Here is a 72,089-nt window from a genome sequence, read left to right as displayed (position 1 = left end):
CTTGTTATCCTGATGAAAATCGGAGAATGGTTACCCCGGGAGAATTTCGGGAGAGGCTCTGAAATTCGGAAGTCTCCCGCATCAGAGTGATCAAAGAGCCGCATGCGGCTCCAGAGCCGACCCCTGTCCTAGTTTGATGTCCAGTTATTATATAGAATGAAAACCATTTTTTCTTCGATCTTTAAGTCTTTGATGTCAGATACAGTGAAGGTCCAACAGATGCATTGAATTTGTGTAACATTATTATTATTATTATTATTATTATTATTATTGTTTTGTTTTATTCCATAAAGAAAACACTTTTTGGGGCTTCTGGGTTGTGAATTAATTAACCGATTGTATTCCGGTTATTTTGTTGTTTTATTTATGAATGGCACTTAATAACTTTCAAGTCAAGTTGATGATTTGCACAATGTGCTCAGCTCTTTGGTGCGTACGTAAGCCGCGTTGTTTGTGTTGGAAATGACGCGTCTGGAAAGTTCAGACCAGGTCATGTGTTTGCAACAGCAGAATGACTAAAATGATTTATTTTACAACATTTATTCCCCGATTACTGTACAAGCTTAAGGCTGGTCCGAGCCGTGTGCAAGAATTCCCTCGGTGCTAAAAAGCCAGTGTTGTTCAGGTTTTAGGTAAGTCAGTTGTGAGTGAAAGAAAGGAATGGTAAACACATTTAAAGGAATGGCGACACATTTCTTCCGTTTTATGGCCGTCGTTGAGAAAAGAGCATGTGTGTGCAAGTACCGACAAGGATTGATAGGATCTAATTGCCCTGCCAAGTATGTGGATAACCGGGGTAGACAAGACCTGCAGCAGTGATGCATTCACTTTTTGGATGTCAAAATATTACCTGGAATCTGATTGCATGTTGGCACACTGAGACGATGTCATGTTCAAAACGAAAAAAGGGAAAGACTGATGTGACAATGTGAGTAAGTCCGCCAGATGTACGACCAATAAAGGTGTGCTGTGCAAAACACAAACGCAGTGTCTCGGCATCTTTATCTACTCCAAGACTCTTTTAAAAGCCGTGATTTTTCCACCAAAGGGTCCGTTTCAATCCGGTTCAGTTCACCGCACTTCCAGTGATTAGATCCTGAGCGGGCTTAGAGTGAGTAGACCAGGTGCTATTCCGCCGGCGGCCGTGAGCCAAGGACATCAATACTAGAATTTGGGAGCGGCCAACATTTGATTCCTAAAAACATTAAGCAATGTTGTTTAAAGGATCTTTGATTCGCTTCTTTGCGGTAAGTCCCTAAAAAGACTGCAGAGCTGCCATATCCTCCTGAGGACCGGCGTCCTCTGCAGTCCACATTTGTTTGCTTCTCAGGAGTTTTTTTTTTGCTGCGTTCCATTTACCTGGAAAGTTGGAGCTGGGATTGACGTCACAAGTATTCCAGTTACGATGTCGGAAATCAAGACGACTACATCCTTTAAAACTATTTTTGCGCTTGACTTGTCTGAATGCAAACAACTTCATCCATCCATCCATCTTCTTCCGCCTATCCGAGGTCAGGGAGAGGAAAGCCCAGACTTTCCTCTCCCCAGCCACTTCGTCCAGTTCCTCTCGGGGGATCTCGAGGCCAGCGTTCCCAGGCCTTCCGGGAGACATAGTCTTCCCAACGTGTCCTGGGTCTTCCCCGTGGCCTCCTACCGGTCGGACGTGCCCTAAACACCTCCCGAGGGAGGCGTTCGGGTGGCATCCTGACCAGATGCCCAAACCACCTCATCTGGCTCCTCTCCATGTGGAGGAGCAGTGGCTTTACTTTGAGCTCCCCCCGGATGACAGAGCTTCTCACCCTATCTCTAAGGGAGAGCCCCGCCACCCGGCGGAGGAAACTCATTTCGGCCGCCTGTACCCGTGATCTTGTCCTTTCGGTCATAACCCAAAGCTCATGACCATAGGTGAGGATGGGAACGTAGATCGACCGGTAAATTGAGAGCTTTGCCTTCCGGCTCAGCTCCTTCTTCACCACAACGGATCGATACAGCGTCCGCATTACTGAAGATGCCGCACCAATCCGCCTATCGATCTCACCATCCACTTTTCCCTCACTCGTGAACAAGACTCCGAGGTACTTGAACTCCTCCACTTGGGGCAGGGTCTCCTCCCCAACAAATATTTATATATTTTTTTTTTTTTGCAACCTTCAAACATGGTGGATGAAGAGTAAACACACAAGCTATTGCGAGCGACGTACAGTGTATATACCACATGAAATAAATGTAGTGACGTTCCCATATTTAAACGCACAGCAATATGATGTGTCTGATTTAGTACGACAAAAACCAATCAGAAGTGCTAATGACAAATATTATAGAAGCGTATATCATTGTTTATGTGGTGGGCTCTCCTATTTCTGGGGCTGAGGTTGCCGAGGTAGTTAAAAAGCTCCTCGGTGGCAAGGCCCCGGGGGTGGATGAGATCCGCCCGGAGTTCCTTAAGGCTCTGGATGTTGTGGGGCTGTCTTGGTTGACAGACTCTGCAACATCGCGTGGACATCGGGGGCGGTGCCTCTGGATTGGCAGACCGGGGTGGTGGTTCCTCTCTTTAAGAAGGGGAACCGGAGGGTGTGTTCTAACTATCGTGGGATCACACTCCTCAGCCTTCCCGGTAAGGTCTATTCAGGTGTACTGGAGAGGAGGCTACGCCGGATAGTCGAACCTCGGATTCAGGAGGAACAGTGTGGTTAAGTCCTGGTCGTGGAACTGTGGACCAGCTCTATACTCCCGGCAGGGTCCTTGAGGGTGCATGGGAGTTTGCCCAACCAGTCTACATGTGCTTTGTGGACTTGGAGAAGGCATTCGACCGTGTACCCCGGGAAGTCCTGTGGGGGGTGCTCAGAGAGTATGGGGTAACGGATTGTCTTATTGTGGCAGTTCGCTCCCTGTATGATCAGTGTCAGAGCATGGTCCGCATTGCCGGCAGTAAGTCGGACACGTTTCCAGTGAGGGTTGGACTCCGCCAAGGCTGCCCTTTGTCACCGATTCTGTTCATAACCTTTATGGACAGAATTTCTAGGCGCAGTCAAGGCGTTGAGGGGATCTGGTTTGGTGGCTGCAGGATTAGGTCTCTGCTATTTGCAGATGATGTGGTCCTGATGGCTTCCTCCGGCCAAGATCTTCAGCTCTCACTGGATCGGTTCGCAGCCGAGTGTGAAGCGACTGGGATGGGAATCAGCACCTCCAAGTCCGAGTCCATGGTTCTCTCCCAGAAAAGGGTGGAGTGCCATCTCCGGGTTGGGGAGGAGATCTTGCCCCAAGTGGAGGAGTTCAAGTACCTCGGAGTCTTGTTCACGAGTGAGGGAAGAGTGGATCGTGAGATCGACAGGCGGATCGGTGCGGCGTCTTCAGTAATGCGGACGCTGTATCGATCCGTTGTGGTGAAGAAGGACCTGAGCCGGAAGGCAAAGCTCTCAATTTACCGGTCGAGCTACGTTCCCATCCTCACCTACGGTCATGAGCTTTGGGTTATGACCGAAAGGACAAGATCACGGGTACAAGCGGCCGAAATGAGTTTCCTCCGCCGGGTGGCGGGGCTCTCCCTTAGAGATAGGGTGAGAAGCTCTGCCATCCGGGGGGAGCTCAAAGTAAAGCCGCTGCTCCTCCACATGGAGAGGAGCCAGATGAGGTGGTTCGGGCATCTGGTCAGGATGCCACCCGAGCGCCTCCCTAGGGAGGTGTTTAGGGCATGTCCGACCGGTAGGAGGCCACGGGGAAGACCCAGGACACGTTGGGAAGACTATGTCTCCCGGCTGGCCTGGGAACGCCTCGGGATCCCCCGGGAGGAGCTGGACGAAGTGGCTGGGGAGAGGGAAGTCTGGGCTTCCCTGCTTAGGCTGCTGCCCCCGCGACCCGACCTCGGATAAGCGGAAGAAGATGGATGGATGGATGGATGGACAAGAAGGTCTTCATCCCAGGTACATGCAACAGTGCATCCAAGGGGAAGGAAAAACAAGTTTAAGGGCATACAAAACTATGAACAAAAGTGTTACGTTAGAAGTGGTCAAAAACTGTCTCTCAACCCCACATTTGTCCAATCAACTTTTCTGTGTGTGTGTGTGTGTAATTTCTCACACACACACGTTCTGCGTCCTGATTGGCTGAGGGACTGTCGACCATTGTCAATCAATGTTCTTCATGGCTTGTGTCCTGTACAGTACAGAAGGCCTTCAGCTTGCCTAGTTGACAAAATTGTTTGATGCGAGAAATGTGACAAAATCTTCATGCCTGTCTGAGAAAAGTTTCTAATTTGTGGTTAGGAGTTTTACAGCCTTAAAACATATACAAACCCCAAAACCAGTGAAGTTGGCACGTTGTGTAATTCGTAAATAAAAACAGAATACAATGATTTGCAAATCCTTTACAACTTATATTCAATTGAATAGACTGCAAAGACAACATATTTAATGTTGCAACTGAGAAACGTCATTATTTTTTGCAAAAAATCATTAACTAAGGCCCAGAGAAGCCGGCGACGTTTCTGGGTGTTGTTGATAAATGGCGTTCGCTTTGCATAGGAGAGTTTTAACTTGCAATTACAGATGTAGCAAATAACTGTAGTTACTGACAGTGGTTTTCTGAAGTGTTCCTTAGCCCATGTGGTGATATCCTTTACACACTAATGTCGCTTTTTGATGTAGTACCGCCTGAGGGATCGAAGGTCACGGGCGTTCAATGTTACGTGCAGTGATTTCTCCAGATTCTCTGAACCCTTTGATGATGTTACTGAGCGTAGATGGTGAAATCCCTAAATTCCTTGCAATAGCTGGTTGAGAAATGTTGTTCTTAAACTGTTCAAAAATTTGCACACGCATTTGTTGACAAAGTGGTGACCCTCGCCCCATCCTTGTTTGTGAATGACTGAGCATTTCATGGAATCTACTTTTATACCCAATCATGGCACCCACCTGTTCCCAATTAGCCTGTTCACCTGTGGGATGTTCCAAATAAGTGTTTGATGAGCATTCCTCAACCTTTTCAGTCTTTTTTGCCACTTGTGCCACCTTTTTGAAACATGTTGCAGGCATCAAATTCCAAATGAGCTAATATTTGCAAAAAAATTACAAAGTTTTCCTGTTGGAACATTAAGTATGTTGTCTTTGCAGTCTATTCAATTGAATATAAGTTGAAAAGGATTTGAAATTCTGTTTTTATTTACCATTTACACAACGTGACAACTTCACTGCTTTTGGGGTTTGTATAAAAAACAAAAAAACATATAGTGTACAGTACTGTAAACAAAATATATATATATATATATATATATATATATATAATACATTTTAAAAGAAACAACTTGTAAACAGAAAAACATATATTGTAAAGGAAAATATATATATAGTGAACAAAAAAAGAAAAAATCAACTTCAATTACATGGATTTCACTTAAAGCGGGTATTTTTTGGAACGTAACGATATGTATATCAAAACATATTTTCATGGCAATTAAAATAATAATAATAATATAACTTCATGATTTAGTGCAGTGCTAGAGAAATATAAATGACACAAAAATGGCTGCCACAACCATAATGAGCAAAATTAATGTGCAGTAGCACAGTAGACCCAAGCATTCATCAAGCACCACCACCATGACCAACATTAAAATGCAGTAGCGCAGTAGGCCCAAGCATTCATCAAGCACCACCGCATTGAGCAACTTTAAAATGCGGTAGCGCAGTAGGCCCAAGCCATCTTTCGACAAATATATGTTTATATATATGAAATATATATTATAAATATATATATTAAATATATGATTAATTTAACTTAATAATATATGCAGGATTAGAGAAATATAAATGACACAAAAATGGCTGCCACAACCATAATGAGCAAAATTAGCGCAGTAGACCCAAGCATTCATCAAGCACCACCGCATTGAGCAACATTAAAATGCGGTAGCGCAGTAGGCCCAAGCCATCTTTTGACAAATATATGAGTATTTATATAAAATATATATTATAAACATATATATTAAATATATGATTAATTTAACTTAATAATATATGCAGGACTAGAGAAATATAAATGACACAAAAATGGCTGCCACAACCATAATGAGCTAAATTAAAGTACAGTAGCGCAGTAGGCCCAAGCATTCATCAAGCGCCATCGCAATGAGCAACATTAAAATTGCGGTAGCGCAGTAGGCCCAAGCCATCTTTCGACAAATATATGTTTATATATATGAAATATATATTATAAATATATATATTAAATATTTGATTAATTTAACTTAATAATATATGCAGGACTAGAGAAATATAAATGACACAAAAATGGCTGCCACAACCATAATGAGCTAAATTAATGTGCAGTAGCGCAGTAGGCCCAAGCATTCATCAAGCACCACCGCAATGACCAACATTAAAATGCAGTAGCGCAGTAGGCCCAAGCCATCTTTTGACAAATATATGAGTATTTATATAAAATATATATTATAAATATATATATTAAATATTTGATTAATTTAACTTAATAATATATGCAGGACTAGAGAAATATAAATGACACAAAAATGGCTGCCACAACCATAATGAGCAAAATTAAAGTACAGTAGCGCAGTAGGCCCAAGCATTCATCAAGCACCACCGCAATGAGCAATATTAAAATGCGGTAGCGCAGTAAACCCAAGCATTCATCAAGCACCACCACAATGACCAACATTAAAATGTGGTAGCGTAGTAGGCCCAAGCCATATTTCGACAAATATATGTTTATATATATGAAATATATATTATAAATATATATATTAAATATATGATCATTTAACTTAATAATATATGCAGGACTAGAGAAATATAAATGACACAAAAATGGCTGCCACAACCATAATGAGCAAAATTAAAGTACAGTAGCGCAGTAGACCCAAGCATTCATCAAGCACCACCACAATGACTAGCATTAAAATGCGGTAGCGCAGTAGGCCCAAGCCATCTTTCGACAAATATATGTTTATGTATATGAAATATATATTATAAATATATATATTAAATATTTGATTAATTTACCTTAATAATATATGCCGGACTAGAGAAATATAAATGACACAAAAATGGCTGCCACAACCATAATGAGCAAAATTAAAGTACAGTAGCGCAGTAGGCCCAAGCATTCATCAAGCACCACCACAATGAGCAACGTTAAAATGCGGTAGCGCAGTAGGTCCAAGCATTCATCAAGCACCACCGCATTGAGCAACTTTAAAATGCAGTAGCGCAGTAGGCCCAAGCCATCTTTCGACAAATATATGTTTATATATATGAAATATATATTATAAATATATATATTAAATATTTGATTAATTTAACTAAATAATATATGCAGGACTAGAGAAAATAAATGACACAAAAATGTCTGCCACAACCATAATGAGCTAAATTAAAGTACAGTAGCGCAGTAGACCCAAGCATTCATCAAGCACCACCACAATGACCAACATGAAAATGCGGTAGCGCAGTAGGCTCAATCATTCATCAAACACCACCGCATTGAGCAACGTTAAAATGCGGTAGCGCAGTAGGCCCAAGCCATCTTTCGACAAATATATGTTTATATATATGAAATATATATTACAAATATATATATTAAATATTTGATTAATTTAACTTAATAATATATGCAGGACTAGAGAAATATAAATGACACAAAAATGGCTGCCACAACCATAATGAGCAAAATTAATGTGCAGTAGCGCAGTAGACCCAAGCATTCATCAAGCACCACCGCATTGAGCAACATTAAAATGCAGTAGCGCAGTAGGTCCAAGCATTCATCAAACACCACCGCATTGAGCAACATTAAAATGCGGTAGCGCAGTAGGCCCAAGCCATCTTTCGACAAATATATGTTTATATATATGAAATATATATTATAAATATATATATTAAATATTTGATTAATTTAACTTAATAATATATGCAGGACTAGAGAAATATAAATGACACAAAAATGGCTGCCACAACCATAATGAGCAAAATTAAAGTGCAGTAGCGCAGTAGGCCCAAGCATTCATCAAGCACCACCGCAATGAGCAATATTAAAATGCGGTAGCGCAGTAGGCCCAAGTCATCTTTCGACAAATAAATGTTTATATATATGAAATATATATTATAAATATATATATTAAATATTTGATTAATTTAACTTAATAATATATGCAGGACTAGAGAAATATAAATGACACAAAAATGGCTGCCACAACCATAATGAGCAAAATTAAAGTACAGTAGCGCAGTAGACCCAAGCATTCATCAAGCACCACCACAATGACTAGCATTAAAATGCAGTAGCGCAGTAGGTCCAAGCATTCATCAAACACCACCGCATTGAGCAACATTAAAATGCGGTAGCGCAGTAGACCCAAGCCATCTTTCCACAAATATATGAGTATTTATATAAAATATATATTATAAACATATATATTAAATATTTGATTAATTTAACTTAATAATATATGCAGGACTAGAGAAATATAAATGACACAAAAATGGCTGCCACAACCATAATGAGCAAAATTAAAGTACAGTAGCGCAGTAGACCCAAGCATTCATCAAGCACCACCGCAATGAGCAATATTAAAATGCGGTAGCGCAGTAAGCCCAAGCATTCATCAAACACCACCGCATTGAGCAACATTAAAATGCGGTAGCGCAGTAGACCCAAGCCATCTTTCGACAAATATATGTTTATATATATGAAATATATATTATAAATATATATTAAATATTTGATTAATTTAACTTAATAATACATGCAGGACTAGAGAAATATAAATGACACAAAAATGGCTGCCACAACCATAATGAGCAAAATTAATGTGCAGTAGCACAGTAGGCCCAAGTATTCATCAAGCACCACCACAATGACTAGCAATAAAATGCGGTAGCGCAGTAGGCCCAAGCCATCTTTTGACAAATATATGAGTATTTATATAAAATATATATTCTAAATATATATATTAAATATTTGATTAATTTAACTTAATAATATATGCAGGACTAGAGAAATATAAATGACACAAAAATGGCTGCCACAACCATAATGAGCAAAATTAATGTGCAGTAGCGCAGTAGACCCAAGCATTCATCAAGCACCACCACAATGGCTAGCATTAAAATGCAGTAGCGTAGTAGGCCCAAGCCATCTTTCGACAAATATATGAGTATATATATTATAAATGTATTGTATGTATTAAATATATGATTAATTTAACTTAATAATATATGCAGGACTAGAGAAATATAAATGACACAAAAATGGCTGCCACAACCATAATGAGCAAAATTAAAGTACAGTAGCGCAGTAGACCCAAGCATTCATCAAGCACCACCACAATGACTAGCATTAAAATGCAGTAGCGCAGTAGGCCCAAGCCATCTTTTGACAAATATATGAGTATTTATATAAAATATATATTATAAATGTATATATTAAATATTTTATTAATTTAACTTAATAATATATGCAGGACTAGAGAAATATAAATGACACAAAAATGGCTGCCACAACCATAATGAGCAAAATTAAAATGCGGTAGCGCAGTAGGCCCAAGCCATCTTTCGACAAATGTATGTTTATATATATGAAATATATATTATAAATATATATTAAATATTTGATTAATTTAATTTAATAATATATGCAGGACTTGAGAAATATAAATGACACAAAAATGGCTGCCACAACCATAATGAGCTAAATTAAAGTACAGTAGCGCAGTAGACCCAAGCCATCTTTCGACAAATATATGAGTATATATATAAAATATACATTATAAATATATATATTAAATATATGATTAATTTAACTTAATAATATATGCAGGACTAGAGAAATATAAATGACACAAAAATGGCTGCCACAACCATAATGAGCAAAATTAAAGTACAGTAGCGCAGTAGACCCAAGCATTCATCAAGCACCACCACAATGACCAACATTAAAATGCAGTAGCGCAGTAGGTCCAAGCATTCATCAAACACCACCGCATTGAGCAACAATAAAATGCGGTAGCGCAGTAGGCCCAAGCCATCTTTCGACAAATATATGTTTATATATATGAAATATATATTATAAATATATATATTAAATATATGATTAATTTAACTTAATAATATATGCAGGACTAGAGAAATATAAATGACACAAAAATGGCTGCCACAACCATAATGAGCAAAATTAATGTGCAGTAGCACAGTAGGCCCAAGCATTCATCAAGCACCATCGCAACGAGCAACGTTAAGATGCGGTAGCGCAGTAGGCCCAAGCCATCTTTCGACAAATATATGTTTATACATATGAAATATATATTATAAATATATATATTAAATATTTGATTAATTTAACTTAATAATACATGCAGGACTAGAGAAATATAAATGACACAAAAATGGCTGCCACAACCATAAAAAGCTAAATTAATGTGCAGTAGCGCAGTAGACCCAAGTATTCATCAAGCACCACCACAATGACTAGCAATAAAATGCGGTAGCGCAGTAGGCCCAAGCCATCTTTCGACAAATATATGTTTATATATATATGAAATATATATTATAAATATATATATTAAATATTTGATTAATTTAACTTAACAATATATGCAGGACTAGAGAAATATAAATGACACAAAAATGGCTGCCACAACCATAATGAGCAAAATTAAAGTACAGTAGCACAGTAGGCCCGAGCATTCATCAAGCACCACCACAATGAGCAACATTAAAATGCGGTAGCGCAGTAGACCCAAGCCATCTTTCGACAAATATATAAGTATTTATATAAAACATATATTATAAATATATATATATTAAATATTTGATTAATTTAACTTAATAATATATGCAGGACTAGAGAAATATAAATGACACAAAAATGGCTGCCACAACCATAATGAGCAAAATTAATGCAGTAGCGCAGTAGACCCAAGCATTCATCAAGCACCACCACAATGACTAGCATTAAAATGCGGTAGCGCAGTAGGCCCAAGCCATCTTTCGACAAATATATGTTTATGTATATGAAATATATATTATAAATATATATATTAAATATTTGATTAATTTACCTTAATAATATATGCAGGACTAGAGAAATATAAATGACACAAAAATGGCTGCCACAACCATAATGAGCAAAATTAAAGTACAGTAGCGCAGTAGGCCCAAGCATTCATCAAACACCACCGCATTGAGCAACATTAAAATGCGGTAGCGCAGTAGACCCAAGCCATCTTTTGACAAATATATGAGTATTTATATAAAATATATATTATAAATATATATATTAAATATTTTATTAATTTAACTTAATAATATATGCAGGACTAGAGAAATATAAATGACACAAAAATGGCTGCCACAACCATAATGAGCAAAATTAAAATGCGGGTAGCGCAGTAGGCCCAAGCCATCTTTCGACAAATATATGTTTATATATATGAAATATATATTACAAATATATATATTAAATATTTGATTAATTTAACTTAATAATATATGCAGGACTAGAGAAATATAAATGACACAAAAATGGCTGCCACAACCATAATGAGCAAAATTAATGTGCAGTAGCGCAGTAGACCCAAGCATTCATCAAGCACCACCACAATGAGCAACATTAAAATGCAGTAGCGCAGTAGACCCAAGCATTCATCAAGCACCACCACAATGACTAGCATTAAAATGCAGTAAGTAACACAGTAGGCCCAAGCATTCATCAAGCGCCACCGCAATGAGCAACATTAAAATGCGGTAGCGCAGTAGGCCCAAGCCATCTTTCGACAAATATATGTTTATATATATGAAATATATATTACAAATATATATATTAAATATTTGATTAATTTAACTTAATAATATATGCAGGACTAGAGAAATATAAATGACACAAAAATGGCTGCCACAACCATAATGAGCAAAATTAATGTGCAGTAGCGCAGTAGACCCAAGCATTCATCAAGCACCACCGCATTGAGCAACATTAAAATGCAGTAGCGCAGTAGGTCCAAGCATTCATCAAACACCACCGCATTGAGCAACATTAAAATGCGGTAGCGCAGTAGGCCCAAGCCATCTTTCGACAAATATATGAGTATTTATATAAAATATATATTATAAACATATATATTAAATATTTGATTAATTTAACTTAATAATATATGCAGGACTAGAGAAATATAAATGACACAAAAATGGCTGCCACAACCATAATGAGCAAAATTAAAGTACAGTAGCGCAGTAGGCCCAAGCATTCATCAAGCACCACCGCCATGACCAACGTTAAAATGCAGTAGCGCAGTAGACCCAAGCCATCTTTCGACAAATATATGAGTATTTATATAAAATATATATTATAAACATATATATGAAATATTTGATTAATTTAACTTAATAATATATGCAGGACTAGAGAAATATAAATGACACAAAAATGGCTGCCACATGACCAAAATTAAAATGCGGTAGCGCAGTAGGCCCAAGCCATCTTTCGACAAATATATGTTTAAATATATGAAATATATATTATAAATATATATATTAAATATATGATTAATTTAACTTAATAATATATGCAGGACTAGAGAAATATAAATGACACAAAAATGGCTGCCACAACCATAATGAGCAAAATTAAAGTACAGTAGCGCAGTAGACCCAAGCATTCATCAAGCACCACCACAATGACTAGCATTAAAATGCAGTAAGTAACACAGTAGGCCCAAGCATTCATCAAGCGCCACCGCAATGACCAAAATTAAAATGCGGTAGCGCAGTAGGCCCAAGCCATCTTTCGACAAAAATATGTTTATATATATGAAATATATATAATAAATATACAGTATATATTAAATATTTTATTAATTTAACTTAATAATATATGCAGGATTAGAGAAATATAAATGACACAAAAATGGCTGCCACAACCATAATGAGCAACATTAAAATGCGGTAGCGCAGTAGGCCCAAGCCATCTTTCGACAAATATATGTTTATGTATATGAAATATATATTCTAAATATATATGAAATATTTGATTAATTTAATTTAATAATATATGCAGGACTAGAGAAATATAAATGACACAAAAATGGCTGCCACAACCATAATGAGCAAAATTAAGGTACAGTAGCGCAGTAGGCCCAAGCCATCTTTCGACAAATATATGTTTATATATATAAAATATATATTATAAATATATAAATTAAATATTTGATTAATTTAACTTAATAATATATGCAGGACTAGAGAAATATAAATGACACAAAAATGGCTGCCACAACCATAATGAGCAAAATTAAAGTACAGTAGCGCAGTAGACCCAAGCATTCATCAAGCACCACCACAATGACTAGCATTAAAATGCGGTAGCGCAGTAGGTCCAAGCATTCATCAAACACCACCGCATTGAGCAACATTAAAATGCGGTAGCGCAGTAGACCCAAGCCATCTTTCGACAAATATATGAGTATTTATATAAAATATATATTATAAACATATATATTAAATATTTGATTAATTTAACTTAATAATATATGCAGGACTAGAGAAATATAAATGACACAAAAATGGCTGCCACAACCATAATGAGCAAAATTAAATGCAGTAGCGCAGTAGGCCCAAGCCATCTTTCGACAAATGTATGTTTATATATATGAAATATATATTATAAATATATATTAAATATTTGATTAATTTAATTTAATAATATATGCAGGACTTGAGAAATATAAATGACACAAAAATGGCTGCCACAACCATAATGAGCTAAATTAAAGTACAGTAGCGCAGTAGACCCAAGCCATCTTTCGACAAATATATGAGTATATATATAAAATATACATTATAAATATATATATTAAATATATGATTAATTTAACTTAATAATATATGCAGGATTAGAGAAATATAAATGACACAAAAATGGCTGCCACAACCATAATGAGCAAAATTAAAGTACAGTAGCGCAGTAGACCCAAGCATTCATCAAGCACCACCACAATGACTAGCATTAAAATGCAGTAGCGCAGTAGGCCCAAGCCATATTTCGACAAATATATGTTTATATATATGAAATATATATAATAAATATACAGTATATATTAAATATTTTATTAATTTAACTTAATAATATATGCAGGATTAGAGAAATATAAATGACACAAAAATGGCTGCCACAACCATAATGAGCAAAATTAAAATGCAGTAGCGCAGTAGACCCAAGCCATCTTTCGACAAATATATGTTTATATATATGAAATATATATTATAAATATATATGAAATATTTGATTAATTTAATTTAATAATATATGCAGGACTAAAGAAATATAAATGACACAAAAATGGCTGCCACAACCATAATGAGCAAAATTAAAATGCGGGTAGCGCAGTAGGCCCAAGCCATCTTTCGACAAATATATGTTTATATATATAAAATATATATTCTAAATGTATATTAAATATTTGATTAATTTAACTTAATAATACATGCAGGACTAGAGAAATATAAATGACACAAAAATGTCTGCCACAACCATAATGAGCAAAATTAATGTGCAGTAGCGCAGTAGACCCAAGCATTCATCAAGCACCACCACAATGACTAGCATTAAAATGCAGTAGCGCAGTAGGTCCAAGCATTCATCAAGCGCCACCGCAATGACCAAAATTAAAATGCGGTAGCGCAGTAGGCCCAAGCCATCTTTCGACAAAAATATGTTTATATATATGAAATATATATAATAAATATACAGTATATATTAAATATTTTATTAATTTAACTTAATAATATATGCAGGATTAGAGAAATATAAATGACACAAAAATGGCTGCCTCAACCATAATGAGTAAAATTAAAGTACAGTAGCGCAGTAGACCCAAGCATTCATCAAACACCACCGCATTGAGCAACATTAAAATGCAGTAGCGCAGTAGACCCAAGCCATCTTTCGACAAATATATAAGTATTTATATAAAACATATATTATAAATATATATATATTAAATATTTTGATTAATTTAACTTAATAATATATGCAGGATTAGAGAAATATAAATGACACAAAAATGGCTGCCACAACCATAATGAGCTAAATTAAAGTACAGTAGCGCAGTAGGCCAAAGTATTCATCAAGCACCACCACAATGAGCAACATTAAAATGTAGGCCTGAGCTAATTTGACTTAATAATACATGCAGGAGTGGAGAAATATACATAACACAAAAATAGCCACCACGCTGCTGGATTAGCATTGTTGTTGATGTGGAAGGGATCTGTGGTTCCTCCTCTACGTCACGTGACTGGCTTCCTCCATAGCCGCAAGTCTTTTGGTGCCATAAATTAGACATTTCTAATGACGCGGAGGAAACTTGTTTTTCCACTCGGAACCAGACCGGACCCAGAACAGAACCCTGAGGTGTTCCACGCAACAAATCTGCTGACTCAGACCTTATTTGATCAAAGCAGTTGTAGTTGGAAGACTATAATTCTGCTTTGTTCTGCGGAGAACTCAGAAGCACCAAAATAGTCCACAAAGGAACGGGAGCCCACACTGGCAGTCATGACGTAAGACTCGCGCCTGGGTCTTGACCAGCAGGGATGTTCTGGCTCTACTAGAGCTCGTCTTTGGGCGGGGGAGAAGACAAACGCTGTGCGGGAAAGAGGTGCGGCCACAGGGAGGAAGAGGAGAGCCTCGCTGGGAAAAGAAGTGCGAGGAGAGCGGGAATGCGGGCGGGGGCCACGTTGGCCATTCACAACCTCGACAGGCAGCGGCCATGTGCGACTGAAGCGCCGGAGGAGACGGCAGGAAGGTTTTCCAGGATCCCTTTGGCATGCGCCTCTCGGGTCGGTGGCTCTTCACTGGGATGCGGGCAGGAAGGAGATGATGGCGCCATGCTGAGACCCAGGTCAGCGCTCATGGGGATGGTTCTGTGCCTGGCCTGTCTGATGGAAGCCCCCGGCCGCTTCGTGAGTCCCGACCTCGTCCAGGACGTGGAGTACCTCAGGAAGGAAAACTTCACTTCGGTAGGAGGAGACGATGACCGGAACGCTGTAAATACCACGCACAGGACCGGCGTTTGTTAACCTTTGTTTACCTTTCCTCCTCCTAAGTGTGAAGGCTGCATGTTGTACACGCCCACCTGGAGAGACTACCAGGTACAACCTCAGTACTTTCCACGTCTTTTGTTCCCCCTTCACAGCGCTTCTTCCTCTGCCTGCAGTGCTGCCCCGTCACTACCCTGGAATGTTTTTCCGCCGAGGTCAACGTCCTCCTCCGGGAGTGGAGATTAGTCCGCAAACCCGGGCTGGCGCGGGGCCTCAAGAACTTCGCGGACAAGTACCGCCAGGTGAGGAGTCGGGAACTGACCAGACAAAAAAAAAAAAAAAAATGACTGCACGGGTTGACTTCCGGACATCTGAAAATTTTAGAATCAGAAATTCTTTATTAATCCCCGAGGGGACATTAAGATGTTCAGCACAATCCCATTCAAGAGCAGACAAACATTACAGGGAGACAGAACAGCATACCTGCCAACTTTTGAAATCAGAAAAACCTAGTAGCCAGGGTCCAGGGCCCTAACCAATCTGGCGCCCTAGGCAAGATTTTAGGTGGCGCCCCCCCCACATCGGCAGTGAAGTGTATATACTCACAAGAAACCGAATAGCTTTGTCTTTGACCATTTTTTTTTTACTTACAACTATACCTAATATATAAAAGGGTGGAAAAGTGACTATTACCTGCAGGGCAAACATTAGCTAACCAGAAGGCAATAACAATGTAAACAAAAAAAAAGATCTAATACAAATGTCCCTGAGGAATGTAAGGTGGGAGTACTGTAATGACCTAACGTTACATTATTATTTTCCATAACAATTTAGCCCCCTCCACAATATTAACCCGACGTTAGAACAGAACTAGCTATTTATTGATTAGCAATTGCCGAATCATGTAACATTAGCTTAATGCTAAAAAGCCAGGTTACTATCACATTCTGTAACAGACAAATAATTTCATGTAGGCTAACGTTACCTACCTGCTACCTCTGTCTTTTTCTCGTTTCTCCTCCTCTTATTTTCTCTTTTTTTCTTCCCTGGGGACCTGACAGTTTTGGCCGTTTTGACATCTTGTGTTGATTTTTTGATGTGGTGACGTCCAAAAAGAGTCATGATACGGGAAGGGAGGGGGCGCACCGTGCGGGGGGCGTAATGTTGTAACAAATAATATTTCTATTAAATAGGCTTTACTTTGCATTTGAATTAACGTGGGATTATTTTTTGTATTTAGAAATAATAGTATCAACTTTTTTTTCTTTTTTTTTCTCCAACATTTGTGGCACTGGCGTGGCGCCCCCTGATGGACGGCGCCCTTAGCATTTTCCTATATGGCCTATGCCACGGGCCGGCCCTGCCGGTAGGTCCAGGACAAAGTCGTGGTGGGGGGTTCAGGGGCGACACAAAATGATTGATTGCATTCAGACAGGTTAAAATGTTGCTAAAACCATCACTTTTCTATCAGTCACAGTGACTTTTCAAAACAAAAATATTACAGCAAAAATCATATGGGTTGATTGACATGTTTATTCTGTAAGCTAACTTCAATAGTTTGAAATTATTTTGACAGTTAATGCCAGTTATCCTGTCAACCTTTCGCAAGACTTCAATTTGTTAATTGAAAGTATAAACACTTTTTACAGTAAACAAATGGTAAAACAGTACTAAACAATTCCATAAAAATAAAAAAAATTGGTGTCATTATTAACTTTCTGTCCAAGCTTGTATAATCTACTGCCTTGTTCAATTGTAAAAAATATTCTGTGCCTAAAATTCACATTTCTATCACAATTATCATACTGTAAACATGGTAAGCTAACTTCATTAAAATTAATAGTCCTGTCAATAGCATGGAATTACAATTCAAATGTCGTTTTTTTGTAAGCCTTTCAAAAGAATATGAAAAATGAATGAAAATTAATTGAAGCCATCAGACACTTGAAAAGTGGCACATCACATCTCTAATGTAATCATTTTTAACTTTTCAACAGAAATAGCACTGCAAAAATATTAAGGACATACTTCTGTATTTTGGTAGTTATGCTGTCAACATTTAACAAGATTTCTTCAACTTGGACTTGAAAGCATAAATAGTATAAACACTTTTAACAGTATAACAGTACTAAACAATTCCAATAGATAACATTGGTGTCATTACCTTTTTGTGGCTACAATCCAAATTTAGCAACGGCATTAGACTTGTGTTTTTTTGTCCCAACGTGGTCTTTTACATCGCTAATTCCTCCGTGTCCGATCGAAAAATCTTGTCTGCACAAGGTGCAATTCGCGTAGTTTTCACCCTTTTTGGAACGGATAATTATTCCCGGATAGGCTTTTGAATATTCTTCACGGAATGACTGCAGTTTTCTTTTCGGTTTAAGACTCGTTTGCGATTCTTCTCCGGCTGATTCCATGATCGTTCGCTCGTTTGGAAACAATGGCAACTGGTGCCTCGTGCTTGGCAGCGGTGCTATAAATAGCCTCGCGCATGGCATTCGGAATGGCTCGATAGGAAGTTACGGGAAGCAGTGTCGATTGTCATTGTTGTTACGCGATTTCGTGAATAAAACTTAAAAAAAAAAAAAAGAATTTAATTAATGAAAAACCGTATTTTTTATCACTGCAACCCTAACCCGGAATAGGTTGATGAAAACCGTACTAATTACGGGGAAACCGGAGTAGTTGGCAGGTATGGAACAGGATCGCTGACGGGTCTGCCAACTTCCGGCGCCCCTTACAAAAAAGGTGAGAAACAGTTGGGCCCCTGGAGAGGGGGTCCAGACTGAGGCCAAGGGGGAAAAAAACTCATCACCATAGCATCACAAAAGCATGTGTGTAAAAGGGAAACATCAAAGGACATTAAATACATTAAATGCAACCAGACATTTCTACATACAGCTACAAAAGTCAAAACAACACCCAAAAAAAATCATATACACTGTGGTGGCGTCTGCGGTGTTCCACGCCATCGTCTGCCGGGGTGGGGGGGGGGCATGGTCAGAGACAGGAGCAGACCCAACAAAGCAACCCTCGGCCGCCCACCAACTCTCGGCCAATGTCCAGTCCGTTCATCGAAAATCGTTCATCGCCGAGTCCTTTTTAGTCCTAAAAAACACCTCCTGGATGGATTAAAAAATCTTGAATGAAAACTTTTCCACACAATATCGCAACTTATTTTCTTAAAAAAGTGACTTTTTTCCACAATATATTTGACGTTAATCATGTAAAATGGCATACGTTTTTCTTGAAACTTTTTTCTCACGATATTGCGTTTTTCTAATTAAAAAAAACTAAAATACCTTTTCATTATATATTTGACTTTAATTGTTTTTAAAAATACATAATTTTGGTGTTTAAAATTAAAACATTTTCTCGGAATATTCTTAAAAAAATCTAGTATGAAAACTTTTTCTCACAATATTGCAAATTACTTTCTTAAAAAATTACTTTTTTTCCACAATATATTTGACATTAATCATGTAAAATGGCATACTTTGTTCTTGAAAAATTTAAAACTTTTTTCTTTAAATATTTTTTTCTTAAATTACTTCCAAACAATTCTTGTGAAATAACTTTTTTCTAACGATATTGCATTTTTCTAAAAAAAAAATTAAAAAAATTCTCATAATATTGCAACTTACTTTCTTAAAAAAATTACTTTTTTCCACAATATATTTGACATTAATCATGTAAAATGGCATTTATTTTTCTTGAAAAAATTCTAACTTTTTTTCTTTAAATATTTTTTTCTTAACTTATTTCTAAACAATTCTTGTGAAATAACTTTTTTCTCACGATATTGCGTTTTTCTAATAAAAAAACTAAAATACATTTTCATTATATATTTGACTTTAATCTTTAAAAAATACATAATTTTGGCTTTTAAAATTAAAACATTTTCTCAGAATGTTCTTAAAAAATAAAATATTTATATACTTTCTTAAAAAATGACTTTTTTCCACAATATATTTGACATTAATCATGTAAAATGCCATACATTTTTCTTTAAAATGTAATATATTTTTCTTAGATTATTTCTAAACAATTCTTGTGAAATAACTTTTTTCTGACAATTTTGCGTTTAACAAAAAAAACAAAAAACTTTTCAGTATATATTTGACTTTAATCTTTAAAAAATACATAATTTTGGGTGTTAAAATTAAAACATTTTCTCAGAAAAATCTTGAATGGAAACTTTTCCTCACAATATTGCAACTTACTTTCTTAAAAAAATAACTTTTTTCCACAATATATTTGACATTAATCATGTACAATGGCATACTTTTTTTTTTAAATATCAAACTTTTTTCTTTAAATATTTTTTTCTTAAATTACTTCTAAACAATTCTTGTGAAATAACTTTTTTCTAACGATATTGCGTTTTTCTACAAAAAAAAAATTCTCACAATATTGCATCTTACTTTCTTAAAAAAATGACTTTTTCCACAATATATTTGACATTAATCATGTAAAATGGCATACGTTTTTCTTGAAAAATGTAAAACTTTTTTTCTTTAAATATTTTTTTCTTAACTTATTTCTAAACAATTCTTGTGAAATAACTTTTTTCTCACGATATTGCGTTTTTCTAATTAAAAAATTAAAATACCTTTTCATTATATATTTGACTTTAATCTTAAAAAAATACATAATTTTGGTGTTTAAAATTAAAACATTTTCTCAGAATATTCTTTAAAAATCTTGTATGAAAACTTTTTTCTCACATTATTGCAACTTACTTTCTTAAAAAAGTACTTTTTTCCACAATATATTCGACATTAATCATGTAAAATGGCATACTTTGTTTTAGTTATAAAACTTTTTTCTTTAAATATTTTTTTCTTAAATTACTTCCAAACAATTCTTGTGAAATAACTTTTTTTTAACAATATTGCGTTTTTCTAAAAAAAAATATAAAATTGTCACAATATCTCAACTTACTTTCTTTTAAAAATGACTTTTTTCCACAATATATTTGACATTAATCATGTAAAATGCCATACATTTTTCTTTAAAATGTTATATATTTTTCTTAGATTATTTCTAAACAATTCTTGTGAAATAACTTTTTTCTGACAATTTTGCGTTTAAAAAAAACAAACAACTTTTCAGTATATATTTGACTTTAATCTTTAAAAAATACATAATTTTGGGTGTTAAAATTACATTTTCTCAGAAAAATCTTGAATGGAAACTTTTCCACACAATATTGCAACTTACTTTCTTAAAAAAAGGACTTTTTTCCACAATATATTTGACATTAATCATGTAAAATGGCATACTTTTTTTTTTTAAATATCAAACTTTTTTCTTTAAATATTTTTTTCTTAAATAACTTCTAAACAATTCTTGTGAAATAACTTTTTTCTAACGATATTGCGTTTTTCTACAAAAAAAAAAAAATTCTCACAATATTGCATCTTACTTTCTTAAAAAAATGACTTTTTCCACAATATATTTGACATTAATCATGTAAAATGGCATACATTTTTCTTGAAAAATTTTAAAACTTTTTTCTTTAAAGTTTTTTCTTAACTTTTTTCCAAACAATTCTTGTGAAATAACTTTTTTCTCACGATATTGCCTTTTTCTAATAAAAAAAAAACTAAAATACATTTTCATTATATATTTGACTTTAAAAAAAATTTAAATACATAATTTTGGTGTTCAAAATTAAAACATTTTCTCAGAATATTCTTAAAAAATCTTGTATGAAAACTTTTCCACACAATATTGCAACTTACTTTCTTAAAAAAATGACTTTTTTCCACAATATATTTGACATTAATCATGTAAAATGGCATACGTTTTTCTTGAAAAATGTTAAACTTTTTTCTTTAAATAGTTTTTTCTTAACTTATTTCCAAACAATTCTTATGAAATAACTTTTTTCTCACGATATTGCGTTTTTCTAATTAAAAAAACTAAAATACCTTTTCATTATATATTTGACTTTAATCTTAAAAAAAATACATGATTTTGGTGTTTAAAATTAAACATTTTCTCAGAATATTCTTAAAAAATCTTGTATGAAAACTTTTTTCTGACAATATTGCAACTTACTTTCTTAAAAAAGTACTTTTTTCCACAATATATTCGACATTAATCATGTAAAATGGCATACTTTTTTTTTTAGTTATCAAACTTTTTTCTTTAAATATTTTTTTCTTAAATTACTTCTAAACAATTCTTGTGAAATAACTTTTCTAACGATATCGCGTTTTTCTACAACAACAAAAAAAAGAAATTCTCACAATATTGCAACTTACTTTCTTAAAAATATGACTTTTTTCCACAATATATTTGACATTAATCATGTAAAATGGCATACTTTTTTTTTAATCATCAAACTTTCTTCTTTAAATATTTTTTTCTTAAATTACTTCTAAACAATTCTTGTGAAATAACTTTTTTCTGACGATATTGCGTTTTTCTAAAAAAAAAATTTAAAAATTCTCACAATATTGCAACTTACTTTCTTAAAAAAATGACTTTTTTCCACAATATATTTGACATTAATCATGTAAAATGGCATACATTTTTCTTGAAAAATTTAAAACTTTTTTTCTTTAAATAGTTTTTTCTTAACTTATTTCTAAACAATTCTTGTGAAATAACTTTTTTCTCACGATATTGCGTTTTTGTAATAAAAAACTAAAATACCTTTTCATTATATATTTGACTTTAATCTTAAAAAAATACATAATTTTGTTTTTTAAAATTAAAACATTTTCTCAGAATATTCTTAAAAAATCTTGTATGAAAACTTTTTTCTCACACTATTGCAACTTACTTTCCTAAAAAAATGACTTTTTCCACAATATATTTGACATTAATCATGTAAAATGGCATACTTTTTTTTTTTAATCATCAAACTTTTTTCTTTAAATATTTTTTTCTTAAATTACTTCTAAACAATTCTTGTGAAATAACTTTTTTCTAACGATATTGTGTTTTTCTAAAAAAAAAAAAATTAAAAATTCTCACAATATTGCAACGTACTTTCTTAAAAAAATTACTTTTTTCCACAATATATTTGACGTTAATCATGTAAGTTGGCATGCATTTTTCTTGAAAAATGTAAAAAAAAAAATATTTAAATATTTTTTTCTTAACTTATTTCTAAACAATTCTTGTGAAAGAACTTTTTTCTCACGATATTGCGTTTTTCTAATTAAAAAAACTAAAATACCTTTTCATTATACAGTATATTTGACTTTAATCTTAAAAAAATACATAATTTTGGCTTTTAAAATTAAAACATTTTCTCAGAATATTCTTAAAAAATCTTGTATGAAAACTTTTTCTCACAATATTGCAACTTACTTTCTTAAAAAAGTACTTTTTTCCACAATATATTTGACATTAATCATGTAAAATGGCATACTTTTTTTTTTAAATATCAAACTTTTTTCTTTAAATATTTGTTTCTTAGATTACTTCTAAACAATTCTTGTGAAATAACTTTTTTCTAACAATATTGCGTTTTTCTAAAAAATAAATAAATAAAAAATAAAAAAATTCGCACAATATTGTAAAAATGACTTTTTTCCACAATATATTTGACATTAATCATGTAAAATGCCATACATTTTTCTTTAAAATTTAACATATTTTTCTTAGATTATTTCTAAACAATTCTTGTGAAATAACTTTTTTCTGACAATTTTGCGTTTAAAAAAAAAACAAAAAAACTTTTCAGTATATATTTGACTTTAATCTTTAAAAAATACATAATTTGGGGTGTTAAAATTAAAACATTTTCTCAGAAAAATCTTGAATAGAAACTTTTCCTCACAATATTGCAACTTACTTTCTTAAAAAAATAACTTTTTTCCACAATATATTTGACATTAATCATGTACAATGGCATACTTTTTTTTTTAAATATCAAACTTTTTTCTTTAAATATTTTTTTCTTAAATAACTTCTAAACAATTCTTGTGAAATAACTTTTTTCTAACGATATTAGGTTTTTCTACAAAAAACAAAAATTCTCACAATATTGCATCTTACTTTCTTAAAAAAATGAATTTTTTCCTCAATATATTTGACATTAATCATGTAAAATGGCATACGTTTTTCTTGAAAAATGTAAAACTTTTTTCTTTAAATAGTTTTTTCTTAACTTATTTCCAAACAATTCTTGTGAAATAACTTTTTTCTCACGATATTGCGTTTTTCTAATCAAAAAAACTAAAATACCTTTTCATTATATATTTGACTTTAATTTTTTTTTTAAATACATAATTTTGGTGTTTAAAATTAAAACATTTTCTCAGAATATTCTTTAAAAATCTTGTATGAAAACTTTTTCTCACAATATTGCAAATTACTTTCTTTAAAAATTACTTTTTTCCACAATATATTTGACATTAATCATGTAAAATGGCATACTTTTTTTTTTAATCATCAAACTTTTCTCTTTAAATATTTTTTTCTTAAATTACTTCTAAACAATTCTTGTGAAATAACTTTTTTCTGACGATATTGCGTTTTTCTAAAAAAAAAATTTAAAAATTCTCACAATATTGCAACTTACTTTCTTAAAAAAATGACTTTTTTCCACAATATATTTGACATTAATCATGTAAAATGGCATACATTTTTCTTGAAAAATTTAAAACTTTTTTTCTTTAAATAGTTTTTTCTTAACTTATTTCTAAACAATTCTTGTGAAATAACTTTTTTCTCACGATATTGCGTTTTTGTAATAAAAAACTAAAATACCTTTTCATTATATATTTGACTTTAATCTTAAAAAAATACATAATTTTGTTTTTTAAAATTAAAACATTTTCTCAGAATATTCTTAAAAAATCTTGTATGAAAACTTTTTTCTCACACTATTGCAACTTACTTTCCTAAAAAAATGACTTTTTCCACAATATATTTGACATTAATCATGTAAAATGGCATACTTTTTTTTTTTAATCATCAAACTTTTTTCTTTAAATATTTTTTTCTTAAATTACTTCTAAACAATTCTTGTGAAATAACTTTTTTCTAACGATATTGTGTTTTTCTAAAAAAAAAAAAATTAAAAATTCTCACAATATTGCAACGTACTTTCTTAAAAAAATAACTTTTTTCCACGATATATTTGACGTTAATCATGTAAGTTGGCATGCATTTTTCTTGAAAAATGTAAAAAAAAAAATATTTAAATATTTTTTTCTTAACTTATTTCTAAACAATTCTTGTGAAAGAACTTTTTTCTCACGATATTGCGTTTTTCTAATTAAAAAAACTAAAATACCTTTTCATTATACAGTATATTTGACTTTAATCTTAAAAAAATACATAATTTTGGCTTTTAAAATTAAAACATTTTCTCAGAATATTCTTAAAAAATCTTGTATGAAAACTTTTTCTCACAATATTGCAACTTACTTTCTTAAAAAAGTACTTTTTTCCACAATATATTTGACATTAATCATGTAAAATGGCATACTTTTTTTTTTAAATATCAAACTTTTTTCTTTAAATATTTGTTTCTTAGATTACTTCTAAACAATTCTTGTGAAATAACTTTTTTCTAACAATATTGCGTTTTTCTAAAAAATAAATAAATAAAAAATAAAAAAATTCGCACAATATTGTAAAAATGACTTTTTTCCACAATATATTTGACATTAATCATGTAAAATGCCATACATTTTTCTTTAAAATTTAACATATTTTTCTTAGATTATTTCTAAACAATTCTTGTGAAATAACTTTTTTCTGACAATTTTGCGTTTAAAAAAAAAACAAAAAAACTTTTCAGTATATATTTGACTTTAATCTTTAAAAAATACATAATTTGGGGTGTTAAAATTAAAACATTTTCTCAGAAAAATCTTGAATAGAAACTTTTCCTCACAATATTGCAACTTACTTTCTTAAAAAAATAACTTTTTTCCACAATATATTTGACATTAATCATGTACAATGGCATACTTTTTTTTTTAAATATCAAACTTTTTTCTTTAAATATTTTTTTCTTAAATAACTTCTAAACAATTCTTGTGAAATAACTTTTTTCTAACGATATTAGGTTTTTCTACAAAAAAAAAAAATTCTCACAATATTGCATCTTACTTTCTTAAAAAAATGAATTTTTTCCTCAATATATTTGACATTAATCATGTAAAATGGCATACGTTTTTCTTGAAAAATGTAAAACTTTTTTCTTTAAATAGTTTTTTCTTAACTTATTTCCAAACAATTCTTGTGAAATAACTTTTTTCTCACGATATTGCGTTTTTCTAATCAAAAAAACTAAAATACCTTTTCATTATATATTTGACTTTAATTTTTTTTTTAAATACATAATTTTGGTGTTTAAAATTAAAACATTTTCTCAGAATATTCTTTAAAAATCTTGTATGAAAACTTTTTCTCACAATATTGCAAATTACTTTCTTTAAAAATTACTTTTTTCCACAATATATTTGACATTAATCATGTAAAATGGCATACTTTTTTTTTTAATCATCAAACTTTTCTCTTTAAATATTTTTTTCTTAAATTACTTCTAAACAATTCTTGTGAAATAACTTTTTTCTGACGATATTGCGTTTTTCTAAAAAAAAATTTTTAAAATTCTCACAATATTGCAACTTACTTTCTTAAAAAAATGACTTTTTTCCACAATATATTTGACATTAATCATGTAAAATGGCATACATTTTTCTTGAAAAATTTAAAACTTTTTTTCTTTAAATAGTTTTTTCTTAACTTATTTCTAAACAATTCTTGTGAAATAACTTTTTTCTCACGATATTGCGTTTTTGTAATAAAAAACTAAAATACCTTTTCATTATATATTTGACTTTAATCTTAAAAAAATACATAATTTTGTTTTTTTAAATTAAAACATTTTCTCAGAATATTCTTAAAAAATCTTGTATGAAAACTTTTTTCTCACACTATTGCAACTTACTTTCCTAAAAAAATGACTTTTTCCACAATATATTTGACATTAATCATGTAAAATGGCATACTTTTTTTTTTTAATCATCAAACTTTTTTCTTTAAATATTTTTTTCTTAAATTACTTCTAAACAATTCTTGTGAAATAACTTTTTTCTAACGATATTGTGTTTTTCTAAAAAAAAAAAAAATTAAAAATTCTCACAATATTGCAACGTACTTTCTTAAAAAAATTACTTTTTTCCACAATATATTTGACGTTAATCATGTAAGTTGGCATGCATTTTTCTTGAAAAATGTAAAAAAAAAAATATTTAAATATTTTTTTCTTAACTTATTTCTAAACAATTCTTGTGAAAGAACTTTTTTCTCACGATAATGCGTTTTTCTAATTAAAAAAACTAAAATACCTTTTCATTATACAGTATATTTGACTTTAATCTTAAAAAAATACATAATTTTGGCTTTTAAAATTAAAACATTTTCTCAGAATATTCTTAAAAAATCTTGTATGAAAACTTTTTCTCACAATATTGCAACTTACTTTCTTAAAAAAGTACTTTTTTCCACAATATATTTGACATTAATCATGTAAAATGGCATACTTTTTTTTTTAAATATCAAACTTTTTTCTTTAAATATTTGTTTCTTAGATTACTTCTAAACAATTCTTGTGAAATAACTTTTTTCTAACAATATTGCGTTTTTCTAAAAAATAAATAAATAAAAAATAAAAAAATTCGCACAATATTGTAAAAATGACTTTTTTCCACAATATATTTGACATTAATCATGTAAAATGCCATACATTTTTCTTTAAAATTTAACATATTTTTCTTAGATTATTTCTAAACAATTCTTGTGAAATAACTTTTTTCTGACAATTTTGCGTTTAAAAAAAAAACAAAAAAACTTTTCAGTATATATTTGACTTTAATCTTTAAAAAATACATAATTTGGGGTGTTAAAATTAAAACATTTTCTCAGAAAAATCTTGAATAGAAACTTTTCCTCACAATATTGCAACTTACTTTCTTAAAAAAATAACTTTTTTCCACAATATATTTGACATTAATCATGTACAATGGCATACTTTTTTTTTTAAATATCAAACTTTTTTCTTTAAATATTTTTTTCTTAAATAACTTCTAAACAATTCTTGTGAAATAACTTTTTTCTAACGATATTAGGTTTTTCTACAAAAAAAAAAAATTCTCACAATATTGCATCTTACTTTCTTAAAAAAATGAATTTTTTCCTCAATATATTTGACATTAATCATGTAAAATGGCATACGTTTTTCTTGAAAAATGTAAAACTTTTTTCTTTAAATAGTTTTTTCTTAACTTATTTCCAAACAATTCTTGTGAAATAACTTTTTTCTCACGATATTGCGTTTTTCTAATCAAAAAAACTAAAATACCTTTTCATTATATATTTGACTTTAATTTTTTTTTTAAATACATAATTTTGGTGTTTAAAATTAAAACATTTTCTCAGAATATTCTTTAAAAATCTTGTATGAAAACTTTTTCTCACAATATTGCAAATTACTTTCTTTAAAAATTACTTTTTTCCACAATATATTTGACATTAATCATGTAAAATGGCATACTTTTTTTTTTAATCATCAAACTTTTCTCTTTAAATATTTTTTTCTTAAATTACTTCTAAACAATTCTTGTGAAATAACTTTTTTCTGACGATATTGCGTTTTTCTAAAAAAAAAATTTAAAAATTCTCACAATATTGCAACTTACTTTCTTAAAAAAATGACTTTTTTCCACAATATATTTGACATTAATCATGTAAAATGGCATACATTTTTCTTGAAAAATTTAAAACTTTTTTTCTTTAAATAGTTTTTTCTTAACTTATTTCTAAACAATTCTTGTGAAATAACTTTTTTCTGACGATATTGCGTTTTTGTAATAAAAAACTAAAATACCTTTTCATTATATATTTGACTTTAATCTTAAAAAAATACATAATTTTGTTTTTTAAAATTAAAACATTTTCTCAGAATATTCTTAAAAAATCTTGTATGAAAACTTTTTTCTCACACTATTGCAACTTACTTTCCTAAAAAAATGACTTTTTCCACAATATATTTGACATTAATCATGTAAAATGGCATACTTTTTTTTTTTAATCATCTAACTTTTTTCTTTAAATATTTTTTTCTTAAATTACTTCTAAACAATTCTTGTGAAATAACTTTTTTCTAACGATATTGTGTTTTTCTAAAAAAAAAAAAATTAAAAATTCTCACAATATTGCAACGTACTTTCTTAAAAAAATAACTTTTTTCCACAATATATTTGACGTTAATCATGTACAATGGCATACTTTTTTTTTTAAATATCAAACTTTTTTCTTTAAATATTTTTTTCTTAAATAACTTCTAAACAATTCTTGTGAAATAACTTTTTTCTAACGATATTAGGTTTTTCTACAAAAAAAAAAAATTCTCACAATATTGCATCTTACTTTCTTAAAAAAATGAATTTTTTCCTCAATATATTTGACATTAATCATGTAAAATGGCATACGTTTTTCTTGAAAAATGTAAAACTTTTTTCTTTAAATAGTTTTTTCTTAACTTATTTCCAAACAATTCTTGTGAAATAACTTTTTTCTCACGATATTGCGTTTTTCTAATCAAAAAAACTAAAATACCTTTTCATTATATATTTGACTTTAATTTTTTTTTTAAATACATAATTTTGGTGTTTAAAATTAAAACATTTTCTCAGAATATTCTTTAAAAATCTTGTATGAAAACTTTTTCTCACAATATTGCAAATTACTTTCTTTAAAAATTACTTTTTTCCACAATATATTTGACATTAATCATGTAAAATGGCATACTTTTTTTTTTAATCATCAAACTTTTCTCTTTAAATATTTTTTTCTTAAATTACTTCTAAACAATTCTTGTGAAATAACTTTTTTCTGACGATATTGCGTTTTTCTAAAAAAAAAATTTAAAAATTCTCACAATATTGCAACTTACTTTCTTAAAAAAATGACTTTTTTCCACAATATATTTGACATTAATCATGTAAAATGGCATACATTTTTCTTGAAAAATTTAAAACTTTTTTTCTTTAAATAGTTTTTTCTTAACTTATTTCTAAACAATTCTTGTGAAATAACTTTTTTCTCACGATATTGCGTTTTTGTAATAAAAAACTAAAATACCTTTTCATTATATATTTGACTTTAATCTTAAAAAAATACATAATTTTGTTTTTTAAAATTAAAACATTTTCTCAGAATATTCTTAAAAAATCTTGTATGAAAACTTTTTTCTCACACTATTGCAACTTACTTTCCTAAAAAAATGACTTTTTCCACAATATATTTGACATTAATCATGTAAAATGGCATACTTTTTTTTTTTAATCATCAAACTTTTTTCTTTAAATATTTTTTTCTTAAATTACTTCTAAACAATTCTTGTGAAATAACTTTTTTCTAACGATATTGTGTTTTTCTAAAAAAAAAAAAATTAAAAATTCTCACAATATTGCAACGTACTTTCTTAAAAAAATTACTTTTTTCCACAATATATTTGACGTTAATCATGTAAGTTGGCATGCATTTTTCTTGAAAAATGTAAAAAAAAAAATATTTAAATATTTTTTTCTTAACTTATTTCTAAACAATTCTTGTGAAAGAACTTTTTTCTCACGATAATGCGTTTTTCTAATTAAAAAAACTAAAATACCTTTTCATTATACAGTATATTTGACTTTAATCTTAAAAAAATACATAATTTTGGCTTTTAAAATTAAAACATTTTCTCAGAATATTCTTAAAAAATCTTGTATGAAAACTTTTTCTCACAATATTGCAACTTACTTTCTTAAAAAAGTACTTTTTTCCACAATATATTTGACATTAATCATGTAAAATGGCATACTTTTTTTTTTAAATATCAAACTTTTTTCTTCAAATATTTGTTTCTTAGATTACTTCTAAACAATTCTTGTGAAATAACTTTTTTCTAACAATATTGCGTTTTTCTAAAAAATAAATAAATAAAAAATAAAAAAATTCGCACAATATTGTAAAAATGACTTTTTTCCACAATATATTTGACATTAATCATGTAAAATGCCATACATTTTTCTTTAAAATTTAACATATTTTTCTTAGATTATTTCTAAACAATTCTTGTGAAATAACTTTTTTCTGACAATTTTGCGTTTAAAAAAAAAACAAAAAAACTTTTCAGTATATATTTGACTTTAATCTTTAAAAAATACATAATTTGGGGTGTTAAAATTAAAACATTTTCTCAGAAAAATCTTGAATAGAAACTTTTCCTCACAATATTGCAACTTACTTTCTTAAAAAAATAACTTTTTTCCACAATATATTTGACATTAATCATGTACAATGGCATACTTTTTTTTTTAAATATCAAACTTTTTTCTTTAAATATTTTTTTCTTAAATAACTTCTAAACAATTCTTGTGAAATAACTTTTTTCTAACGATATTAGGTTTTTCTACAAAAAAAAAAAATTCTCACAATATTGCATCTTACTTTCTTAAAAAAATGAATTTTTTCCTCAATATATTTGACATTAATCATGTAAAATGGCATACATTTTTCTTGAAAAATGTAAAACTTTTTTCTTTAAATAGTTTTTTCTTAACTTATTTCCAAACAATTCTTGTGAAATAACTTTTTTCTCACGATATTGCGTTTTTCTAATAAAAAAAACTAAAATACCTTTTCATTATATATTTGACTTTAATTTTTTTTTTAAATACATAATTTTGGTGTTTAAAATTAAAACATTTTCTCAGAATATTCTTTAAAAATCTTGTATGAAAACTTTTTCTCACAATATTGCAAATTACTTTCTTTAAAAATTACTTTTTTCCACAATATATTTGACATTAATCATGTAAAATGGCATACTTTTTTTTTTAATCATCAAACTTTTCTCTTTAAATATTTTTTTCTTAAATTACTTCTAAACAATTCTTGTGAAATAACTTTTTTCTGACGATATTGCGTTTTTCTAAAAAAAAAATTTAAAAATTCTCACAATATTGCAACTTACTTTCTTAAAAAAATGACTTTTTTCCACAATATATTTGACATTAATCATGTAAAATGGCATACATTTTTCTTGAAAAATTTAAAACTTTTTTTCTTTAAATAGTTTTTTCTTAACTTATTTCTAAACAATTCTTGTGAAATAACTTTTTTCTCACGATATTGCGTTTTTGTAATAAAAAACTAAAATACCTTTTCATTATATATTTGACTTTAATCTTAAAAAAATACATAATTTTGTTTTTTAAAATTAAAACATTTTCTCAGAATATTCTTAAAAAATCTTGTATGAAAACTTTTTTCTCACACTATTGCAACTTACTTTCCTAAAAAAATGACTTTTTCCACAATATATTTGACATTAATCATGTAAAATGGCATACTTTTTTTTTTTAATCATCAAACTTTTTTCTTTAAATATTTTTTTCTTAAATTACTTCTAAACAATTCTTGTGAAATAACTTTTTTCTAACGATATTGTGTTTTTCTAAAAAAAAAAAAATTAAAAATTCTCACAATATTGCAACGTACTTTCTTAAAAAAATAACTTTTTTCCACAATATATTTGACGTTAATCATGTACAATGGCATACTTTTTTTTTTAAATATCAAACTTTTTTCTTTAAATATTTTTTTCTTAAATAACTTCTAAACAATTCTTGTGAAATAACTTTTTTCTAACGATATTAGGTTTTTCTACAAAAAAAAAAAATTCTCACAATATTGCATCTTACTTTCTTAAAAAAATGAATTTTTTCCTCAATATATTTGACATTAATCATGTAAAATGGCATACGTTTTTCTTGAAAAATGTAAAACTTTTTTCTTTAAATAGTTTTTTCTTAACTTATTTCCAAACAATTCTTGTGAAATAACTTTTTTCTCACGATATTGCGTTTTTCTAATCAAAAAAACTAAAATACCTTTTCATTATATATTTGACTTTAATTTTTTTTTTAAATACATAATTTTGGTGTTTAAAATTAAAACATTTTCTCAGAATATTCTTTAAAAATCTTGTATGAAAACTTTTTCTCACAATATTGCAAATTACTTTCTTTAAAAATTACTTTTTTCCACAATATATTTGACATTAATCATGTAAAATGGCATACTTTTTTTTTTAATCATCAAACTTTTCTCTTTAAATATTTTTTTCTTAAATTACTTCTAAACAATTCTTGTGAAATAACTTTTTTCTGACGATATTGCGTTTTTCTAAAAAAAAATTTTTAAAATTCTCACAATATTGCAACTTACTTTCTTAAAAAAATGACTTTTTTCCACAATATATTTGACATTAATCATGTAAAATGGCATACATTTTTCTTGAAAAATTTAAAACTTTTTTTCTTTAAATAGTTTTTTCTTAACTTATTTCTAAACAATTCTTGTGAAATAACTTTTTTCTCACGATATTGCGTTTTTGTAATAAAAAACTAAAATACCTTTTCATTATATATTTGACTTTAATCTTAAAAAAATACATAATTTTGTTTTTTTAAATTAAAACATTTTCTCAGAATATTCTTAAAAAATCTTGTATGAAAACTTTTTTCTCACACTATTGCAACTTACTTTCCTAAAAAAATGACTTTTTCCACAATATATTTGACATTAATCATGTAAAATGGCATACTTTTTTTTTTTAATCATCAAACTTTTTTCTTTAAATATTTTTTTCTTAAATTACTTCTAAACAATTCTTGTGAAATAACTTTTTTCTAACGATATTGTGTTTTTCTAAAAAAAAAAAAAATTAAAAATTCTCACAATATTGCAACGTACTTTCTTAAAAAAATTACTTTTTTCCACAATATATTTGACGTTAATCATGTAAGTTGGCATGCATTTTTCTTGAAAAATGTAAAAAAAAAAATATTTAAATATTTTTTTCTTAACTTATTTCTAAACAATTCTTGTGAAAGAACTTTTTTCTCACGATAATGCGTTTTTCTAATTAAAAAAACTAAAATACCTTTTCATTATACAGTATATTTGACTTTAATCTTAAAAAAATACATAATTTTGGCTTTTAAAATTAAAACATTTTCTCAGAATATTCTTAAAAAATCTTGTATGAAAACTTTTTCTCACAATATTGCAACTTACTTTCTTAAAAAAGTACTTTTTTCCACAATATATTTGACATTAATCATGTAAAATGGCATACTTTTTTTTTTAAATATCAAACTTTTTTCTTTAAATATTTGTTTCTTAGATTACTTCTAAACAATTCTTGTGAAATAACTTTTTTCTAACAATATTGCGTTTTTCTAAAAAATAAATAAATAAAAAATAAAAAAATTCGCACAATATTGTAAAAATGACTTTTTTCCACAATATATTTGACATTAATCATGTAAAATGCCATACATTTTTCTTTAAAATTTAACATATTTTTCTTAGATTATTTCTAAACAATTCTTGTGAAATAACTTTTTTCTGACAATTTTGCGTTTAAAAAAAAAACAAAAAAACTTTTCAGTATATATTTGACTTTAATCTTTAAAAAATACATAATTTGGGGTGTTAAAATTAAAACATTTTCTCAGAAAAATCTTGAATAGAAACTTTTCCTCACAATATTGCAACTTACTTTCTTAAAAAAATAACTTTTTTCCACAATATATTTGACATTAATCATGTACAATGGCATACTTTTTTTTTTAAATATCAAACTTTTTTCTTTAAATATTTTTTTCTTAAATAACTTCTAAACAATTCTTGTGAAATAACTTTTTTCTAACGATATTAGGTTTTTCTACAAAAAAAAAAAATTCTCACAATATTGCATCTTACTTTCTTAAAAAAATGAATTTTTTCCTCAATATATTTGACATTAATCATGTAAAATGGCATACGTTTTTCTTGAAAAATGTAAAACTTTTTTCTTTAAATAGTTTTTTCTTAACTTATTTCCAAACAATTCTTGTGAAATAACTTTTTTCTCACGATATTGCGTTTTTCTAATCAAAAAAACTAAAATACCTTTTCATTATATATTTGACTTTAATTTTTTTTTTAAATACATAATTTTGGTGTTTAAAATTAAAACATTTTCTCAGAATATTCTTTAAAAATCTTGTATGAAAACTTTTTCTCACAATATTGCAAATTACTTTCTTTAAAAATTACTTTTTTCCACAATATATTTGACATTAATCATGTAAAATGGCATACTTTTTTTTTTAATCATCAAACTTTTCTCTTTAAATATTTTTTTCTTAAATTACTTCTAAACAATTCTTGTGAAATAACTTTTTTCTGACGATATTGCGTTTTTCTAAAAAAAAAATTTAAAAATTCTCACAATATTGCAACTTACTTTCTTAAAAAAATGACTTTTTTCCACAATATATTTGACATTAATCATGTAAAATGGCATACATTTTTCTTGAAAAATTTAAAACTTTTTTTCTTTAAATAGTTTTTTCTTAACTTATTTCTAAACAATTCTTGTGAAATAACTTTTTTCTGACGATATTGCGTTTTTGTAATAAAAAACTAAAATACCTTTTCATTATATATTTGACTTTAATCTTAAAAAAATACATAATTTTGTTTTTTAAAATTAAAACATTTTCTCAGAATATTCTTAAAAAATCTTGTATGAAAACTTTTTTCTCACACTATTGCAACTTACTTTCCTAAAAAAATGACTTTTTCCACAATATATTTGACATTAATCATGTAAAATGGCATACTTTTTTTTTTTAATCATCTAACTTTTTTCTTTAAATATTTTTTTCTTAAATTACTTCTAAACAATTCTTGTGAAATAACTTTTTTCTAACGATATTGTGTTTTTCTAAAAAAAAAAAAATTAAAAATTCTCACAATATTGCAACGTACTTTCTTAAAAAAATAACTTTTTTCCACAATATATTTGACGTTAATCATGTACAATGGCATACTTTTTTTTTTAAATATCAAACTTTTTTCTTTAAATATTTTTTTCTTAAATAACTTCTAAACAATTCTTGTGAAATAACTTTTTTCTAACGATATTAGGTTTTTCTACAAAAAAAAAAAATTCTCACAATATTGCATCTTACTTTCTTAAAAAAATGAATTTTTTCCTCAATATATTTGACATTAATCATGTAAAATGGCATACGTTTTTCTTGAAAAATGTAAAACTTTTTTCTTTAAATAGTTTTTTCTTAACTTATTTCCAAACAATTCTTGTGAAATAACTTTTTTCTCACGATATTGCGTTTTTCTAATCAAAAAAACTAAAATACCTTTTCATTATATATTTGACTTTAATTTTTTTTTTAAATACATAATTTTGGTGTTTAAAATTAAAACATTTTCTCAGAATATTCTTTAAAAATCTTGTATGAAAACTTTTTCTCACAATATTGCAAATTACTTTCTTTAAAAATTACTTTTTTCCACAATATATTTGACATTAATCATGTAAAATGGCATACTTTTTTTTTTAATCATCAAACTTTTCTCTTTAAATATTTTTTTCTTAAATTACTTCTAAACAATTCTTGTGAAATAACTTTTTTCTGACGATATTGCGTTTTTCTAAAAAAAAAATTTAAAAATTCTCACAATATTGCAACTTACTTTCTTAAAAAAATGACTTTTTTCCACAATATATTTGACATTAATCATGTAAAATGGCATACATTTTTCTTGAAAAATTTAAAACTTTTTTTCTTTAAATAGTTTTTTCTTAACTTATTTCTAAACAATTCTTGTGAAATAACTTTTTTCTCACGATATTGCGTTTTTGTAATAAAAAACTAAAATACCTTTTCATTATATATTTGACTTTAATCTTAAAAAAATACATAATTTTGTTTTTTAAAATTAAAACATTTTCTCAGAATATTCTTAAAAAATCTTGTATGAAAACTTTTTTCTCACACTATTGCAACTTACTTTCCTAAAAAAATGACTTTTTCCACAATATATTTGACATTAATCATGTAAAATGGCATACTTTTTTTTTTTAATCATCAAACTTTTTTCTTTAAATATTTTTTTCTTAAATTACTTCTAAACAATTCTTGTGAAATAACTTTTTTCTAACGATATTGTGTTTTTCTAAAAAAAAAAAAATTAAAAATTCTCACAATATTGCAACGTACTTTCTTAAAAAAATTACTTTTTTCCACAATATATTTGACGTTAATCATGTAAGTTGGCATGCATTTTTCTTGAAAAATGTAAAAAAAAAAATATTTAAATATTTTTTTCTTAACTTATTTCTAAACAATTCTTGTGAAAGAACTTTTTTCTCACGATAATGCGTTTTTCTAATTAAAAAAACTAAAATACCTTTTCATTATACAGTATATTTGACTTTAATCTTAAAAAAATACATAATTTTGGCTTTTAAAATTAAAACATTTTCTCAGAATATTCTTAAAAAATCTTGTATGAAAACTTTTTCTCACAATATTGCAACTTACTTTCTTAAAAAAGTACTTTTTTCCACAATATATTTGACATTAATCATGTAAAATGGCATACTTTTTTTTTTAAATATCAAACTTTTTTCTTCAAATATTTGTTTCTTAGATTACTTCTAAACAATTCTTGTGAAATAACTTTTTTCTAACAATATTGCGTTTTTCTAAAAAATAAATAAATAAAAAATAAAAAAATTCGCACAATATTGTAAAAATGACTTTTTTCCACAATATATTTGACATTAATCATGTAAAATGCCATACATTTTTCTTTAAAATTTAACATATTTTTCTTAGATTATTTCTAAACAATTCTTGTGAAATAACTTTTTTCTGACAATTTTGCGTTTAAAAAAAAAACAAAAAAACTTTTCAGTATATATTTGACTTTAATCTTTAAAAAATACATAATTTGGGGTGTTAAAATTAAAACATTTTCTCAGAAAAATCTTGAATAGAAACTTTTCCTCACAATATTGCAACTTACTTTCTTAAAAAAATAACTTTTTTCCACAATATATTTGACATTAATCATGTACAATGGCATACTTTTTTTTTTAAATATCAAACTTTTTTCTTTAAATATTTTTTTCTTAAATAACTTCTAAACAATTCTTGTGAAATAACTTTTTTCTAACGATATTAGGTTTTTCTACAAAAAAAAAAAATTCTCACAATATTGCATCTTACTTTCTTAAAAAAATGAATTTTTTCCTCAATATATTTGACATTAATCATGTAAAATGGCATACATTTTTCTTGAAAAATGTAAAACTTTTTTCTTTAAATAGTTTTTTCTTAACTTATTTCCAAACAATTCTTGTGAAATAACTTTTTTCTCACGATATTGCGTTTTTCTAATAAAAAAAACTAAAATACCTTTTCATTATATATTTGACTTTAATTTTTTTTTTAAATACATAATTTTGGTGTTTAAAATTAAAACATTTTCTCAGAATATTCTTTAAAAATCTTGTATGAAAACTTTTTCTCACAATATTGCAAATTACTTTCTTTAAAAATTACTTTTTTCCACAATATATTTGACATTAATCATGTAAAATGGCATACTTTTTTTTTTAATCATCAAACTTTTCTCTTTAAATATTTTTTTCTTAAATTACTTCTAAACAATTCTTGTGAAATAACTTTTTTCTGACGATATTGCGTTTTTCTAAAAAAAAAATTTAAAAATTCTCACAATATTGCAACTTACTTTCTTAAAAAAATGACTTTTTTCCACAATATATTTGACATTAATCATGTAAAATGGCATACATTTTTCTTGAAAAATTTAAAACTTTTTTTCTTTAAATAGTTTTTTCTTAACTTATTTCTAAACAATTCTTGTGAAATAACTTTTTTCTCACGATATTGCGTTTTTGTAATAAAAAACTAAAATACCTTTTCATTATATATTTGACTTTAATCTTAAAAAAATACATAATTTTGTTTTTTAAAATTAAAACATTTTCTCAGAATATTCTTAAAAAATCTTGTATGAAAACTTTTTTCTCACACTATTGCAACTTACTTTCCTAAAAAAATGACTTTTTCCACAATATATTTGACATTAATCATGTAAAATGGCATACTTTTTTTTTTTAATCATCAAACTTTTTTCTTTAAATATTTTTTTCTTAAATTACTTCTAAACAATTCTTGTGAAATAACTTTTTTCTAACGATATTGTGTTTTTCTAAAAAAAAAAAAATTAAAAATTCTCACAATATTGCAACGTACTTTCTTAAAAAAATAACTTTTTTCCACAATATATTTGACGTTAATCATGTACAATGGCATACTTTTTTTTTTAAATATCAAACTTTTTTCTTTAAATATTTTTTTCTTAAATAACTTCTAAACAATTCTTGTGAAATAACTTTTTTCTAACGATATTAGGTTTTTCTACAAAAAAAAAAAATTCTCACAATATTGCATCTTACTTTCTTAAAAAAATGAATTTTTTCCTCAATATATTTGACATTAATCATGTAAAATGGCATACGTTTTTCTTGAAAAATGTAAAACTTTTTTCTTTAAATAGTTTTTTCTTAACTTATTTCCAAACAATTCTTGTGAAATAACTTTTTTCTCACGATATTGCGTTTTTCTAATCAAAAAAACTAAAATACCTTTTCATTATATATTTGACTTTAATTTTTTTTTTAAATACATAATTTTGGTGTTTAAAATTAAAACATTTTCTCAGAATATTCTTTAAAAATCTTGTATGAAAACTTTTTCTCACAATATTGCAAATTACTTTCTTTAAAAATTACTTTTTTCCACAATATATTTGACATTAATCATGTAAAATGGCATACTTTTTTTTTTAATCATCAAACTTTTCTCTTTAAATATTTTTTTCTTAAATTACTTCTAAACAATTCTTGTGAAATAACTTTTTTCTGACGATATTGCGTTTTTCTAAAAAAAAAATTTAAAAATTCTCACAATATTGCAACTTACTTTCTTAAAAAAATGACTTTTTTCCACAATATATTTGACATTAATCATGTAAAATGGCATACATTTTTCTTGAAAAATTTAAAACTTTTTTTCTTTAAATAGTTTTTTCTTAACTTATTTCTAAACAATTCTTGTGAAATAACTTTTTTCTCACGATATTGCGTTTTTGTAATAAAAAACTAAAATACCTTTTCATTATATATTTGACTTTAATCTTAAAAAAATACATAATTTTGTTTTTTAAAATTAAAACATTTTCTCAGAATATTCTTAAAAAATCTTGTATGAAAACTTTTTTCTCACACTATTGCAACTTACTTTCCTAAAAAAATGACTTTTTCCACAATATATTTGACATTAATCATGTAAAATGGCATACTTTTTTTTTTTAATCATCAAACTTTTTTCTTTAAATATTTTTTTCTTAAATTACTTCTAAACAATTCTTGTGAAATAACTTTTTTCTAACGATATTGTGTTTTTCTAAAAAAAAAAAAATTAAAAATTCTCACAATATTGCAACGTACTTTCTTAAAAAAATAACTTTTTTCCACAATATATTTGACGTTAATCATGTAAGTTGGCATGCATTTTTCTTGAAAAATGTAAAAAAAAAAATATTTAAATATTTTTTTCTTAACTTATTTCTAAACAATTCTTGTGAAAGAACTTTTTTCTCACGATATTGCGTTTTTCTAATTAAAAAAACTAAAATACCTTTTCATTATACAGTATATTTGACTTTAATCTTAAAAAAATACATAATTTTGGCTTTTAAAATTAAAACATTTTCTCAGAATATTCTTAAAAAATCTTGTATGAAAACTTTTTCTCACAATATTGCAACTTACTTTCTTAAAAAAGTACTTTTTTCCACAATATATTTGACATTAATCATGTAAAATGGCATACTTTTTTTTTTAAATATCAAACTTTTTTCTTTAAATATTTGTTTCTTAGATTACTTCTAAACAATTCTTGTGAAATAACTTTTTTCTAACAATATTGCGTTTTTCTAAAAAATAAATAAATAAAAAATAAAAAAATTCGCACAATATTGTAAAAATGACTTTTTTCCACAATATATTTGACATTAATCATGTAAAATGCCATACATTTTTCTTTAAAATTTAACATATTTTTCTTAGATTATTTCTAAACAATTCTTGTGAAATAACTTTTTTCTGACAATTTTGCGTTTAAAAAAAAAACAAAAAAACTTTTCAGTATATATTTGACTTTAATCTTTAAAAAATACATAATTTGGGGTGTTAAAATTAAAACATTTTCTCAGAAAAATCTTGAATAGAAACTTTTCCTCACAATATTGCAACTTACTTTCTTAAAAAAATAACTTTTTTCCACAATATATTTGACATTAATCATGTACAATGGCATACTTTTTTTTTTAAATATCAAACTTTTTTCTTTAAATATTTTTTTCTTAAATAACTTCTAAACAATTCTTGTGAAATAACTTTTTTCTAACGATATTAGGTTTTTCTACAAAAAAAAAAAATTCTCACAATATTGCATCTTACTTTCTTAAAAAAATGAATTTTTTCCTCAATATATTTGACATTAATCATGTAAAATGGCATACGTTTTTCTTGAAAAATGTAAAACTTTTTTCTTTAAATAGTTTTTTCTTAACTTATTTCCAAACAATTCTTGTGAAATAACTTTTTTCTCACGATATTGCGTTTTTCTAATCAAAAAAACTAAAATACCTTTTCATTATATATTTGACTTTAATTTTTTTTTTAAATACATAATTTTGGTGTTTAAAATTAAAACATTTTCTCAGAATATTCTTTAAAAATCTTGTATGAAAACTTTTTCTCACAATATTGCAAATTACTTTCTTTAAAAATTACTTTTTTCCACAATATATTTGACATTAATCATGTAAAATGGCATACTTTTTTTTTTAATCATCAAACTTTTCTCTTTAAATATTTTTTTCTTAAATTACTTCTAAACAATTCTTGTGAAATAACTTTTTTCTGACGATATTGCGTTTTTCTAAAAAAAAAATTTAAAAATTCTCACAATATTGCAACTTACTTTCTTAAAAAAATGACTTTTTTCCACAATATATTTGACATTAATCATGTAAAATGGCATACATTTTTCTTGAAAAATTTAAAACTTTTTTTCTTTAAATAGTTTTTTCTTAACTTATTTCTAAACAATTCTTGTGAAATAACTTTTTTCTCACGATATTGCGTTTTTGTAATAAAAAACTAAAATACCTTTTCATTATATATTTGACTTTAATCTTAAAAAAATACATAATTTTGTTTTTTAAAATTAAAACATTTTCTCAGAATATTCTTAAAAAATCTTGTATGAAAACTTTTTTCTCACACTATTGCAACTTACTTTCCTAAAAAAATGACTTTTTCCACAATATATTTGACATTAATCATGTAAAATGGCATACTTTTTTTTTTTAATCATCAAACTTTTTTCTTTAAATATTTTTTTCTTAAATTACTTCTAAACAATTCTTGTGAAATAACTTTTTTCTAACGATATTGTGTTTTTCTAAAAAAAAAAAAATTAAAAATTCTCACAATATTGCAACGTACTTTCTTAAAAAAATAACTTTTTTCCACAATATATTTGACGTTAATCATGTACAATGGCATACTTTTTTTTTTAAATATCAAACTTTTTTCTTTAAATATTTTTTTCTTAAATAACTTCTAAACAATTCTTGTGAAATAACTTTTTTCTAACGATATTAGGTTTTTCTACAAAAAAAAAAAATTCTCACAATATTGCATCTTACTTTCTTAAAAAAATGAATTTTTTCCTCAATATATTTGACATTAATCATGTAAAATGGCATACGTTTTTCTTGAAAAATGTAAAACTTTTTTCTTTAAATAGTTTTTTCTTAACTTATTTCCAAACAATTCTTGTGAAATAACTTTTTTCTCACGATATTGCGTTTTTCTAATTAAAAAAACTAAAATACCTTTTCATTATACAGTATATTTGACTTTAATCTTAAAAAAATACATAATTTTGGCTTTTAAAATTAAAACATTTTCTCAGAATATTCTTAAAAAATCTTGTATGAAAACTTTTTCTCACAATATTGCAACTTACTTTCTTAAAAAAGTACTTTTTTCCACAATATATTTGACATTAATCATGTAAAATGGCATACTTTTTTTTTTAAATATCAAACTTTTTTCTTTAAATATTTGTTTCTTAGATTACTTCTAAACAATTCTTGTGAAATAACTTTTTTCTAACAATATTGCGTTTTTCTAAAAAATAAATAAATAAAAAATAAAAAAATTCGCACAATATTGTAAAAATGACTTTTTTCCACAATATATTTGACATTAATCATGTAAAATGCCATACATTTTTCTTTAAAATGTAATATATTTTTCTTAGATTATTTCTAAACAATTCTTGTGAAATAACTTTTTTCTGACAATTTTGCGTTTAAAAAAAAAACAAAAAAACTTTTCAGTATATATTTGACTTTAATCTTTAAAAAATACATAATTTGGGGTGTTAAAATTAAAACATTTTCTCAGAAAAATCTTGAATAGAAACTTTTCCTCACAATATTGCAACTTACTTTCTTAAAAAAATAACTTTTTTCCACAATATATTTGACATTAATCATGTACAATGGCATACTTTTTTTTTTAAATATCAAACTTTTTTCTTTAAATATTTTTTTCTTAAATAACTTCTAAACAATTCTTGTGAAATAACTTTTTTCTAACGATATTAGGTTTTTCTACAAAAAAAAAAAATTCTCACAATATTGCATCTTACTTTCTTAAAAAAATGAATTTTTTCCTCAATATATTTGACATTAATCATGTAAAATGGCATACGTTTTTCTTGAAAAATGTAAAACTTTTTTCTTTAAATAGTTTTTTCTTAACTTATTTCCAAACAATTCTTGTGAAATAACTTTTTTCTCACGATATTGCGTTTTTCTAATCAAAAAAACTAAAATACCTTTTCATTATATATTTGACTTTAATTTTTTTTTTAAATACATAATTTTGGTGTTTAAAATTAAAACATTTTCTCAGAATATTCTTTAAAAATCTTGTATGAAAACTTTTTCTCACAATATTGCAAATTACTTTCTTTAAAAATTACTTTTTTCCACAATATATTTGACATTAATCATGTAAAATGGCATACTTTTTTTTTTAATCATCAAACTTTTCTCTTTAAATATTTTTTTCTTAAATTACTTCTAAACAATTCTTGTGAAATAACTTTTTTCTGACGATATTGCGTTTTTCTAAAAAAAAAATTTAAAAATTCTCACAATATTGCAACTTACTTTCTTAAAAAAATGACTTTTTTCCACAATATATTTGACATTAATCATGTAAAATGGCATACATTTTTCTTGAAAAATTTAAAACTTTTTTTCTTTAAATAGTTTTTTCTTAACTTATTTCTAAACAATTCTTGTGAAATAACTTTTTTCTCACGATATTGCGTTTTTGTAATAAAAAACTAAAATACCTTTTCATTATATATTTGACTTTAATCTTAAAAAAATACATAATTTTGTTTTTTAAAATTAAAACATTTTCTCAGAATATTCTTAAAAAATCTTGTATGAAAACTTTTTTCTCACACTATTGCAACTTACTTTCCTAAAAAAATGACTTTTTCCACAATATATTTGACATTAATCATGTAAAATGGCATACTTTTTTTTTTTAATCATCAAACTTTTTTCTTTAAATATTTTTTTCTTAAATTACTTCTAAACAATTCTTGTGAAATAACTTTTTTCTAACGATATTGTGTTTTTCTAAAAAAAAAAAAATTAAAAATTCTCACAATATTGCAACGTACTTTCTTAAAAAAATTACTTTTTTCCACAATATATTTGACGTTAATCATGTAAGTTGGCATGCATTTTTCTTGAAAAATGTAAAAAAAAAAATATTTAAATATTTTTTTCTTAACTTATTTCTAAACAATTCTTGTGAAAGAACTTTTTTCTCACGATAATGCGTTTTTCTAATTAAAAAAACTAAAATACCTTTTCATTATACAGTATATTTGACTTTAATCTTAAAAAAATACATAATTTTGGCTTTTAAAATTAAAACATTTTCTCAGAATATTCTTAAAAAATCTTGTATGAAAACTTTTTCTCACAATATTGCAACTTACTTTCTTAAAAAAGTACTTTTTTCCACAATATATTTGACATTAATCATGTAAAATGGCATACTTTTTTTTTTAAATATCAAACTTTTTTCTTTAAATATTTGTTTCTTAGATTACTTCTAAACAATTCTTGTGAAATAACTTTTTTCTAACAATATTGCGTTTTTCTAAAAAATAAATAAATAAAAAATAAAAAAATTCGCACAATATTGTAAAAATGACTTTTTTCCACAATATATTTGACATTAATCATGTAAAATGCCATACATTTTTCTTTAAAATTTAACATATTTTTCTTAGATTATTTCTAAACAATTCTTGTGAAATAACTTTTTTCTGACAATTTTGCGTTTAAAAAAAAAAACAAAAAAACTTTTCAGTATATATTTGACTTTAATCTTTAAAAAATACATAATTTGGGGTGTTAAAATTAAAACATTTTCTCAGAAAAATCTTGAATAGAAACTTTTCCTCACAATATTGCAACTTACTTTCTTAAAAAAATAACTTTTTTCCACAATATATTTGACATTAATCATGTACAATGGCATACTTTTTTTTTTAAATATCAAACTTTTTTCTTTAAATATTTTTTTCTTAAATAACTTCTAAACAATTCTTGTGAAATAACTTTTTTCTAACGATATTAGGTTTTTCTACAAAAAAAAAAAATTCTCACAATATTGCATCTTACTTTCTTAAAAAAATGAATTTTTTCCTCAATATATTTGACATTAATCATGTAAAATGGCATACGTTTTTCTTGAAAAATGTAAAACTTTTTTCTTTAAATAGTTTTTTCTTAACTTATTTCCAAACAATTCTTGTGAAATAACTTTTTTCTCACGATATTGCGTTTTTCTAATCAAAAAAACTAAAATACCTTTTCATTATATATTTGACTTTAATTTTTTTTTTAAATACATAATTTTGGTGTTTAAAATTAAAACATTTTCTCAGAATATTCTTTAAAAATCTTGTATGAAAACTTTTTCTCACAATATTGCAAATTACTTTCTTTAAAAATTACTTTTTTCCACAATATATTTGACATTAATCATGTAAAATGGCATACTTTTTTTTTTAATCATCAAACTTTTCTCTTTAAATATTTTTTTCTTAAATTACTTCTAAACAATTCTTGTGAAATAACTTTTTTCTGACGATATTGCGTTTTTCTAAAAAAAAAATTTAAAAATTCTCACAATATTGTAACTTACTTTCTTAAAAAAATGACTTTTTTCCACAATATATTTGACATTAATCATGTAAAATGGCATACATTTTTCTTGAAAAATTTAAAACTTTTTTTCTTTAAATAGTTTTTTCTTAACTTATTTCTAAACAATTCTTGTGAAATAACTTTTTTCTCACGATATTGCGTTTTTGTAATAAAAAACTAAAATACCTTTTCATTATATATTTGACTTTAATCTTAAAAAAATACATAATTTTGTTTTTTAAAATTAAAACATTTTCTCAGAATATTCTTAAAAAATCTTGTATGAAAACTTTTTTCTCACACTATTGCAACTTACTTTCCTAAAAAAATGACTTTTTCCACAATATATTTGACATTAATCATGTAAAATGGCATACTTTTTTTTTTTAATCATCAAACTTTTTTCTTTAAATATTTTTTTCTTAAATTACTTCTAAACAATTCTTGTGAAATAACTTTTTTCTAACGATATTGTGTTTTTCTAAAAAAAAAAAAATTAAAAATTCTCACAATATTGCAACGTACTTTCTTAAAAAAATTACTTTTTTCCACAATATATTTGACGTTAATCATGTAAGTTGGCATGCATTTTTCTTGAAAAATGTAAAAAAAAAAATATTTAAATATTTTTTTCTTAACTTATTTCTAAACAATTCTTGTGAAAGAACTTTTTTCTCACGATAATGCGTTTTTCTAATTAAAAAAACTAAAATACCTTTTCATTATACAGTATATTTGACTTTAATCTTAAAAAAATACATAATTTTGGCTTTTAAAATTAAAACATTTTCTCAGAATATTCTTAAAAAATCTTGTATGAAAACTTTTTCTCACAATATTGCAACTTACTTTCTTAAAAAAGTACTTTTTTCCACAATATATTTGACATTAATCATGTAAAATGGCATACTTTTTTTTTTAAATATCAAACTTTTTTCTTTAAATATTTGTTTCTTAGATTACTTCTAAACAATTCTTGTGAAATAACTTTTTTCTAACAATATTGCGTTTTTCTAAAAAATAAATAAATAAAAAATAAAAAAATTCGCACAATATTGTAAAAATGACTTTTTTCCACAATATATTTGACATTAATCATGTAAAATGCCATACATTTTTCTTTAAAATTTAACATATTTTTCTTAGATTATTTCTAAACAATTCTTGTGAAATAACTTTTTTCTGACAATTTTGCGTTTAAAAAAAAAAACAAAAAAACTTTTCAGTATATATTTGACTTTAATCTTTAAAAAATACATAATTTGGGGTGTTAAAATTAAAACATTTTCTCAGAAAAATCTTGAATAGAAACTTTTCCTCACAATATTGCAACTTACTTTCTTAAAAAAATAACTTTTTTCCACAATATATTTGACATTAATCATGTACAATGGCATACTTTTTTTTTTAAATATCAAACTTTTTTCTTTAAATATTTTTTTCTTAAATAACTTCTAAACAATTCTTGTGAAATAACTTTTTTCTAACGATATTAGGTTTTTCTACAAAAAAAAAAAATTCTCACAATATTGCATCTTACTTTCTTAAAAAAATGAATTTTTTCCTCAATATATTTGACATTAATCATGTAAAATGGCATACGTTTTTCTTGAAAAATGTAAAACTTTTTTCTTTAAATAGTTTTTTCTTAACTTATTTCCAAACAATTCTTGTGAAATAACTTTTTTCTCACGATATTGCGTTTTTCTAATCAAAAAAACTAAAATACCTTTTCATTATATATTTGACTTTAATTTTTTTTTTAAATACATAATTTTGGTGTTTAAAATTAAAACATTTTCTCAGAATATTCTTTAAAAATCTTGTATGAAAACTTTTTCTCACAATATTGCAAATTACTTTCTTTAAAAATTACTTTTTTCCACAATATATTTGACATTAATCATGTAAAATGGCATACTTTTTTTTTTAATCATCAAACTTTTCTCTTTAAATATTTTTTTCTTAAATTACTTCTAAACAATTCTTGTGAAATAACTTTTTTCTAACGATATTGCGTTTTTCTAAAAAAAAAATTTTTAATTCTCACAATATTGCAACTTACTTTCTTAAAAAAATGACTTTTTTCCACATTATATTTGACATTAATCATGTAAAATGCCATACATTTTTCTTTAAAATGTAATATATTTTTCTTAGATTATTTCTAAACAATTCTTGTGAAATAACTTTTTTGACAATTTTGCGTTTAAAAAAAAACAAAAAAAAACTTTTCAGTATATATTTGACTTTAATCTTTAAAAAATACATAATTTTGGGTTTTAAAATTAAAACATTTTCTCAGAAAAATCTTGAATGAAAACTTTTTCTCACAATATTGCAACTTACTTTCTTAAAAAATGACTTTTTCCCACAATATATTTGACATTAATCATGTAAAATGCCATACATTTTTCTTTAAAATGTAATATATTTTCCTTAGATTATTTCTAAACAATTCTTGTGAAATAACTTTTTTCTGACAATTTTGCGTTTAAAAAAAAAACAAAAAAACCTTTTCAGTATATATTTGACTTTAATCTTTAAAAAAGACATAATTTTGGGTTTTAAAATTAAAACATTTTCTCAGAAAAATCTTGAATGAAAACTTTTCCTTACAATATTGCAACTTACCTTCTTAAAAAAAATGACTTTTTTCCGCAATAAATTTGACATTAATCATGTAAAATGGCATACTTTTTTTTTTTAAATATCAAATTGTTTTCTTTAAATATTTTTTCCTTATATTACTTCTAAACAATTCTTGTGAAATAAGTTTTTTCTAACGATATTGCGTTTTTCTAAAAAAAATAAAATAAAAAATTCTCACAATATTGCAACTTACTTTCTTAAAAAAATAACTTTCTTCCACAATATATTTGACATTAATCATGTAAAATGGCATACATTTTTCTTGAAAAAAATCTAACTTTTTTCTTTAAATATTGTTTTCTTAACTTATTTCTAAACAATTCTTGTGAAATAACTTTTATCTCACGATATTGCGTTTTTCTAATTAAAAAAACTAAAATACCTTTTCATTATATATTTGACTTTCATCTTTAAAAAATACATAATTTCGGCTTTTAAAATGAAAACATTTTTTCAGAATATTCTTCAAAAATCTTGTATGAAAACTTTTTCTCACAATATTGCAACTTACTTTCTTTTAAAAATGACTTTTTTCCATAATACATTTGACATTAATCATGTAAAATGCCATACATTTTTCTTTAAAATGTAATATATTTTTTTTAGATTATTTCTAAACAATTCTTGTGAAATAACTTTTTTGACAATTTTGCGTTTAAAAAAAAAAAAAAAAAACCTTTTCAGTATATATTTGACTTTAATCTTTAAAAAATACATAATTTTGGGTTTTAAAATTAAAACATTTTCTCAGAAAAATCTTGAATGAAAACTTTTCCTCACAATATTGCAACTTACTTTCTTAAAAAAATGACTTTTTTCCACAATATATTTGACATTAATCATGTACAATAGCATACCGGTACTTTTTTTTTTAATCATCAAACTTTTTTCTTTAAATATTTTTTTCTTAAATTACTTCCAAACAATTCTTGTGAAATAACTTTTTTTTAACAATATTGCGTTTTTCTAAAAAAAATTTTTTTTAAATTCTCACAATATTGCAACTTACTTTCTTAAAAAAATGAATTTTTTCCTCAATATATTTGACATTAATCATGTAAAATGGCATACGTTTTTCTTGAAAAATGTAAAACTTTTTTCTTTAAATAGTTTTTTCTTAACTTATTTCCAAACAATTCTTGTGAAATAACTTTTTTCTCACGATATTGCGTTTTTCTAATCAAAAAAACTAAAATACCTTTTCATTATATATTTGACTTTAATTTTTTTTTTAAATACATAATTTTGGTGTTTAAAATTAAAACATTTTCTCAGAATATTCTTTAAAAATCTTGTATGAAAACTTTTTCTCACAATATTGCAAATTACTTTCTTTAAAAATTACTTTTTTCCACAATATATTTGACATTAATCATGTAAAATGCCATACTTTTTTTTTTAATCATCAAACTTTTCTCTTTAAATATTTTTTTCTTAAATTACTTCTAAACAATTCTTGTGAAATAACTTTTTTCTAACGATATTGCGTTTTTCTAAAAAAAAAATTTTAAATTCTCACAATATTGCAACTTACTTTCTTAAAAAAATGAATTTTTTCCACATTATATTTGACATTAATCATGTAAAATGCCATACATTTTTCTTTAAAATGTAATATATTTTTCTTAGATTATTTCTAAACAATTCTTGTGAAATAACTTTTTTGACAATTTTGCGTTTAAAAAAAAACAAAAAAAAACTTTTCAGTATATATTTGACTTTAATCTTTAAAAAATACATAATTTTGGGTTTTAAAATTAAAACATTTTCTCAGAAAAATCTTGAATGAAAACTTTTTCTCACAATATTGCAACTTACTTTCTTAAAAAATGACTTTTTCCCACAATATATTTGACATTAATCATGTAAAATGCCATACATTTTTCTTTAAAATGTAATATATTTTCCTTAGATTATTTCTAAACAATTCTTGTGAAATAACTTTTTTCTGACAATTTTGCGTTTAAAAAAAAAACAAAAAAACCTTTTCAGTATATATTTGACTTTAATCTTTAAAAAAGACATAATTTTGGGTTTTAAAATTAAAACATTTTCTCAGAAAAATCTTGAATGAAAACTTTTCCTTACAATATTGCAACTTACCTTCTTAAAAAAAATGACTTTTTTCCGCAATAAATTTGACATTAATCATGTAAAATGGCATACTTTTTTTTTTTAAATATCAAATTGTTTTCTTTAAATATTTTTTCCTTATATTACTTCTAAACAATTCTTGTGAAATAAGTTTTTTCTAACGATATTGCGTTTTTCTAAAAAAAAAAAAATAAAAAATTCTCACAATATTGCAACTTACTTTCTTAAAAAAATAACTTTCTTCCACAATATATTTGACATTAATCATGTAAAATGGCATACATTTTTCTTGAAAAAAATCTAACTTTTTTCTTTAAATATTGTTTTCTTAACTTATTTCTAAACAATTCTTGTGAAATAACTTTTATCTCACGATATTGCGTTTTTCTAATTAAAAAAACTAAAATACCTTTTCATTATATATTTGACTTTAATCTTTAAACAATACATTATTTTGGCTTTTAAAATTAAAACATTTTCTCAGAATATTCTTAAAAAATCTTGTATGAAATCTTTTTCTCATAATATTGCAACTTACTTTCTTAAAAAATTACTTTTTTCAACAATATATTTGACATTAATCATGTAAAATGCCATACATTTTTCTTTCAAATGTAATATATTTTTCTTAGATTATTTCTAAACAATTCTTGTGAAATAACTTTTTTCTGACAATTTTGCGTTTAAGAAAAAACAACAAAAAAACTTTTCAGTATATATTTGACTTTAATCTTTAAAAAATACATAATTTTGGGTTTTAAAATTAAAACATTTTCTCAGAAAAATCTTGAATGAAAACTTTTCCTCACAATATTGCAACTTACTTTCTTAAAAGAATGACTTTTTTCCACAATATATTTGACATTAACCATGTACAATGGCATACTTTTTTTTTTTAAATATCAAACTTTTTTCTTTAAATATTTTTTTCTTAAATTACTTCTAAACAATTCTTGTGAAATAACTTTTTTCTAACGATATTGCGTTTTTCTAAAAAAAAAAAAAAAAAAAAAAAAAAAATTCTCACAATATTGCAACTTACTTTCTTAAAAAATAACTTTCTTCTACAATATATTTGACATTAATCATGTAAAATGGCATACATTTTTCTTGAAAAAATTCTAACTTTTTTCTTTAAATATTTTTTTTCTTAACTTATTTCTAAACAATTCTTGTGAAATAACTTTTTTCTCACGGTATTGCGTTTTTCTAATAAAAAAACTAAAATACCTTTTCATTATATATTTGACTTTAATCTTTAAAAAATACATAATTTTGGCTTTTAAAATTAAAACATTTTCTCAGAATATTCTTAAAAAATGTTGTATGAAAACTTTTTCTCACAATATTGCAACTTACTTTCTTAAAAAATGACTTTTTCCCACAATATATTTGACATTAATCATGTAAAATGCCATACATTTTTCTTTAAAATGTAATATATTTTCCTTAGATTATTTCTAAACAATTCTTGTGAAATAACTTTTTTCTGACAATTTTGCGTTTAAAAAAAAAACAAAAAAACCTTTTCAGTATATATTTGACTTTAATCTTTAAAAAAGACATAATTTTGGGTTTTAAAATTAAAACATTTTCTCAGAAAAATCTTGAATGAAAACTTTTCCTCACAATATTGCAACTTACCTTCTTAAAAAAATGACTTTTTTCCGCAATAAATTTGACATTAATCATGTAAAATGGCATACTTTTTTTTTTTAAATATCAAATTGTTTTCTTTAAATATGTTTTCCTTATATTACTTCTAAACAATTCTTGTGAAATAAGTTTTTTCTAACGATATTGCGTTTTTCTAAAAAAAAAAAAAAAAAAAAAATTCTCACAATATTGCAACTTACTTTCTTAAAAAAAATAACTTTCTTCCACAATATATTTGACATTAATCATGTAAAATGGCATACATTTTTCTTGAAAAAAATCTAACTTTTTTCTTTAAATATTGTTTTCTTAACTTATTTCTAAACAATTCTTGTGAAATAACTTTTATCTCACGATATTGCGTTTTTCTAATTAAAAAAACTAAAATACCTTTTCATTATATATTTGACTTTCATCTTTAAAAAATACATAATTTCGACTTTTAAAATGAAAACATTTTTTCAGAATATTCTTCAAAAATCTTGTATGAAAACTTTTTCTCACAATATTGCAACTTACTTTCTTTTAAAAATGACTTTTTTCCACAATACATTTGACATTAATCATGTAAAATGCCATACATTTTTCTTTAAAATGTAATATATTTTTCTTAGATTATTTCTAAACAATTCTTGTGAAATAACTTTTTTGACAATTTTGCGTTTAAAAAAAAACAAAAAAAAACTTTTCAGTATATATTTGACTTTAATCTTTAAAAAATACATAATTTTGGGTTTTAAAATTAAAACATTTTCTCAGAAAAATCTTGAATGAAAACTTTTCCTCACAATATTGCGTTTTTCTAAAAAAAAAAATTTAAAAATTCTCACAATATTGCAACTTACTTTCTTAAAAAAATGAATTTTTTCCTCAATATATTTGACATTAATCATGTAAAATGGCATACGTTTTTCTTGAAAAATGTAAAACTTTTTTCTTTAAATAGTTTTTTCTTAACTTATTTCCAAACAATTCTTGTGAAATAACTTTTTTCTCACGATATTGCGTTTTTCTAATCAAAAAAACTAAAATACCTTTTCATTATATATTTGACTTTAATTTTTTTTTTAAATACATAATTTTGGTGTTTAAAATTAAAACATTTTCTCAGAATATTCTTTAAAAATCTTGTATGAAAACTTTTTCTCACAATATTGCAAATTACTTTCTTAAAAAATTACTTTTTTCCACAATATATTTGACATTAATCATGTAAAATGGCATACTTTTTTTTTTAATCATCAAACTTTTCTCTTTAAATATTTTTTTCTTAAATTACTTCTAAACAATTCTTGTGAAATAACTTTTTTCTAACGATATTGTGTTTTTCTAAAAAAAAAATGTTAAATTCTCACAATATTGCAACTTACTTTCTTAAAAAAATGAATTTTTTCCACAATATATTTGACATTAATCATGTAAAATGGCATACTTTTTTTTTTAATCATCAAACTTTTCTCTTTAAATATTTTTTTCTTAAATTACTTCTAAACAATTCTTGTGAAATAACTTTTTTCTAACGATATTGCGTTTTTCTAAAAAAAAAATTTTAAATTCTCACAATATTGCAACTTACTTTCTTAAAAAAATGAATTTTTTCCACATTATATTTGACGTTAATATGTAAAATGGCATACATTTTTCTTGAAAAATTTAAAACTTTTTTCTTTAAATAGATTTTTCTTAACTTATTTCCAAACAATTCTTGTGAAATAACTTTTTTCTCACGATATTGCGTTTTTCTAATTAAAAAACTAAAATACCTTTTCATTATATATTTGACTTTAATCTTAAAAAATACATAATTTTGGTGTTTAAAATTAAACATTTTCTCAGAATATTCTTAAAAAATCTTGTATGAAAACTTTTTTCTCACAATATTGCAACTTACTTTCTTAAAAAAAGTACTTTTTCCCACAATATATTCGACATTAATCATGTAAAATGGCATACTTTGTTTTTAGTTATAAAACTTTTTTCTTTAAATATTTTTTTCTTAAATTACTTCTAAACAATTCTTGTGAAATAACTTTTTTTTAACAATATTGCGTTTTTCTAAAAAAAATAAAAAATAAAAATTCTCACAATATCGCAACTTACTTTCTTTTAAAAATGACTTATTTCCACAATATATTTGACATTAATCATGTAAAATGCCATACTTTTTTTTTTAATGTAATATATTTTTCTTAGATTATTTCTAAACAATTCTTGTGAAATAACTTTTTTCTGACAATTTTGCGTTTTAAAAATAAAAATAAATACCTTTTCAGTATATATTTGACTTTAATCTTTAAAAAATACATAATTTTGGGTTTTAAAATTAAAACATTTTCTCAGAAAAATCTTGAATGAAAACTTCCTCACAATATTGCAACTTACTTTCTTAAAAAATGACTTTTTTCCACAATATATTTGACATTAATCATCTAAAATGGCATACTTTTTTTTTTTAATTATCAAACTTTTTTCTTTAAATATTTTTTTCTTAAATTACTTCTAAACAATTCTTGTGAAATAACTTTTTTCTAACGATATTGTGTTTTTCTAAAAAAATATTGCAACTTACTTTCTTAAAAAAATGACTTTTTTCCACAATATATTTGACGTTAATCATGTAAAATGGCATGCATTTTTCTTGAAAAATGTAAAAAAAAAATCTTTGAATATTTTTTTCTTAACTTATTTCTAAACAATTCTTGTGAAATAACTTTTTTCTCACGATATTGCGTTTTTCTAATTAAAAAAACTAAAATACCTTTTCATTATACAGTATATTTGACTTTAATCTTAAAAAAATACATAATTTTGGCTTTTAAAATTAAAACATTTTCTCAGAATATTCTTAAAAAATCTTGTATGAAAACTTTTTTCTCACAATATTGCAACTTACTTTCCTAAAAAAATGACTTTTTTCCACAATATATTCGACATTAATCATGTAAAATGGCATACTTTTTTTTTTTCAATTATCAAACTTTTTTCTTTAAATATTATTTTCTTAAATTACTTCTAAACAATTCTTGTGAAATAACTTTTTTCTAACGATATTGTGTTTTTCTAAAAGAAAATTGTTTTAAATTCTCACAATATTGCAACTTACTTTCTTTAAAAAAAATACTTTTTTCCACAATATATTTGACGTTAATCATGTAAAATGGCATGCATTTTTCTTGAAAAATGTAAAAAAAATTCTTTAAATATTTTTTTTCTTAACTTATTTCTAAACAATTCTTGTGAAATAACTTTTTTCTCACGATATTGTGTTTTTCTAATTAAAAAAACTAAAATACCTTTTTATTATACAGTATATTTGACTTTAATCTTAAAAAAATACATAATTTTGGCTTTTAAAATTAAAACATTTTCTCAGAATATTCTTAAAAAATCTTGTATGAAAACTTTTTCTCACAATATTGCAACTTACTTTCTTTTAAAAATGACTTTTTTCCACAATATATTTGACATTAATCATGTAAAATGCCATACATTTTTCTTTAAAATTGTATATATTTTTCTTAGATTATTTCTAAACAATTCTTGTGAAATAACTTTTTTCTGACAATTTTGCGTTTTAATAATAAAAATAAATACCTTTTCAGTATATATTTGACTTTAATCTTTAAAAAAATACATAATTTTGGGTTTTAAAATTAAAACATTTTCTCAGAAAAATCTTGAATGAAAACTTTTCCTCACAATATTGCAACTTACTTTCTTAAAAAAATAACTTTTTTCCACAATATATTTGACATTAATCATGTACAATGGCATACTTTTTTTTAAATATCAAACTTTTTTCTTTAAATATTTTTTTCTTAAATTACTTCTAAACAATTCTTGTGAAATAACTTTTTTCTAACGATATTGCGTTTTTCTACAAAAAAAAACATTCTCACAATATTGCATCTTACTTTCTTAAAAAAATTACTTTTTTTCCACAATATATTTGACATTAATCATGTAAAATGGCATACATTTTTCTTGAAAAAGTTTAAAACTTTTTTCTTTAAATATTTTTTTCTTAACTTATTTCTAAACAATTCTTGTGAAATAACTTTTTTCTCACAATATTGCGTTTTTCTAATTAAAAAAACTAAAATACCTTTTCATTATATATTTGACTTTAATCTTAAAAAATACATAATTTCGGCTTTTAAAATTAAAACATTTTTTCAGAATATTCTTCAAAAATCTTGTATGAAAACTTTTTCTCACAATATTGCGACTTACTTTCTTAAAAAATTACTTTTTTCCACAATATATTTGACATTAATCATGTAAAATGGCATACTTTTTTTTTTAAATATCAAACTTTTTTCTTTAAATATTTGTTTCTTAAATTACTTCCAAACAATTCTTGTGAAATAACTTTTTTCTAACGATATTGCGTTTTTCTAAAAATAAAAATAAAAAAAATTCTTACAATATTGCAACTTACTTTCTTAAAAAAAATGACTTTTTTCCACAATATATTTGACATTGGTCATGTAAAATGGCATACTTTTTTTTTTTTTAAATATAAAAATTTTTTCTTTAAATATTTTTTCTTAAATTACTTCTAAACAATTCTTGTGGAATGAGTTTTTTTCTAACGATATTACGTTTTTCTAAAAAAAATTTAATAAAAAATTCTCACAATATTGCAACTTACTTTCTTTAAAAAAATACTTTTTTCCACAATATATTTGACATTAATCATGTAAAATGGCATACATTTTTCTTGAAAAATGTAAAACTTTTTTCTTTAAATAGTTTTTTCTTAACTTATTTCTAAACAATTCTTGTGAAATAACTTTTTTCTCACGATATTGCGTTTTTGTAATAGAAAATACTAAAATACCTTTTCATTATATATTTGACTTTAATCTTAAAAAAATACATAATTTTGTTTTTAAAATTAAAACATTTTCTCAGAATATTCTTAAAAAATCTTGTATGAAAACTTTTTCTCACAATATTGCAATTTACTTTCTTTAAAAAATTAATTTTTTCCACAATATATTCGACATTATTCATGTAAAATGGCATACCTTTTTTTTTTAATTATCAAACTTTTTTCTTTAAATATTTTTTTCTTAAATTACTTCTAAACAATTCTTGTGAAATAACTTTTTTCTAACGATATTGCGTTTTTCTACAAAAAAAAACATTCTCACAATATTGCATCTTACTTTCTTAAAAAAATTACTTTTTTTCCACAATATATTTGACATTAATCATGTAAAATGGCATACATTTTTCTTGAAAAAGTTTAAAACTTTTTTCTTTAAATATTTTTTTCTTAACTTATTTCTAAACAATTCTTGTGAAATAACTTTTTTCTCACAATATTGCGTTTTTCTAATTAAAAAAACTAAAATACCTTTTCATTATATATTTGACTTTAATCTTAAAAAATACATAATTTCGGCTTTTAAAATTAAAACATTTTTTCAGAATATTCTTCAAAAATCTTGTATGAAAACTTTTTCTCACAATATTGCGACTTACTTTCTTAAAAAATTACTTTTTTCCACAATATATTTGACATTAATCATGTAAAATGGCATACTTTTTTTTTTAAATATCAAACTTTTTTCTTTAAATATTTGTTTCTTAAATTACTTCCAAACAATTCTTGTGAAATAACTTTTTTCTAACGATATTGCGTTTTTCTAAAAATAAAAATAAAAAAAATTCTTACAATATTGCAACTTACTTTCTTAAAAAAAATGACTTTTTTCCACAATATATTTGACATTGGTCATGTAAAATGGCATACTTTTTTTTTTTTTAAATATAAAAATTTTTTCTTTAAATATTTTTTCTTAAATTACTTCTAAACAATTCTTGTGGAATGAGTTTTTTTCTAACGATATTACGTTTTTCTAAAAAAAATTTAATAAAAAATTCTCACAATATTGCAACTTACTTTCTTTAAAAAAATACTTTTTTCCACAATATATTTGACATTAATCATGTAAAATGGCATACATTTTTCTTGAAAAATGTAAAACTTTTTTCTTTAAATAGTTTTTTCTTAACTTATTTCTAAACAATTCTTGTGAAATAACTTTTTTCTCACGATATTGCGTTTTTGTAATAGAAAATACTAAAATACCTTTTCATTATATATTTGACTTTAATCTTAAAAAAATACATAATTTTGTTTTTAAAATTAAAACATTTTCTCAGAATATTCTTAAAAAATCTTGTATGAAAACTTTTTCTCACAATATTGCAATTTACTTTCTTTAAAAAATTCATTTTTTCCACAATATATTCGACATTATTCATGTAAAATGGCATACCTTTTTTTTTTAATTATCAAACTTTTTTCTTTAAATATTTTTTTCTTAAATTACTTCTAAACAATTCTTGTGGAATAACTTTTTTCTAACGATATTGCGTTTTTCTAAAAAAAAAAATTTTTTAATTCTCACAATATTGCAACTTACTTTCTTAAAAAATGGCTTTTTTCCACAATATATTTGACATTAATCATGTAAAATGGCATACATTTTTCTTGAAAAATGTAAAACTTTTTTCTTTAAATAGTTTTTTCTTAACTTATTTCTAAACAATTCTTGTGAAATAACTTTTTTCTCACGATATTGCGTTTTTGTAATAGAAAATACTAAAATACCTTTTCATTATATATTTGACTTTAATCTTAAAAAAATACATAATTTTGTTTTTAAAATTAAAACATTTTCTCAGAATATTCTTTAAAAATCTTGTATGAAAACTTTTTCTCACAATATTGCAATTTACTTTCTTTAAAAAATTCATTTTTTCCACAATATATTCGACATTATTCATGTAAAATGGCATACCTTTTTTTTTTAATTATCAAACTTTTTTCTTTAAATATTTTTTTCTTAAATTACTTCTAAACAATTCTTGTGGAATAACTTTTTTCTAACGATATTGCGTTTTTCTAAAAAAAAATTTTTTTAAATTCTCACAATATTGCAACTTACTTTCTTAAAAAAATTAATTTTTTCCACAATATATTTGACGTTAATCATGTAAAATGGCATACATTTTTCTTGAAAAATTTAAAACTTTTTTCTTTAAATAGATTTTTCTTAACTTATTTCCAAACAATTCTTGTGAAATAACTTTTTTCTCACGATATTGCGTTTTTCTAATTAAAAAAACTAAAATACCTTTTCATTATATATTTGACTTTAATCTTAAAAAATACATAATTTTGGTGTTTAAAATTAAAACATTTTCTCAGAATATTCTTAAAAAATCTTGTATGAAAACTTTTTTCTCACAATATTGCAACTTACTTTCTTAAAAAATTCCTTCCCCTTCCAGCTGTCCTGGATGGACTGAAATTATTTTTTCCAATCATTTTGGAACTTGCAAGCGTACTTCTTCTTACTCGTCGTCGCCATGTCTCTCCTTCGTTCTTCTGCTTCGTCTCTGTTATGTTTTTGGACATTACTACTTGCCGTAGTTTTGAAGCAATGCATGATGGGAATCCGGATGTTGTGAGTCAGTGTATTAACGTGGCGGCTGGAATAAACACACGCTGAGAAATAGCTCCGTGCCTGCCTACTTTATGGGTTATAGATAAACCTTTGGATAACGGAGACGTATATAATAGTCTCCTTTTCAGGTGAGAGGACGCTAAAGGCAGTGCCTTTAAGACACGCCCCCAATATTGTTGTCCGGGTGGAAATCGGGAGAAATTCGGGAGAATGGTTGCCCCGGGAGACTTTCGGGAGGGGCACTGAAATTCGGGAGTCTCCCGGTAAAATCGGGAAGGTTGGCAAGTATGCCTTAACCCTTACCCTTATATGTTCCCCTAGGGCAGGGGTCGGCAACCCAAAATGTTGAAAGAGCCATATTGGACCAAAAATACAAAAACAAATCTGTCTGGAGCCGCAAACAATTAAAAGCCATATTACATACAGATAGTGTGTCATGAGATATAAATTGAATTAATATGACTTAAAGGAAACTAAATGAGCTCAAATATAGCTACAAATGAGGCATAATGATGCAATATGTACATATAGCTAGCCTAAATAGCATGTTAGCATCGATTAGCTCGCAGTCATGCACTGACCAAATATGTCTGATTAGCACTCCAACAAGTCAATAACATCAACAAAACTCACCTTTGTGGATTCATGCACAACGTTAAAAGTTTGGTGGACAACATGAGACAGAAAAAGAAGTGGCATAAAACACGTCCTAGAAAGTCGCAGAAAGATATACATGTAAACAAACTAAGGTGAGTTCAAGGACTGCCAAAATTAGTAGGACAAAACGGCGCTCGCCAAATACTCGAATCAGTGAAGCATGTTTAATATAAACCGTGTGCTTTATAACAATTAGGGAGGTTTGTGTCATGTTTGTCCTCCTACAGAAACCATATTAAAACAAAAAATTGATTTTTTTTCCCCTCAACTTTTTCCATTTTTCATACATTTTTGAAAAAGCTCCAAAGAGCCACTAGGGCGGCGCTAAAGAGCCACATGCGGCTTCTAGAGCCGCGGGTTGCCGACCCCTGCCCTAGTGTCCAATTAACTCTAAATTAAGTCTTTGTTACTTAATAACATACTTGCCAACCTTGAGACCTCCGATTTCGGGAGGTGGGGGGTGGGGGCGTGGTCGGGGGTGGGGCAGGGCGTGGTTGAGGGCGTGGTTAAGAGGGGAGGAGTATATTGACAGCTAGAATTCACCAAGTCAAGTATTTCATACATATATATATATATATATATATATATATATATATATATATATATATATATATATATATATATATATATATATATATATATATATATGTATGTGTGGGGAAAAAAATCACAAGACTATTTCATCTCTACAGGCCTGTTTCATGAGGGGGGGTTCCCTCAATCATCAGGAGATTTTAATGGGAGCATTCACATACCATGGTTTATATAGGGCACAGAGTGGGTGGGTACAGGCTGGCGTAGGGGCGTGGTGATTGGCTCATGTGTTACCTAGGAGGTGTTTCTGTCTGTGGCGGCATGCTGTTACAATTTCGCTGCGCTTGTTGAGGGATGACAGGTCTGGACGGTAAATAATAAACAGTTTCTCTGATTGGCTCATGTGTTACCTAGGAGGTGTTTCCGTCTGTGGCGGCATGCGCCAGCCTGTACCCACCCACTCTGTGCCCAATATAAACCATGGTATGTGAATGCTCCCATTAAAATCTCCTGATGATTGAGGGAACCCCCCCTCATGAAACAGGCCTGTAGAGATGAAATAGTCTTGTGATTTTTTTTCCCACACATACATATATTGCGCTCTACTACGGTATCGAGCACTATTTTTTGGATAACCTTATTAAGACATATATATATATATATATATGTGTATATACATATATATATGTGTATATATATATATATATATATATATATACACATATATATGTGTATATATATATATATATACACACATATATATATATATATATATATATATATATATATATATATATATATATATATATATATATATGTGTGTGTGTGTATATATATATATATATGTGTGTGTGTGTATATATATATATATATATATGTGTGTGTATATATATATATATATATATATATATATATGTGTGTGTATATATATATATATATATATGTGTGTGTATATATATATATATATATATATATATATATATGTGTGTGTGTGTATATATATATATATATATATATATATATTTAAAATTAATTATTTCAAATATGTTTATTTTAATGTATAATTCTAATGCCTGGATGTAATAAGGAGTCAGAAAAAATACAAATAAAAATACAATTAATTTTGATGTTTTTAGCAAAATATAGTAAAAATTTATTTTTTTATTTTTTTATTTTTTATTAATAAATATATTTATTTGTAGGTAAGATAAACATAATAATACAATTTATCTCTAGTCTGGATGATTTATTTCTTGCCACCCAGTTGTCCTCCCGTCTGAAAAAAGGCTGTCCTCACTCAGGTCCGCATGGACCTCCGGCTGAAAATCGGGAGATTTTCGGGAGAATATTTGTCCCGGGAGGTTTTCGGGAGAGGCGCTGAATTTCGGGAGTCTCCCGGAAAATTCGGGAGGGTTGGCAAGTATGATAGCAACTAATTAATAGTGACTATCTTCCCCATACTAAAGTGCTACCAAGCCAATAATAAAACGTTTTGGTGGCGCCCTTGAAAAGTATCGAAATACATTTTCGTTCCCGGTACCACAATATTGGTATCGGGACAACCCTAGTCCGGAATCTACAGTAGCGTATTTAGTTCTCTATAATGTGACCCTAATCTATCATGATGTGTGCAGTCCCCACAGCGCGAGCCTGACTTTTGCCAGTGTGAGCGCCACGAAGAGAGGAACGCCGAAGAGTTCCTCTTGCAGCTCTCTGAAACGCTAAAGGGGATCAGCAGTGCAACGCCGATGAAGACTCGCCAATGCTGACCGCCAGGCAGAAAGCGGACTGAGTCTGCAAAAGTCTTAATTTATGATATTCCATGAGACCATTTTCTCTCACGCACAGCAGGATGTGAAAGTTGAGGACATGTTCTAGCACATGGAGCTTATTGCTGATCGGCTTCAAAAGACCGCATTCCTCTGCGGTGATGTAAGATTTAGAATCAATGAAGAAGTCATTGCAGGATCCCGGCTTGAAAAAAGCGGTCTCTTTGACTGATGCTTCACAATCTTCATTCACCTTCCCAGGGTTTGCCCCACACACACGGCGCCAACGCAAAATGAAAGCTGCCACACCTAAAAATGAGGGTATTTTACACATGTTATACAGGTAAAAGCCAGTAAATTAGAATATTTTGAAAAACTTGATTTATTTCAGTAATTGCATTCAAAAGGTGTAACTTGTACATTATATTTATTCATTGCACACAGACTGATGCAATGCTCAGGAAACAGAGTGGACCGACACCAGCAGATGACATGGCACCCCAAACCATCACCCAACCATGCAAATTTTGCATTTCCTTTGGAAATCGAGGTCCCAGAGTCTGGAGGAAGACAGGAGAGGCACAGGATCCACGTTGCCTGAAGTCTAGTGTAAAGTTTCCACCATCAGTGATGGTTTGGGGTGCCATGTCATCTGCTGGTGTCGGTCCACTCTGTTTCCTGAGATCCAGGGTCAACGCAGCCGTCTACCAGCAAGTTTTAGAGCACTTCATGCTTCCTGCTGCTGACCTGCTCTATGGAGATGGAGATTTCAAGTTCCAACAGGACTTGGCGCCTGCACACAGCGCAAAATCTACCCGTGCCTGGTTTACGGACCATGGTATTTCTGTTCTAAATTGGCCCGCCAACTCCCCTGACCTTAGCCCCATAGAAAATCTGTGGGGTATTGTGAAAAGGAAGATGCAGAATGCCAGACCCAAAAACGCAGAAGAGTTGAAGGCCACTATCAGAGCAACCTGGGCTCTCATAACACCTGAGCAGTGCCAGAAACTCATCGACTCCATGCCACGCCGCATTCACGCAGTAATTGAGGCAAAAGGAGCTCCAACCAAGTATTGAGTATTGTACATGCTCATATTTTTCATTTTCATACTTTTCAGTTGGCCAACATTTCTAAAAATCCCTTTTTTGTATTAGCCTTAAGTAATATTCTAATTTTGTGACACACGGAATTTTGGATTTTCATTTGTTGCCACTTCAAATCATCAAAATTAAATGAAATAAACATTTGAATGCATCAGTCTGTGTGCAATGAATAAATATAATGTACAAGTTACACCTTTTGAATGCAATTACTGAAATAAATCAAGTTTTTCAAAATATTCTAATTTACTGGCTTTTACCTGTATATGTATATATATGCTTACATTTATATATGTATGTATGAATATATGTACATACATATATAAATACACATATGGCCATATATATACATTTATAAATACAAACCCCGTTTCCATATGAGTTGGGAAATTGTGTTAGATGTAAATATAAACGGAATACAATGATTTGCAAATCCTTTTCAACCCATATTCAATTGAATGCACTACAAAGACAACATATTTGATGTTCAAACTCATAAACTTTATTTTTTTGTGCAAATAATAATTAACTTAGAATTTCATGGCTGCAACACGTGCCAAAGTAGTTGGGAAAGGGCATGTTCACCACTGTGTTACATGGCCTTTCCTTTTAACAACCCTCAATAAACGATTGGGAACTGAGGAAACTAATTGTTGAAGCTTTGAAAGTGGAATTCTTTCCCCATTCTTGCTTGATGTACGGCTTAAGTTGTTCAACAGTCCGGGGGTCTCCGTTGTGCTATTTTAGGCTTCATAATGCACCACACATTTTCAATGGGAGACAGGTCTGGACTACAGGCAGGCCAGTCTAGTACCCGCACTCTTTTACTATGAAGCCATGTTGATGTAACAACGTGGCTTGGCATTGTCTTGCTGAAATAAGCAGGGGCGTCCATGGTAATGTTGCTTGGATGGCAACATATGTTGCTCCAAAACCTGTATGTACCTTTGGTGCCTTCACAGATGTGTAAGTTACCCATGTCTCGGACACTAATACACCCCCATACCATCACACATGCTGGCTTTTCAACTTTGCGCCTATAACAATCCGGATGGTTCTTTTCCTCTTTGGTCCGGAGGACACGACGTCCACAGTTTCCAAAAACAATTTGAAATGTGGACTCGTCAGACCACAGAACACTTTTCCACTTTGTATCAGTCCATCTTAGAAGAGCTCAGGCCCAGCGAAGCCGACGGCGTTTCTGGGTGTTGTTGATAAACGGTTTTCGCCTTGCATAGGAGAGCTTTAACTCGCACTTACAGATGTAGCGACCAACTGTAGTTACCGACAGTGGGTTTCTGAAGTGTTCCTGAGCCCATGTGGTGATATCCTTTACACACTGATGTCGCTTGTTGATGCAGTACAGCCTGAGGGATGGAAGGTCACGGGCTTAGCTGCTTACGTGCAGTGATTTCTTCAGATTCTCTGAACTTTTTGATGATATTACGGACCGTAGATGGTGAAATCCCTAAATTCCTTGCAATAGTTGGTTGAGAAAGGTTTTTCTTAAACTGTTCAACAATTTGCTCACGCATTTGTTGACAAAGTGGTGACCCTCGCCCCATCCTTGTTTGTGAATGACTGAGCATTTCATGGAATCTACTTTTATACCCAATCATGGCACCCACCTGTTCCCAATTTGCCTGTTCAACTGTGAGTGTTTGATGAGCATTCCTCAACTTTATCAGTATTTATTGCCACCTTTCCCCAACTTCTTTGTGACGTGTTCTAAAGTCAATGATTATTTGCAACAACAAAATATGTTTATCAGTTTGAACTTTAAATATGTTGTCTTTGTAGCATATTCAACTGAATATGGGTTGAAAAGGATTTGCAAATCATTGTATTCCGTTTATATTTACATCTAACACAATTTCCCAACTCATATGGAAACGGGGTTTGTATATACATATACACATATACAGGTAAAAGCCAGTAAATTAGAATATTTTGAAAAACTTGATTTATTTCAGTAATTGCATTCAAAAGGTGTAACTTGTACATTATATTTATTCATTGCACACAGACTGATGCATTCAAATGTTTATTTCATTTAATTTTGATGATTTGAAGTGGCAACAAATGAAAATCCAAAATTCCGTGTGTCACAAAATTAGAATATTGTGTAAGGCTAATACAAAAAAGGGATTTTTAGAAATGTTGGCCAACTGAAAAGTATGAAAATGAAAAATATGAGCATGTACAATACTCAATACTTGGTTGGAGCTCCTTTTGCCTCAATTACTGCGTTAATGCGGCGTGGCATGGAGTCGATGAGTTTCTGGCACTGCTCAGGTGTTATGAGAGCCCAGGTTGCTCTGATAGTGGCCTTCAACTCTTCTGCGTTTTTGGGTCTGGCATTCTGCATCTTCCTTTTCACAATACCCCACAGATTTTCTATGGGGCTAAGGTCAGGGGAGTTGGCGGGCCAATTTAGAACAGAAATACCATGGTCCGTAAACCAGGCACGGGTAGATTTTGCGCTGTGTGCAGGCGCCAAGTCCTGTTGGAACTTGAAATCTCCATCTCCATAGAGCAGGTCAGCAGCAGGAAGCATGAAGTGCTCTAAAACTTGCTGGTAGACGGCTGCGTTGACCCTGGATCTCAGGAAACAGAGTGGACCGACACCAGCAGATGACATGGCACCCCAAACCATCACTGATGGTGGAAACTTTACACTAGACTTCAGGCAACGTGGATCCTGTGCCTCTCCTGTCTTCCTCCAGACTCTGGGACCTCGATTTCCAAAGGAAATGCAAAATTTGCATGGTTGGGTGATGGTTTGGGGTGCCATGTCATCTGCTGGTGTCGGTCCACTCTGTTTCCTGAGATCCAGGGTCAACGCAGCCGTCTACCAGCAAGTTTTAGAGCACTTCATGCTTCCTGCTGCTGACCTGCTCTATGGAGATGGAGATTTCAAGTTCCAACAGGACTTGGCGCCTGCACACAGCGCAAAATCTACCCGTGCCTGGTTTACGGACCATGGTATTTCTGTTCTAAATTGGCCCGCCAACTCCCCTGACCATAGCCCCATAGAAAATCTGTGGGGTATTGTGAAAAGGAAGATGCAGAATGCCAGACCCAAAAACGCAGAAGAGTTGAAGGCCACTATCAGAGCAACCTGGGCTCTCATAACACCTGAGCAGTGCCAGAAACTCATCGACTCCATGCCACGCCGCATTAACGCCGTAATTGAGGCAAAAGGAGCTCCAACCAAGTATTGAGTATTGTACATGCTCATATTTTTCATTTTCATACTTTTCAGTTGGCCAACATTTCTAAAAATCCCGTTTTTGTATTAGCCTTAAGTAATATTCAAATTTTGTGACACACGGAATTTTGGATTTTCATTTGTTGCCACTTCAAATCATCAAAATTAAATGAAATAAACATTTGAATGCATCAGTCTGTGTGCAATGAATAAATATAATGTACAAGTTACACCTTTTGAATGCAATTACTGAAATAAATCAAGTTTTTCCAAATATTCTAATTTACTGGCTTTTACCTGTATACATATACACATACATATATATGTATGTACAGTCGTGGTCAAAAGTTTACATACACTTGTAAAGAACATCATGTCATGGCTGTCTTGAGTTTCCAATCATTTCTACAACTCTTATTTTTTTGTGATGTAGTGATTGGAGCACATACTTGTTGGTCACAAAAAACATTCATGAAGTTTGCTTCTTTTATGAATTTATTATGGGTCTACTGAAAATGTGAGGGTCAAAAGTATACATACAGCAATGTTAATATTTGCTTACATGTCCCTTGGCAAGTTTTACTGTAATAATGCACTTTTGGTAGCCATCCACAAGCTTCTAAGGATGGGCACCCCCGAAAATCTTTGATCAACCGTAAGCAAGACGTTTTAAAGTAAAGTAAAAAGTATTTTAAGACTAAGGTGAATTCATCCTGGATGAAAACCAACACTTGCCATCCAATCTGATGGAGCTTGATAGGTGCTGCAAAGAGGAATGGGCTGAACTGCCCAAAGATAGATGTGGCAACCTCCAAGCTTGTGGCATCGTATTGAAAAAGACTTGAGGCTGGAATTGCTGCCAAAGGTGCATCAACAAAGTATTGAGTAAAGGCTGTGAATATTTATGTACATGTGATTTTTTTATTTTTTTATAAATTTGTAAAATAAAATTTAAAAAAAATTGTCATTATGGGGTATTGTGTGTAGAATGTTGAGGACACAAATTGATTGATTCCATTCTGGAAAAAGGTTGTAACATACCAAAATGTGGAAAAAGTGAAGCGCTGTGAATAAGAATAATATAATATTCAAATCTCTAAAATATATTTACAAATACACGTTTATTTGTACAAATTCTCGATTTATTTGTATGTCACATTTTTATATCTCCATCCATCCATCCATCTTCTTCCGCTTATCCGAGGTCGGGTCGCGGGGGCAGCAGCCTAAGCAGGGAAGCCCAGACTTCCCTCTCCCCAGCCACTTCGTCCAGCTCTTCCTGTGGGACCCCGAGGCGTTCCCAGGCCAGCCAGGAGACATAGTCTTCCCAACGTGTCCTGGGTCTTCCCCGCGGCCTCCTACCGGTCGGACGTGCCCTAAACACCTCCCTAGGGAGGCGTTCGGGTGGCATCCTGACCAGATGCCCGAACCACCTCATCTGGCTCCTCTCCATGTGGAGGAGCAGCGGCTTTACTTTGAGCTCCCCCCAGATGGCAGAGCTTCTCACCCTATCTCTAAGGGAGAGCCCCGCCACCCGGCGGAGGAAACTCATTTCGGCCGCTTGTACCCGTGATCTTGTCCTTTCGGTCATAACCCAAAGCTCATGACCATAGGTGAGGATGGGAACGTAGATCGACCGGTAAATTGAGAGCTTTGCCTTCCGGCTCAGCTCCTTCTTCACCACAACGGATCGATACAGCGTCCGCATTACTGAAGACGCCGCACCGATCCGCCTGTCGATCTCACGATCCACTCTTCCCTCACTCGTGAACAAGACTCCGAGGTACTTGAACTCCTCCACTTGGGGCAAGATCTCCTCCCCAACCCGGAGATGGCACTCCACCCTTTTCCGGGCGAGAACCATGGACTCGGACTTGGAGGTGCTGATTCTCATCCCAGTCGCTTCACACTCGGCTGCGAACCGATCCAGTGAGAGCTGAAGATCCTGGCCATCAGGACCACATCATCTGCAAAAAGCAGAGACCTAATCCTGCAGCCACCAAACCAGATCCCCTCAACGCCTTGACTGCGCCTAGAAATTCTGTCCATAAAAGTTATGAACAGAATCGGTGACAAAGGGCAGCCTTGGCGGAGTCCAACCCTCACTGGAAACGTGTCCGACTTACTGCCGGCAATGCGGACCAAGCTCTGGCACTGAGCATACAGGGAGCAGACCGCCACAATCAGACAGTCCGATACCCCATACTCTCTGAGCACTCCCCACAGGACTTCCCGAGGGACACGGTCGAATGCCTTCTCCAAGTCCACAAAACACATGTAGACTGGTTGGGCAAACTCCCATGCACCCTCAAGGACCCTGCCGAGAGTATAGAGCTGGTCCACAGTTCCACGACCAGGACGAAAACCACATTGTTCCTCCTGAATCCGAGGTTCGACTATCCGGCGTAGCCTCCTCTCCAGTACACCTGAATAGACCTTACCGGGAAGGCTGAGGAGTGTGATCCCACGATAGTTAGAGCACACCCTCCGGTTCCCCTTCTTAAAGAGAGGAACCACCACCCCGGTCTGCCAATCCAGAGGTACCGCCCCCGATGTCCACGCGATGCTGCAGAGTCTTGTCAACCAAGACATCCCCACAGCATCCAGAGCCTTAAGGAACTCCGGGCGGATCTCATCTACCCCTGGGGCCTTGCCACCGAGGAGCTTTTTAACTACCTCAGCAACCTCAGCCCCAGAAATAGGAGAGCCCACCACAGACTCCCCAGGCACTGCTTCCTCATAGGAAGACGTGTTGGTGGGATTGAGGAGGTCTTCGAAGTATTCCCTCCACCGATCCACAACATCCGCAGTCGAGGTCAGCAGAACACCATCCTCACCATACACGGTGTTGATAGTGCACTGCTTTCCCCTCCTGAGGCGGCGGATGGTGGTCCAGAATTGCTTCGAAGCCGTCCGGAAGTCGTTTTCCATGGCTTCCCCGAACTCCTCCCATGTCCGAGTTTTTGCCTCTGCGACCGCTGAAGTTTATATCTATACATTTTATTTGTATATATTTTCAAATCTCAAAAATAAATGTAAAAATACGCGTTTATTTATACAAATTATTTATTTGTATATTTATTAATATATGCATATGTATTAATATCATATTGCTATATATATAAGTTGATGTGAGACCATACTTGCCAACCCTCCCGAATTTTCCGGGAGACTCCCGAAATTCAGCGCCTCTCCCGCAAACCTCCCGGGACAAATTCCCGGAAATCTCCCGATTTTTTAGCCGGAGCTGGAGGCCACGCCCCCTCCTTTCAATAATTTAAAATCGCATAAAGGGAAGAAGATAAAGAGCTATTCAGTAGGATTTAAGGTCCAAGCTATTGAATATGCTAAAAAGAACAGTAAGCAGCTACCGTATGTTTTATTAATATACCGTAGCTGCGTGTGTCAAATATGAGTCATTAAATGACTCCCGCCTCCTGGTGGTAGAGGGCGCTAGTGATCCTTCTTGCGACTACTCGGCTGCAGAAGAAGTGACAACAAGCAGCAACAGTTAGCAGCGATCGTTTATTTTTTTGTCTCGCTTGCACTTTTAACATGAAGGATTACATATCTAAAATAAAACAGTTTTCTAAACTGGACTTTCAATCGAAGCAGGAGGTAATAATTAAAGGAAGAGACAGAGAGACTTTTAAAACTGAAGAAAGATAAGGAAGACTTCTATAAACAAGTTATCGATGCTTTTGTTCATACGGAGCAGTGCATGGACTTCATTTATAAGTAAGGGTAAGACCATAATAACGTTTTTTTTAATTAAATGTTCTTTTCATGATGGTGTCCTTACATCACACTCAAATTTATAAGTGCAGGCCTAAATTTACCGCATGCCTTTGGTAAGCACCGGAGTGAGAAGAGGTTTTAAATTAATTACCGCCCCAGTGCTAATTCAAGGAAATACGATATATGAAATACTTGACTTGGTGAATTACATACTTGCCAACTCTCCCGAATTTTCCGGGAGACTCCCGAAATTCAGCGCCTCTCCCGAAAACCTCCCGGGAAAAATATTCTCCCGAAAATCTCCCCATTTTCAGCCGTAGCTGGAGGCCACGCCCCCTCCAGCTCCATGCGGACCTGAGTGAGGACAGCCTTTTTTCACTACGGGAGGACAACAGGGTGACAAGAACTAAATCATCCAGACTAGAGATACATTGTATTATGTTTATCTTACCTAAAAATAAATAGATATTTATTAATTTAAAAAAAAAAAAAAAAAAAAATTTTTACTATATTTTGCTAAAAACATCAAAATTAATTGTATTTTTATTTTTATTTTTTCTGACTCCTTATTACATCCAGCCATAGAATTTTACAAATTAAAATAAACATATTTGAAATAATTAATTTTAGATTATCATAATAATTCATTTAAAATGACCATATTTAATTATTAAAATAATTGCTTGTTTATCAACAACTTTAGCATTTTATTCACTACATTTTGAAGCTCTCAGAAGCCAAGTTATGTTATATTCCTTAATATTTATTTATGCAAGTTTGAAGTATCAATTATCCAAACACAGTTTTGTTTGCATATTTTCAGGAT

The 72,089-nt window shown here is 28.3% G+C and overlaps 1 protein-coding gene across 1 annotated transcript; it reads left to right on the top strand.

Annotated features, from left to right (window-relative positions):
- The first annotated feature begins 15,910 nt into the window (after window positions 1-15,910).
- On the top strand, window positions 15,911-63,404 carry il15l (interleukin 15, like). The gene is made up of 4 exons (XM_061971976.1): window positions 15,911-16,028; window positions 16,116-16,160; window positions 16,226-16,351; window positions 63,079-63,404. Exons 1-4 carry the CDS (start codon window positions 15,921-15,923, stop codon window positions 63,211-63,213), a joined length of 414 nt encoding a protein of 137 aa, XP_061827960.1. The 5' UTR covers window positions 15,911-15,920; the 3' UTR covers window positions 63,214-63,404.
- Window positions 63,405-72,089: the final 8,685 nt, after the last annotated feature.

This window comes from Nerophis lumbriciformis, linkage group LG17 (assembly GCF_033978685.3).
Source record: "Nerophis lumbriciformis linkage group LG17, RoL_Nlum_v2.1, whole genome shotgun sequence".
NCBI lineage: Eukaryota > Metazoa > Chordata > Actinopteri > Syngnathiformes > Syngnathidae > Nerophis > Nerophis lumbriciformis.
Note: the sequence above shows the minus strand (reverse complement) of the source record. Positions and strands in the feature narration are given on the sequence as shown.

Excerpts from the sequence above, each read along its gene's own strand:
- il15l (XM_061971976.1), top strand. The coding sequence starts at position 15,921 with ATGGGGATGGTTCTGTGCCTGGCCTGTCTGATGGAAGCCCCCGGCCGC. Across the intron at positions 16,029-16,115 it reads GGAAGGAAAACTTCACTTCG|TGTGAAGGCTGCATGTTGTA; the intron begins GTAGGAGGAGAC and ends CCTCCTCCTAAG. Across the intron at positions 16,352-63,078 it reads TCGCGGACAAGTACCGCCAG|TCCCCACAGCGCGAGCCTGA; the intron begins GTGAGGAGTCGG and ends TGATGTGTGCAG.